Source organism: Cryptomeria japonica, chromosome 9 (genome assembly GCF_030272615.1).
Source record: "Cryptomeria japonica chromosome 9, Sugi_1.0, whole genome shotgun sequence".
Classification (NCBI taxonomy): Eukaryota; Viridiplantae; Streptophyta; class Pinopsida; order Cupressales; family Cupressaceae; genus Cryptomeria; species Cryptomeria japonica.
The window spans coordinates 667,748,964-667,821,052 of record NC_081413.1 but is presented as its reverse complement, the minus strand read 5'-3'; the positions used below and the strand labels follow the sequence as shown (position 1 = coordinate 667,821,052).

Below are 72,089 nucleotides of genomic sequence, written 5' to 3'. Positions count from 1 at the left end.
AGTGAGATATGTTTGCCATGATATTGTTCATTTGACATAATATTTTAAGGACAATTTCATGATTGGGAAATCTTGTTCATTTCAATTCATCATTGCCAGAAGATAGTGAGTCCTTTGGGTAGCTTGTGCAATCTCTATATTTTTCCTTGGAGTAGTGCACTTCAATAATGCAAGTCCTTTATATCTTGCCTTAAGAGTGTGCGTCTCAGTAATGCGATTCCCTTGTCTCTTTTCCTAAGGTTGTGCGACTTAGTCTTGAAAGTCCAATCAAGTGCAATGAGATACCTTGGCCTCGAACCTAAAACATTGTAATCAATCATTCATATTGTGAGTGTGATTCTCACTATATTTTTTCCCTTCTTGGGTTTTTCATGTAAATTTGGCGTTCTTGTGTGTTTTATGCTTTATGGTTTCATGTTTTATAATTGAAAAGATAAGTTAATTGTGATTTGAAGTTCAAAGGATTATAAATAAGTTGTTTGGAGGTCATGATTGATTTGTTTCCCTTCTCAGTCATATGGTGCATTTAACAATTGATAAAAACAATAAAAGGAGATAGGAGGTAATGAGTAAAATCATTATATATCACATTCAAAGGGTGAGTGGTAATAACTTTAGCCAAAATATTACATATTCCATAGAATTATTGCAAGTGAGTGTTTGGGTTAGATTTTACCACAGTATAATTCAAAGCAAGGTACCATAAAATTCATATATTAAGTTATAATTCAATGCTTTATATGCAAGATGTGTTAAATGTGATAAAGTAAATGTGATATCATCTCGATTAATAGGCATGGAATCAACTTTTTCCTCAACTCTATATAGCTTTAACAATAGTGCAATTTACTTAGGAAAAAGTGGTAATAATGGTAGTAAAAAGTTGGCATGAGAAACAAATTGATGTTCCAAAGTATAAAAAAGATGAATCATATTAGGTAAATAAATAATGGTATTTAGAGAGGTCACACCATAAGCCAAAGGAGTAGTATGATCATTTTGGGTGAATGAATAACTAGTATTAGGGAATATAGGGTAAACATTAAGGAAGGGATGAAGCTTGTAGGATGCTAATTAATTGGTATGTTAGTGGAAGAAATTATGTCAATGATACTAGGGATTGGAACATAAGAGTTAGGGTTCATACAATAAGTGACAATAGGGAAGGTATAGACCATGAGGATGTCTACCACAACATATGAAGGTTAAGATTAATGGAAGAGGAATGGTGCAATAGTAAGGGAGAATATACACCATGCACGAAAGTAGAGGGAGTGTTTATAATACTAATACCATAAAATTTTTTTCTATCAGAGGGTGAATCATTTAATTTATTGTGAAGATATAACACTAACTATGAAGAAATGACATTAGCATGCCCTTTAAAAATTAGTCATTTAGCTATAGAGAGATCTTGCGTATCAATATGCGCATCACAACAAAAATAATATTGTTCATTATGAATAACCTTAGAGGAGTTTTCCTCAATAGTGGATTGAGAAGCCATATGAGGATCTAGGTGGGTAGTTCTTCACAAAGGTGAATTATAATTAAACTATCTTTTGGCATAAACATGACTTAAAAAAGATAATCAATGATAGATTAAGAGAAGCTATGTATGTGAATCTTCTAAATTAATTAGTTTTAGATAAAAATAAGTAAAAAAAGTAGAAGGTAAACCCTACAAGAAAATCCTAAGGGGAAACCCTAAGAGCATGTAGAAGTAATCAAGCTCACCAAAATCTAAAGGAGAATATAATCCCTTTTATACAAATATAGAATAAATAAATAAATAATGCACACATTAAAAATTTAGCTTAGACAAAAGAGTGAAGTGTGATAAATGTATTAGAATAAATACTTAAAAAATTAAACATATAAATAGTAATGTTTATCTAGATATCAAATGTATATCTGTTATGGTTGATGGCTAAAATGACTCATTAGTTCATAGAAAATTCAATGATTTTTAGATGAATGCTTTGCAATTTGTAGACTTATTATCTTTCACTACAGTTTGCTTCCAAAACTATAGGATCGGTTACACAAGTGTATATATTTGATTTACATGCACATATATAATTGAATTATAAATCTCTAGGCATTTTCTTTTAGTCTATCTTAAATATCTAAGTCTATTCCCATATAAAAAATTGTTTCCGCATGTTTGGGATTTTGCACATGACTTTGATAGTTCCTCCCTTGAGTCAAATCTCATAAGAATACCAAGCCAACAAGTTTGTAAATGATCAAAATTTGTGGGAGAACATGTAGTGGATGCTCTAGATTTTAACAAAAATGCAAGTACTCTAATATGTGCTCCATAATAATCATGAAAGTAACAATGTGAAGTAAGATCTAGATCTAGAATGATTGATCCATAAAATGGACTAGGGTTAGTTCTTTAAATATAACTCCAAGTGTCCTTTTAGAAACATTTTGTGTTTTGAGTTAACAAATAGTAGCTTGTTGGTAGGGTTACGTTGGCCTTGAATTGAATTTGAAAACTAAAAGTTCAAGGGACATTTTTATAACTATACATCTAATCATATCACATATGCAAATATATATCTATCCTAGGTTGGGAGATGTAAGAATCCCTAGAATGAGACCATTGTCATTATACAAAGTATATCCAACTCAAAGTGAGTCGAGAACAATGAAAAAAACTTAAAAGTACCCAATTTCACTATTACATGAACACATAAAAACACACAAGTAATTCAAAACCAAATATACAAATTATTAACCATACTATTTGAAATTCCAAACATCAAAAACAAAAATAACCAATGTTGTATTACCCTCCAAATTCGTTTTCAAAACATAGAAACCTGTGGGACCTTGGTATCACTGACAAAATTGGAGTGGACCTTCCTGTCCACAATACAAGCATAACTGTCAAGATGAAGAAGGAAAACTCTGCTTTCAACCCATGTTACTATGTTGGTTCAGATTTCTTGTGCAAATGCAGACACTACACTGTGGTTGCACAGAAGAACACTGTGGTTGTACTAAACCTGGGGCCATTCTAGTGTCATTCTAGGAGAAACGACAACATTATAAGCTAAATCATGGCCACATACTGAGCACACGTTGACTTGTTTCTGTGTCTGGAATTCGGGTTTCTTTCTACAGACAGTTTGCAGGAAATCAGATCAGATAAATCAGTAAGAAAGAAGACCATCCATTTATTCCATGTCTATTCACATCATTAAAGTTATTTTATGTGAACGTATGCAGGAGAGGGAGTACTAAGTTGTAATCCAGACACAATTATTTAGATTGGATCAACAGTTATTGATGTGAAATCATGGGAGCAAGATTTGAAAGATATTCAAAATAGACAATTGAATCATTGTTTCAAATTTTTATTAAATTATATTGTAGTAGTATAGAATGATTGTAGTTTAATGGGTTGTGTTTAGTTGATGAAGATGATGGTATGTTCTTTGATTTTACTATTCATCAAAGTTTAAACCATCTCAACATAAAATCAGGGAAGTTTAAATAATAGAATACAATACACATATAATAATTTAGTGATGGGTTGTGCTTAATCGAGGAAGATGATGGTATGCTCTTTGATTTTACTATTTATCAAGGTTTAAAGCTTCTCAGTGTAAACTTAAGGAGGTTTAAATGATATAATACAATACATATAACTAATTTAGTAATGAATTGTGCTTAGTTGATGAAGGTGATGGTATGCTCTTTGATTTTATAATTCATCAAGGTTCAAATCCTTTGAATGTAAATTTAGCAAGTTTTAAACGAGAGGGAGTACTAAGTTGTAATCCAAACACAATTATTTAGATTGGATCAATAGTTATTTATGTGAAATCATGGGAGCTGAATTTGAAGATATTTAAAATAGACAATTGATATTTCTTGGATGGAATCATTGCTTTCATTTCTATGTGTTTGATTTTATTTAAAGCTTTATTAAATTATTTTGCAATAATGGAATATTTCTAGTTTAATAGGTTGTGCTTAGTTGATGAAGACGATGACATGTTATTTGATTTTACTATTCATTGAAGTTCAAATCCTCTCAATGTAAACTTAGCAAGGTTTTATAAATGATAAAAATCAATATATATATGACTAATTTATTAATGGAAATATATAAATAATTTGAACAAAATAAAGATTTGTTTTTGATTAATAAAGCATCGTTAACTAGGGCGCTGACCCTTAACAAAGCCAAAGACTATCAACATTACAAAAACAATATACAAGGGTGCTGACCCTAAAAAAACACAGTCCAAAGGTAGTAAGAAACAACAAAATAGGGGTACGAACCTTGAAGGAACCAAGGTCAGATAGGTGAAAAGAGCCCATCAAACCTGCAACAACCCAAAACCCAACTCAAGGATGGGGAGAATCATTCGAGCCAAGACATATTTGGGTGAGGGGGAATACATATTTGTTGATATTATGGTGTTATAAGTTTTTCTCAATTCCTTGATAGGAAAATAATAAGATTTTTGATAATTATAATGGAAAAACACCTTAACATAAAACAAACGTTTGTTAATTAAATAAATAAGCTAAACAACAATTAACTTAGATAATAGAGTTGTGACAAATAGAATAAAAATAAATTTCATAATTAAATAAGAGCATACAAATGATAAGATATAGAATAAATGAAGGATAAACGACGTTGATGCTGTTTTGGAAAGATTTGACACCATGAAAAAATTAATTGCTTTGATCTATTGAGTATATTAAAATTTGAAGTGAGATAAAAACTCTCTAGATCAATGTTGTGTCATGTATGATTCATTATGAGTGCCACAAAATTGATTTAGCACATTAAATTAATTTGGGATGTGTGAGAATGGTATGAAATATAATGCACCTAGGAGTCTATTTATGTTTGAACACCTTCTAGATATTTGAATATATTAAGGTGTTGTTTAGAGGCACGTACAGGTGATTGGATTCTCCTAGCTTAAAACCCTTGATAAATTTTCAAATTAGTAGTGATGAGAAATATATCCAAAACAATATTTGTAGACCTATAGAAGGATATGATTATACAGATTCAATTCCTTTGCTCCTCTTTACAATTAAAGTGTACTCAAATAAATCCATTTTATTAATTCTATTTGTATTCGCTGAGAGACTCAATTCTTAAGCAATATCTTATCATGTGCATGCATATTAGGATTTTTAAATAGAATAAACATGGCTAAAAGCATTGCTTTGGTATTAAAGAGAAACAATATAATTAAATAATGTAATACAACGAGGTATTGTTGGTTGGGAAGCATATGTAGAAGGGTTGGGGTATTATAATTGGTGTTGTAAATCATCTACAAGTCACTATATAATTCAATTAGACGAAATATCATTAAATATGCTGTTCTTACCACAATTATGAAGTTATCTTTTTTACATCACATATTCTTGTATTCTATTAAAGACTCATAATCCCAAGGATGATAGTATAGTCCCAACTATAATTTAGTTAACAAAGGAAACAATGGTCACATTTATTGTTAGAAATGTATGTTTGGTTGTCATTGATGCCAAACTCGGTGATATGGATATAGTAAGACTATGTACAAAGTGAAGGTGATGCAAAACAGTGGAAGATAGGTATTTATGTATGTAGGTGATGCAGAACAGTGGAAGATAGGTATGCATGTATGAAGATGAAGAACCTTGTTGTTATGTCAAGAAGCTAGTGTTGCAGAGTTAGTTGTTGTAGATGTCTTTTCTAGAAGGATGTTGCACTGAAAATGCATGTTGACAATATGAGGATATGTTTTTCATATTGATCAAGTTTTGGACTTAGTTGTGGCAATTTAATTTGTGCTCTGGATGCATGTGTAGTTGTGGAGATGATAATTAACAATATACAACTGACAAATCTCAGTGTTGCAGAGCTCCACATTTTTTTGTCTCGTTGCAGATATGGTAATATAATCTTGATATGATGGTGAACATAGCTTATGATTGTTGTATTTAGGTTTTGGTGCTCTAGAAGTTGTGTTTCAGAAGTGTATTCAATGATGATGGTATTTTGACAGTTTTTTCTTTCTTTCTGATGATCTTGTTGGCTTGATGATGTTTGTAATGTATTCATTATTTGTTATCATTGATGAAATACTCACACACACGCACACATGATTATATTGACTACCGGTGTAACTTCAATTATTTACACTGTCAACCGTATACTTAGTGGTTAATCTCTAATCGGTACTTTGTGTCAACCAATATGTGCATAAGAGACAATCCGTGGTTATACTAAGTTTGCATCAAGATGAAGATCAAGGTGGAGATCAAGCAGAGATTCAAGGACAATGGTTCATATGTTTTACTCAAACCGATATTTGATTGTCCCAACCGATATTTGGTAATTTTGTGATGAGTAACTAGCACCAACTGCTTGGTGGTAATTTTTGTGATGAGTTATGATCACTTGTCTAGATACACTACACTTAGGAAATTGTGTTATGGTTTCTTAAGGCCGACATGAAATCATAAGGTCTATATATTGACATCGCAATGAACTATTTTGATATAAGTGAAAGTGTTATGTTATGTGCAAAAGGAAAAAGAGTTAAGTTGCAGAGTATGCAATAGAGCAGTATTGAATATGTTTAGAAGGATCTGATCAAGCAATTATTGTGCTACTCAAAATAGATCAAACCATTCTTGTTGTTTTCTAACAATTACAACAAAATCAAATCTCCTAATCTCTAACATGCTTCAATGTATAAATCTTATAATAGGGTGATCCATAGTTTGGATTCAGAAATCCTCCACCGATGTTACTCCTAACAGGGTACTACCTTTAACAGGGTATAAGCTTCTAATCAATCTTTGGAATCTCTAACAAGATTCACTCCTAGCATAGCACTTTGTAGACCTTAACGGTTAGTTATCTATTACTGTAGATAGTTAACTTGTGAGTTCCATCTCATCGTGGTTTTTACCTATTTGGGTTTTCCATGTACAAACACTTGTGTTATAGTGGATGCTCTACTTTTTGTGGATGTTGTTATATCATTTTGGATTGCATACATTTTGTTTAAAAGCTTTGTTAAGTTCATCTACTGGTTAGTGTTTGAAGTAGTTTTATTTTTGATGTCACTGATTCACCCCCCCTCTCAGTTATTTTCAAGTCCATCAATTGGTATCAGAGCCTAACTTCTTTGAAGCCTGATCGCTTAGAAGGGAGCCTTGAAACCACCATGGGGGACATGAGCTACTTTGAGATGGCTAGAGAGCTAGAAGCTAGCAGAAATGAGCTTGAAACCCTTAGGGTCAAACTGAAAGCTTCACAAGTCAAAAGGAGAGAGATAACTGAACAACTATTGGAGATATCTGATAATAGTTCTTCAGATGATGCCAATATTGATGCTTTAGTAGAGGAAGTTGAAAAGTTAAATGGTGAGAAACTGAATTTGAGGAGAGAGCTAGAAGGTCTCACTATCCGCACGAGTTAGGAAATAGAAGCCAAAAGAGCTACTAAAGATCTCATCAAGGAAAGAGATCAAGAGATTGCCAAGATCAAGCAGGAAAATGTCACTATGCATGAGCATTTGGTTGCTGAAAGAGAAGAAAAGGTAAACCTACAACTAGATCCTGAACTTGCATCATCTCTGAGAGAGAAACTATCAAAGCATAATGAAGATCTCACCAAATACCTTACTGAAGCTAATGAGAAATTGGAGAAGTTCAACAGAAGTTATACCATCCTGGAAGAACAAATTCAATCACAAAGAATGAAGGGTGATATCTCTGGACTTGGTTTTCACACATCTGAAGAAGGTGAATTGATGCAGAGGCCTCCTTACACATAAGGAAAAGTCCAAAAGGTAAGGGTCTGACCCTTCAAATGATAAAAATGACCCTACAAGGAAGGACTCCACATCTTAGGGTTTAGAACTACTCTCCACTTCTCAAGCTTAACACCTACTCAAGATGAGTAAATGGCTTCAACTTCTCTAACATGCATCATTGGTGACTCTTACTCTTAGGGGCTTTGGAGTTGGCCCATTAATTACTACTAAGGACTATTCCAAGCATTGTTTTAGGGTTTTGTCTTCAAATCCTTATACCTCCTTTGGAAACATACCCCCTTGGCCAGTAGCCCTATTTAGTGAGGGAATTGACCTTAAATCTAAAATATTCCACACACTCTAACAAACTACTCACCATTCCATATACCCTTTTGGGAGTTACACTCATCCCCAAAATGGATTGACAATATTTGCAACCTAAGGGTCTGAATCCCTTAGAAGCCTAGAGAGCTAATTAGGGCAATTAGGCCTAATTTATACAACAAACCTCATTACCGGTACCCCAACTACAAAAATAACTTTATGAGCATGTGGGGAATGGTGAATAACCTCTAATACTAGGGTTGTACACCTGAAATCTACCGTTATCAGATTTTGTGATGACTGTCCTAAATTTTCTTAAGGTAGTCACATAGAGATGCCTACCTAGTTTTGCTTCTTTCTCCTCACAACCAAGTCTCCCCTACAAAAATACATGAAAATACTATAATAAATATTCCAATACTACACTCCACCAAAGGAAGAAACTTCTAGTTGACTAGAATGCAAGATATGGCAATTTTTGGCTAAAACCCTAGCCAAACCCTTACTTTCCGAGTTACAGTTAGAAAAATGGAGGGTTCTCACTACACAGAAACAATCAAAATCTTAGACCACCACCAAATAAAATCTAATTAATTCCTCCATCTAATCCATGAATGATGTGACTCAATTCAATCCGTACAAGTACGTATAATCACTGCAAACTCAGAATTTCTGGAGAAAACTCAACTTTGTTTGTCTTATTGCTTCAAAATTCAAATCACACCATTTTCAACCTTGGGAATCATGTCCACAAGATTTATCCAAATCTCCAATATTTTCCAACTGAATTTGTAGAAGGTTGGAGCCATTGAAAGGCTTACACCAACCACATTTTGAAAAGTTGTATTTTTGCACTCAAAAGTTGCATTTTCAAAAGTTGGAATTTTGCATAAAAAGTTGTCAAACTCTCTAAGGTTGGGATCCACATACTTGGATCAAAAAAACACAACTAAGACATCCTAAAAACATATCAAACACAAAACCAAACATTCTATGGCCCTATTGACCACATTGTCCCAATTGGCTTATCAAATTGCCTAATTAGTGACATGGGTTTACATGGTGGGGTCTTTATTGAATACAAGAAACTTGCATAAACACAAGACACTAGGACAACCAATATGTTCCTAGTCTTCATCCTTAGAGCCATGATGTTCTTTTTGATGAGGTGCCCCTGCACCATACTCCCCGAGAGAAGAGATCTCAAGCCCACTTGAGGTTAGAGTTTGTAGGTCTACACCATGGTTGGAAATTTATTTATCTGCCATCCAAACTGCCTCAGAGTCTGGTTTGTCCTACCAAGCCACTAAATACTTAATGTAATCCTTGTTCCTTATCCTCTTTGTGATTCTAGTGTCTAGAATCTTGCTCAACTTTGGTGAATCATGCTTTGGAATATCATCATCTGCTTCAACCTGCATTGGTTCTTCCACTTCATTGCTATCACCTTTGAAAAGTGTAAGATCACACACAATGAAAATGGGTGACAATCCAAGATCAAGAGGAAGTTGGATTTCATAGTAATTCTATCCATATTTCTTCAAAATTTGACTTGGTCCAATCTTCCTCTGCATGAGCTTGGCGTGCTTACCTTTTGGGAGTCTCTCCTTCTTCAAATGTACCCATACAAAGTCCCCAACACTAAACTACACATCCCTCTTTTTCTTATCAACATAAGCTTTGTACTTCTCTGCAGATTGTTGGAGATGAGACTTCACTTGGTCATGTACCTCCTTGATGGCTGATGCAAAAACTTCACCATCTGTAGTAATGGGATCTTCCTTGGGAAAATCCCTCAACTCCAATACACCCCTTGGGTGGATGCCATATACATTTTGGAAAGGAGACTTCCCTGTGCTTCTATTTATGGTGTCATTGTATGAGAACTCCACCTGTGATAGTATATTGTCCCATTTCTCTCTATGTTGTCTTGTCAAACATCTTAATAGGTTCCCCTAGGACTTATTGACAACTTTAGTTTTCCCATCTTTTTGAGGATGGTAGGCTAATGGGAAAGCTAGGTTAGTTCCCAACTTCTTCCAAAGGGTCCTCCAAAAATGACCTATGAACTTCACATCCTGGTTTGAAACTATGTTTAGTGGCAACCCATGTATCTGGACTATTTCTTTGAAGAACAAGTCTACAACATATGAGTCATCACAAGAGGTTTTACATGGCAAGAAATGAGCCATTTTGCTAAATTTGTCCACCACTACAAAGACACTGTCAAATCCTCTCCTTGTCCTAGGCAAACCCAATACAAAATCCATGCTTATAATTTCCCATGGCCTAGAAGGAATGGGTAAGGGTTGGTACAAGCCTACATTAGTGGACTTCCCTTTAGCTTTTTGATAGATTACACATGTCTCCAAAAACTTCCTTACATATGCCTGCAACTTAGGCCAGCAGTATTTTCTTTTCACAAGGTCAAGGGTCTTGTCAAGACCAAAATGACCTGCCATTGCTCCACAATGTTTCTCCCTAATGATATTCAGTCTCATTGAACACTTAGGAATGCATAACTGTCTACATTTAAACAACAATCCATCTTGTATAAGAAATTTAGTAAATTCAACATGATATTGGTCACCAAAAGTTTCACATACCTTGTAGATCTCTCTAAAGTCTTCATCAACATCATACATGTTCTTCAAGGAGTCAATGGCAACACTTTCCATCTTGATTTGGTTGATGGTTAAGACCCTCCTACTCAAAGCATCTACCACTTTGTTCTTGACCCCCTTTTTGTGCTTGAGGTTGAAGGTGAAAGCTTGTAGGGTTTCTACCCACTTCATATGCTAGTGGTTTAACTTCTCTTGACTGTTTATGAAACTAAGTGCCTGATTATCAGTGAACACTATAAACTCTTTAGGCAATAAATAGTGCCTCCACTTCTTTAATGACTAAACCAAAGTATACATCTCCAAGTCATATGATGAGTATCTCCTCTTGGCATCATTTATATTTTCACTAAAAAAGGAAATTGGCCTTCCTTCCTGACTGAGTACTGCCCCGATAGCCATGTGGCTTGCATCACATTCCACCTAAAATATTTTGTTTAAGTCTGGTAGGGAAAGGACTGGTTGTTCTGCAACTTTCTTCTTCAAGGTTTCAAATGAGTCACCTACCTCCTTGGTCCAACTAAACCTGCACTTTTGTCCTCCCTTTATGGTGTCAAGCATTGGTGCACAAACATGACTAAATCCCCTTATAAACTTCCTATAAAAAGTTTCTAAACCATGGAAAATCCAGACATCATTCATAGTTTTAGGTGTAGGCCAAGACAATATGGCACTCACCTTCTCCTGGTCCATTTTCAGCTCACCTTGTGAGATTACAAAGCCCAAGTAGATGATCTCCTCCTACATGAACAAACACTTATCCAAATTTATCATTAGCTTCTCTTCATGTAACCTTTTGAGAACCATATCTATATGTTTGAGGTTCTCTTCTCTTGATTGGCTAAAGATCAAGATATCATCAAGGTATACTATCACAAACTTGCCTATGAACTCCATCAAGACCTCATTTATCAACCTCATAAAGGTACTAGGGGCGATGGACAAACCAAATGGCATGACCTTCCACTCATACAAACCCTCATTGGTTTTAAAAGCTGTTTTCCATTCATCCCCTGGCCTTATTCTAATCTGATGGTGTCCACTCTTTAGATCCTTTTTGGTGAAATATTTTGCACTCCCCAAGCAATCAAGTAAATCCTCTATCCTAGGGATTGGGAACCTATACCTTATAGTTCTCTTGTTGATGGCCCTCGAATCTGTGCATAGCCTCCAAGTGCCTTCTTTCTTGGGTGCAAGGATAACAGGTACTGCACATGGGCTTTGCCAATTATCCCTGATTAAAGAAACTCCTCAATTTGTCTTGCTATCTCTTCATTCTGATCTGGAATAAGTTTGTATGCTACTTTATTTGGTAAGGTAGATCCAGGGATCAGATCTATGTAATGACTTGTGTCTCTTAGCGGTGGCAGGGATCTCAGTATTCCATTTGAGATGATGCCTTTGTACTTGTCAAGTAAGTGTTTGACTATAGGGTCTATGTGCCTTTGTCCTTTTTATTTCCTCTCTACAAACTACTCCTTCTTTGTCACCTTGGACTTGGGAATGAGGGCCTAGCAAAATGCATCCTTCTCTACCATCTCCTTCATGAACTACTTCCCTTCTATCAACAACACTTTGGTATCCTTTCCCTTCTATTCTATCTCACTCTCTATCAAAGGTAAAAGTTCTATCACCTTACCATCTTTGGTGATTGAATAGGTTTTTCTAACCCCATCATGGTAAGCCTTCAAATCAAACTTCCATGGTCTCCCAAATAAGAGGTGACATGCATCCATCTTAGCTATATCAAATAACAATCTATCCTTGTATGATCCAATCTAAAACTCCACCCATGCCTGCTCTTCTACCACTGCTTGCTGACCTTGGGTGAGCCATGAGACCTTATAGGGGTAAGGATGTGGCAACCTTCTCAACTTAAGCTTCTCTACCATTTCAAGTGACACAAAATTTTTAGTAGGTCTGGAGTCTATCAAGACCTTGCATACCTTTCCTCCTACCTTGCAGGTAGTTTTGAAAAGAGACTTTCTTTGTGGGGGCTCCTTGTCAGGTACCTTCATTGTGGTTACTTCTCTCCTCATCATTAGAGCCTCTTCTCTTCTAGGGGAGCCATAGATATCGGGAGCATTAACACTTTGTTAGGTGTTTGCACTTGCAACACTTTGGCAATCAGATTCCTGCACCAAATTGCTCCTCCTTTCTCCCATGGAGCTTATAGCCTTCTCTGGACACCTATTGGCCATGTGCCCTTCTTGGTTACAGTTGTAGCATCTAGGAGGTCCTCTACCTTAAGATATTCCTCTAGAGAATGGTCTTCTACCCCTAAAGTTCCCTCTTTGATTATGGCTTCCTCCTTGGTTATAACTTCTCTCCTCTGGTACCTTCTTGATTAGACTCACCTTGGTATCCAAAACCAATTCCTTTGCCTCTAAAAGGACTTCTTCCCCCTCTTTTCTGTCTCCCTTTACCTCTGCTATTTTGTTCCTACCTCCTCTTTAGCTTCTCCTCCACCTTTAGTGCCAACTGAAAGCACTTTTGGACTGTCTCCAGGGTGTGGAGGTTCAAATCTTCTTGGATGGAAAATCTCAGTCCATTGAGATATCTCGCCACCTTCTCATCTTCACTCTCCTTTACCTTAGTCTTCACACACAACTTCATGAACTCCTCTGTATAGGAACTCACATCCATTGTAGTGTCCATCCTTGACTTGACTTGTTTTGACTAGAGTTGACTTTTAATTCATGCATGTGATAAATATTATTGGGCATAGGCTATTTCAGATGATTTATATGATGTTGATACTATCATTATTGATCGTGTGATTTATTAGACACTATATACTTATTATCTGATTTGATGAGCATAAGTGTTGATGGATTTTACATGCCTTACTATAATCATGAATTATACTAATCATGCACTTGATGATGTTTTTATGTATTGACCATATTTAATGATTATCTATGATGAGTTGATCTTATGGTGTGTTTGATTGTTGTATGCCTATCTTCGGGATATAGACAATGCCACATCACTCATTGCGAGTGGGATGTGTCGTTGCGATTCTCTAACCCTTGTCGGTTGTAATATATATATGCATATGTCGTATCATTGCTTTGTGGATACAGGATTTGCAGGTATCCGACACCGACTCCACCTGGCTCCATAGGTTTGAGCGTGTCTTTAAATCCGAATGGTATATGGTTTGGAGTTGACACAAGTTCCCCTCACATAGTCTAGGTCTAAGTTGTTCACCATGAGTTATCAGTGTCTTGGCGCAAGTCGCCATGTCAATTAGTAAGCTTGGTTTCTTCTGTGTTGTGAGTATGTTAGTATTGGTTGGTTAATCCTATTATATCGAGATTGATTATTTGATTATTGATGCGAGATTAAATAGTTAATAATGTTTATTTTAATTATTTTGATTACTAGCGATTTGATTATTTGATTATCTAATGTTTAATTTAATTTATTGGATTTTTGCCTTTTTGTGTATTTAATTACTTGATATTTAATGTTTATTTATTTTAATGATGATTTGATATTTATTTTTTAGCTTATGTTGTGGTTTTATATTTATTTGTGATTTGACCTTTTATTGGTATTTAATTGTTTATTTATTTAATCGCCTATGGTTTAATATTTACTTGGTATTTAATGTTTATTTGGTTCTTTAATTCATTTATGAGCCTTTGGTTTATTTAATTTAATTTCCCCATTTGATTTATTTAATTGTGGCTCATGTTTTATTTATTAGTTTGACTTTAATATTAAGTGGGTTGTATAAATTCACTTTATAATAAAATAATAAAACATTCCCATCCAATTGTAAAAGCATGATTAATATTTATTTTACCTACCCTCTTCTTTTATTGGTTGAATTTGAAAAGGGAGGTAAAATTATATTATATGGTGGGGTTGGTAAAATATATTATAGAATCGAATATTTTGATTGGCTGTTGTGGAGGCTAGGGTTTTTGGTGATTGTTTGGCTTTTTATTTTCATTCCCATGATGTGTTTTGGGTTGGCTTCTTCTTTGCAAAATTATTCTCTCCAAGATTTTTCCCTTGGATTTGGGCTTGGATTGTTGCTGGAGCTTGTTGGTTTTGGCTTTTGGATTTGGGGAGCTCTTCTTCAGCTTCTTCCATCACACGGGTTGCAGGTTGGAGATGTATTCTTTTTGTATTTTGTTTTATAGTTTTCTTGTATGCTCCGTGTTTGTAGATTTAGTGTGTGAGCCTTGGAAAATAAATCTATAGTTTGTATAGTGTGGAAGGAAATATGTGAATGCATAAACCTGTTGCAATGTTTTATTCTATAGTTTGTGGGAAATATTTATATTTTTGGGATTGTTGAGAGTCTTCTGGAGTCTTCTGAGGTTGTGTCGTGAATAGAGTTTTGATTGAATGTTGGCTTTTAAGTGTTTATTATTTATTTCATTTATGCCCTTTAAATCTATTGTTTTGGGCAACTCTGTGTATATATTTTTTGAAGCTTAATGTTTTAAGTTTGATTTTTAATCTTTGTCGAAAGTTCTGTGTTTTTTGGCCCTTTCATGCAAAAGCACTGACTCTGCATATATGTTGTCTTTTGTTGCATTTGCGCTATCCTTTCATTCATTTGCAATATCCTTTCATTCATTTGTGTTGTCCTTTCATGCATTTACATTGTTTGTTATTGTATTTGCGTTGTCCTTTGGTGTATATGCACTGTCTTTTGGGCAAAAGCCCTGTCTTTAACTGCACAGGCGCTAAACTATTAAGCACAGGTGCTAACCTGTAATGCAAAAGCGCTAAACTTCAATGTGAAAGTATTGTTCTGCCTGTTCTGGTTTTTTTCATTGTTTTCCCAATCAGATTTGGATTTTTGAGTTTCATTTCATTCCAGAGGCTTTTTGGGATTTTTGTAGGCATTTTCCAGCTGCTGTTATTTATTAGTTTGATGCGATTTTATGTTTTATATGCTAAAAACATTCTTGGCTTATTGTTGAAGATTTGAATCTTTTCTTATATTGAGATGTTGCAATGGAAAGATGTTATTGCTGTGGAGACAACAAGATGATATTGTTGTGGAGACAACATAATTGATATGTTTTATTGATGGGATATTTCTTAATTGATATAGATTTCTACATTGAGGCTCATTTTGCATTATAATGGATTTAAGCCCTTTGCGCTCTTTAGCTATGGTTTTTCTTGTATGTTTTATGTGTTGTTGGGCTGTATGATGAAGTTATGGATCTCTTTTTGGAATTTCAATTGGATCCTCTTTTCTATTATTGTTTTGGAGTATGGTAGGGGGAGTGGGCTTTCTTGTGATGACCGAAGTCATGAGAGATAGGCTTGCATGTGGATTCCTAGTAAGGATGCATGAAGTCTAGACTGCTAGGGCACATGGGGGTTTTCCTTTGTTTTAAATAAGTGATAACATTAATAATGAATTAATTGGAATGGGTAATTAGATCTCATTTAAACAAGATAATTAATAGTTTGAGCCTCATGGCTGAATCCTAGGGAGGATGTTTTAGGATAAGTATGAGAAGGTCATGAAGATGGTAAGTCAAATCTCCCTTGATTATCTCATGGGTAGAAATGGCTCCACATGTCTATCGGGGTTATGCCGTGAAGAGTTGTGTATTGGAAATATTATGGGGGAGGATAGCATGTGATGACACTCCATTCCTACATGTGTCCTTTGCTTGAGATGTATTTATGCCTTGATGATTTGTGCGCCTCTGGGAGTTTTCTATTTGTGCTATCTTGTGATTGGTTCTTGCTTGAGTATCCTTGTGTTGGTTAGTCTCTTTGGTTTTGAGTGTTAGCTTAGATGAAGAGTGTGTGTTTGGACCTTGTGTCATCTCCTAGCATGAGAGGTGGTTCCTTTGGTTCCACATGGTCAGGTGGTTGGTACTTTTAAACCATTGGGATGTTCTTGTCTTTGGATTCTTATTGTGTGGATGAGGATGCTTCTTTAGATTGTTCATGGATAATAATTGCAACAAGAATGTAAATGATGATGTAATTTATGTAATGTAATTCTTATGTAATGGTTGTAAAAGAAATCATACTTATGAGAAATGACTATGTTGTTCTAGTTGTAATGATAACTTTGGTTATGGTAGATGATTGTAATGATGAATCTTGAAGTTGTATTGCAACACATTTATATTAAATGAAATGGATACATGAGATGTGGATAAGTATTATGGTTTGGAATTAACAGATGCAATTTGTATTCTTGATGAAGCCATGTTAAAAGGAAATGGTGTAAATTTTATGATAATGGTATTAGTCTTGAAATGATGTCTTTAACTAATGCTTGACTAGAAGAAATTCTAAGTCTTGGTAGGATGTATGAGTATGAGTAATATTGGAAGATATCTTAGGACATGTTTATGATTTGTGATTAAAGAATTCGAAATTATAGTATCATACTTCATAGACATTGATCTAGTGGTTGGATTGAAATCTTATAATGCTTGGGATGTAGTTGAATGTTCCTTATGAAAATATTGCATGGATGTTCTTAATGAATGAATTACTAATCTTATGAATGGAAATTACTAGAAGCGTATGGGTAGACGGTAAAATGAATGCTTGTCTTTTAGGAAAGAATTTGATTATACTATATGTTATGGTTTAAGACTATATCTCCATTTGGTGGATGCTATTAGTTGTTATGGAATTAGGATATTGTATCTTAGTTTGTGTTGAGATGAATTTGTGTAGTTACTTAATTTGTAATAAGATTATTGTTGCTTAATTGATATAGTGTAAGAGATTTTAGAAGTATTAAATGAGCTATGGGTTAAATGTTTAGGAAGAATTTGTGATTATTGCCTTATGTACTTTGGGAATCATGATGAAGTAATAAGCATGCTAGGAGCATAGAATCATAAATGATTATGTGGAAGTTAAATGTGAATGGAAAATGTGTCAATCCAATGTAAGGGTTAATCTTGGTATGTGAATGGTGATGTTAATAAGTCAAAGGTTGGTTGATGGTAATAGGAAAATTTGGACTTGGTGTATAAAATGAACCTAAGAGAAAAAGGGAAATAACTATGCATTGAAAGATAGAATCACATATTAAGTGAAAGATTAAGAAGGTTGCATATCTTGAGTGTTAGGTATTGCTATGTTTCACCTATGTGTGTATAATAATTAAGATTATGAGGTATTGACCTAGAAGAAAGTAAATGTTTATTGCTTATGTAGGTAGATAAAGTAATGGCATTGAGATACCCTAGGGAGTTAGTAGAAATTATTTATTGTATTTTGCTCGCGTAATTGTTTGATTAGCTTGAGTGAATTATTCTATGTTCATAACACTTAAATGTTGTTGTGTCCTCACTACATTGCTTAAGTGATGTTATGTGTTGTATTGTTAAAAAAATAAAATAAATTAGTATGCATTTAGCTATATTTCTCTGGGGTATTTTGGAGGGCATTACATCCATCTCCTTCTACTTCAAGTTCTGTCTTCTCTTATGTAATTGGATATTATAGTCCACTGGAACATAGGCTTCCTTCACCAAAGCCATCATCTTCTTCCAAGTAGCCACTTTTCTCCTTCCCTCTTTCACCCTCTCATCTTGGATGAAAGTCCACCAAGTCAGTGCAGCCCCTTTCATTTTGGATTGGGCCATCTTCACCCTTTGGTGCTCTAGTATGTCTTCACTCTCAAAGAAATTGTCTAAGGAGTCTATCCACTCCATCACTATATCCGGTTCCATCTTACCGACAAACACTAGTAGATCCAACTTCACATCCATTGTTCTTCTTTCCATGGACTTGAGGACACTCATCAGGGGTCTCTGGTCTGTAGGAACCTCTAGTTCTTCCTACCTAGGGATCTCCTCTTCATCCCCTTCTTCATCTTCTCTAGAGTCTCTCTCTCCCCTCTCCACTTTGCCCTTCAACTGGTCCATGTAATTTCTCAAGGTCTGATTGTCAGCCCTGACTGCTTTGCTCTATACCACCTGCTTCTTTACCAAGACAACCAACTCAACATTGGTCATCCTTGATGGGATATCTTGGGATCCCTCTTCTTATAACATCTTGTCTTCTTCTCCGGTCCAAATTACACTCCTATGCTCTAATACCACTTGATGGGGAACCTCATCAATAGGAAAATAATGGCTCTGAGGATGAAGACTAGGATCATAGTGGTTGTCTTAGTGTCTTGTGTTTATACAAGTTTCATGTATTCAATAAAGACCCCACCATGTAAACCCATGTCACTAATTAGGCAATTTGATAAGCCAATTGGGACAATGTGGTCAATAGGGGTAGTAGAATGTTTGGTTTTGTGTTTGATACGTTTTTAGGATTTCTTAGTGGTGTTTGGTTGATCCAAGTGTGTGGATCCCAACCTTAGAGAGTTTGACAACTTTTTATGCAAAATTGCAACTTTTGAAAATGCAACTTTTGAGTGCAAAAGTGCAACTTTTTAAAATGCTGTTGGTGTAATCCTTTCAATGTCTTCAACCTCCTCCAAATTTGGTTGGAAATTTTTGGAGAGTTGTATAAACCTTTTGGACATGATTCCCAAGGTTGCAGATGGTGTGATTTGATGTTTGAAGCAATAAGACACAAACAAAGCTAAGTTTTCCCCATAAATTCTGAGTTTGCAGTGATTGTATGTACTTGTATGGATTGAATTGAGTCACATAATTATTGGAGTATATGGAGGAATGAATTATATTTGATTTTGTGGTGGTATGAGGTTTTGATTATTTCTGTGTAGTGAGAACCCTCCATTTTTCTGATTGTAATCCAAAAAGTAAGGGTTTGGCTAGGGTTTTAGCCAAAAATGGCCATATCTTGCATTCTAGTCAACTAGAAGTTTCTTCCTTTGGTGGAGTGTAGGATTGGCCTATCTATTATAGGATTTTCATGTTTTTTTGCAGGGGAGACTTGGTTGTGAGGAGAAAGAAGCAAAACTAGGCAGACATCTCTATGTGACCACCTTAAGCAAATTTAGGATAGTCATCACAAAATATAATGGATTCCAGAAATGCAACCTTGGGATTAGAGGTCATTAAAAATTCCCCACATGCTCATAAAGTTATTTTTTTAGTTGGGGTACCAGTAATGGGGGTTGCTATGTAAATTAGGCCTAGTTTCCCTAATTAGTTCTCTAGGCTTCTAAGGGGTTCAGACCCTTAGGTTGCAGATCTTGCCAATCCATTTTGGGGATGAGTGTAACTCCCAAAAGGGTATCTATAATGGTGAGTATTTTTTTAGAGTGTGTGGAATATTTTGGAGTTAAGGTCAATTCTCTCACTAAATAAGGCTACTAGCCAAGGGGGTAGGTTTCCAAAAGAGGTATAAGGATTTGAAGACAAAACCTGAAACCAATGCTTGGAACAGTCATTAGTAGTCATGAATGGACCAATTCCAAAGCCCCTAAGAGTAGGAGTCATTGGTAAGGAATGTTAGAGAAGTTGAAGCCATTTACTCATCTTGAGTAGGTTTTAAGCTTGAGAAGTGGAGAGTAGTTCTAAACCCTAAGATGTGGAGTCCTTCCTTGTAGGGTTATTTTTGTCATTTGAAGGTTTAGACCCTAACCTTTTGGACTTGTCCTTAGGTGTAAGGAGGCCTCTTCATCCTGAATCCTCCAGTACAAAGATCAACATTCCTAAGAACAAATATGCTCCTAAGATCAATAAGCCTACCGGTAAGAAGGTATTTAAACCTATTTGTTTTGTTTAACATAAATCCAATGATACTGCAAATATCTACAGAGACAAATCTAATAGAAATGCAAGTCACAATAATGCTAGGTATGTGACCAAGAAATTTGAAGGTCATTGCTTCACATGTGGAATGTATGGACATAGATTTGTTGAGTGCAGATATGGATCAAACAATCCTGTACCGCACATGTGTCCAAGACAAAATGGTGGCCGAATGAGGAACTTTGACAACCAGGTAAACCTGAATTGGAAAAGATCCTATGACAACCGGTTTAGTCCATTTGAGATGGAAAAGGTAACAAATGTTATTTGCACCATCTGTAATAACTTTGGTTATGTGGCTATGAACTGCAGAAGAAGAACATGAAGAGGTAATGCAAGACCTTGGAGATCATTTGGTATGGCCTTTTATCACTGTAACAAACTAGGGCACTTAGAAAAATTCTGTAGATCCAGAAATAGAAAACCGGTCAATTCTTCTAAGGATCAGAAAGGAAAGTAGAAAGTTAATGCTGAAGAAACTAGAGAGGAAATGAATCGGATTTGGAAGAAGAAAAGTGATGACTCACCTATAGAAGAAACTGTTGCTTAACCCAGTGAAGAGAACCTTGCATCAGTGACTTAAGCCTTTTTGATATGGCTAAGGGGAGCTTAACGGTCAAATTACCTCTGGACCCCTTGAGAAAAATGAGCGGTAAAAGAATTTTGAAACATGAAATTTTGGTAACTTTTTGTCAATATGTTATCAACCGGTTTTCTCCTTGAGTGGTGAAATTAGGGTTTGTAACCCTAAACAGGTGAGCATTTAATGCAATAGGTAAAAAGGATAAAAGCGAGTTTTACTTTGTCATTTTTACCCTAATGCATTTGAGAAAAGAAATTTGGAGCGCCTACTGAGTTGAGAAATATTGTTTTGCTCTCAATTGCCAAATTGCTTTATGATTTGTGTAATTAAGCTAAATTGAAGGTTGCAAAAGGTTGAACTGGTGTGCACTTGGGCATTTCAACTAGTAAATGGGGCAATGCACACAAAACAAGGTATTTCTTTGAACATCCCACTTGGAATCTTGTTCATCTGGAATGGCATCAGCTTCAAAGACTATAGAGAGGTTAATGATTACTTTCGAGCCTATGGAAGTTGTAGAGGCAGAACAAATTGTGTCATATAATGCATTGTCACAAGTTCTGAGTGGAGTTTTGATCAAAGGTGATTTATCTAGTTACATTGACTACAAGATAGAAGATTTAGGATCTCTATACATTTATACACAGTTGAAATCACTTTGTGATAAGAACGGAAAGATTGAAACAAAGTATGCTAGGGTTTTCGAAAAGGGTTTTTATAATGCCGCCTACTTTCTTGAAGATTTCAAGGATGAGCATATCAGAATGATTTTGAGTTGAGTTCATGGAGAGAATATGTATTTAAAGAGAACTCACACAATAACTAAGGAAGCCATTCAGGCTGTAACTAGTTATTTCTCAACTAGTGAAGTACCCGTTCTCAGACGAATTTCAAAGGACACGGTATTCTCTTTAACCAGTTCTACTTTTGATAAGCGTGCCTTTTCTATCAACAATATTAGAGACCCTGCCATGAAACTAGTAGCAATGGTGATAGGCTACTGAGTATTTTACTCTAGTAGACTTAATAGTATTCCATCTGCAACAATTCATATAGCTCATAGAATGATTGTTGATAATGCAAATTATGATCTCTATGAAGCCATCAAAAGGCAATTATTTCAAAATTTGCAATATATTAAAAAGGATAATAGTTAAAAATTCAAGTATGGTCAGCTATTGGTCAGGTTATTCTTCTATTTCTATAACTTTCTACCAGGAATTGGAGACATTGAGTGGTCAAAAGACCTACCAGTGTCTGCACAAATCAAGAACATCATTAAGATTGAAAAGAATACTTTCCTTGCAGCCATGAATAAGTATTTTAATAAATTTCAGAAAAAGATCAGCATGAGAATGAGACTACCAGAAGATGTGGTAAGGCACTTTGAAAAAGACATAGTCTTTACTGTTACCACTAACTTTTGCTTGATGCAAGCAATTGAGCCAAGAGAAGAAGAGATGGAAGGCATGAGTTATGAGGTGAACTATGATCTACTGGTTGGTTATGCTAATATCCTATTAGCATCTCCCAAAGACAAAAAGAAGGCAAAATTGGACATTGTGACAGTCCAAAATGCACCAACAGAAACTAGTACTACTCCTGTGAAAGGAAAGAAAAATAAAACTGACTCACCTCTAGTGATAAAGACTACAAGGGTGACTTGGAGTGTCCTAACCAAAAAGGAACTGACACCTAAAGTATATACAAAGAAAGAGAATGCACCAAAGAAGAGGAATCAAAAACTTATTCTCCAACCGAAATCTGAAGGTTCAGATACTGAAGAAGAACCTAAGAAGGTGAAGGCTACCGATAGAGTAGCAAAAATAGTCAAGGAAGTACCAAAGGCAACTGTCCCTATTGATATAGCATCTTTCAAGCCTCAAACCCATTTTGAAAGAACAGTAAAGACACTAGGGAGGAATAGGTTTGATAATATCAAAGAGCATTTTGATTCCTTCACTATAAATGAGAAAGAGCAAGTCATTCAATAGGTAATCACTCATTTGTGTCATTATAGTAGATATCCACATGAACTGGAAAAGGATATCTCAAATTCTTTGTACACTATTCTTTTTAACAAATGGGAGGAAGCTATAAAATTAGAAAAAAGAAATCATTGATGAAATATTTGTACAATATTTTTTTGAACTTTCTAAAGATGATATTAGTGCTTTAGTTGCTCGATACAAATCTTAGTTCACATTCAAAGCAATAATATTGAAGTTGCTCGGTGGAAAGAAGGCAATTGTTGAAACTGAGACCCATCGAGTAGCTTATGAAATCAAAAGGATAGAAGAACTCATCCAATCCTCTATGATTGAGGATAATGTTGTTGATGATGTTAATCAACCGAAAATGGATGAAGAAAAGATTGTTCAAGCTGATGAGGTCTATCCTCTCAAGAAAAAGGATGAATCCATTATTCATGTGGTTGATGATGTTAAGGACACAATTGACCTATCTGGAGACAACACTGCACCAAATATGGAGCCTCCTGCAATTACTAATGTACAAGCTACCTTAGTTGAGAAACCGACAACTCAACTAAAAGTGGATAATCCACTAGAAACAACACAACTAGAGAAACCCCAATCTGCACCAGTCATTCAAGTTACTCAGAAGGAGTCTACTAAAACAATTATCACACAGTCCTCTGAAAGGGAAACATAAAATAATATAGAAAAAGCAATCATTAAGGTTATATCATCTGAACCAACAAATCAGAAGCAACTTGATAAATATGATGATGATTCTTTAATTATTTTAGGACCTATTGATATGAATAACCCGAGTGCATCAAAAATGATGAAGATTGTAAGTGTCATGCAATCTAGAGCACATAAAAAGAGACTGAAAGAGCAAAGGGTTGAAGCTGAAACAATTCAGACTATGGTAGATATTTTATCTAGTCTGCTACTGGAAATATCTACAACACATCTACCTATAGCTATTAGCAAACTTGGTCAGTTAGTTGCAGATGCCTCTGATCAAATCAAGTCACTAGAAGACGCTACTCAACTCTATGCTGAAAAGAGTCACAAGAAGAAGTATGGAGAAAAAATGGCAAAGGATATTGATAGTGGAAAAATGGCTTTGTCGTACAACAAAGATTTGTTGAGAAACTCTATTAAAATAGGAGGAAAGTATCTTTATTTTATTCTGACATCTCAAAAAGACAAACAGACAAAGAGCAAGAGCTAGAAAGGATATGCAAGGCGTATGTCCCACTTCAGGACTCTATATTTGCCTTTAGAAAATTTGTAGATGATTTGCATACCAGGATGGACATCTATGATAATGAGAAGGAAAAGAGACTCTGGTCTCTCAAGGAACTCAAGAGTCTACTCACATCACAAGTAGACATATTACAGAGAGCCTACTCAAATGCAGAAGCTATCCTAGCAACTTCTGAAACTTGCACACTGGACTCAATGGAAGAATTCCATTCACAACTGATGTCTACATTTGAGTATATTGAGAACATGTTGGAATCATGGACCAATTCTTTGTCACAGTTGAATAAGAGCTACAATGTTATTTTCATGAGAATTGCTTATGCCTAAACTTTGATTCAAGTTTATCAGTTTGTATATGCTAAACACTTTGATACAAATTTTCTATATATATATATATATTTTGCTTTTTCAATTTGGCATTGTTGTCAAAGGGGGAGTAGAAATATGTATGTGTGTTTTTGAAATTTTTGTAAATGTATGCATTAAGGGGGAGCATGAGTATATGTGTAAATTTGTTGTGTATGCACACTTAGCAATATTACTGTAAAATTTTCTAAGTGTTGCCATCAATGCCAAAGGGGGAGATTGTTGGCTTGATGATTATTGTAATGTATTCATCATTTGTTGTCATTGATGAAACACTCACACACACACATGATTATATTGACTACCGGTGTAACTTCAATTATTTACACTGTCAACCGGTATACTTAGTGGTTAATCTCTAATAGGTACTTTGTGTCAACCGGTATGTGCATAAGAGACAATTTGTGGTTATACTAAGTCGGCATCAAGATGAAGATCAAGTGGAGATTCAAGGACAATGGTTCATTTGTTTTACTCAAACCGGTATTTGGTAATTTTGTGATGAGTTACTAGCACTGACTTCTTGGTGGTAATTTTTTTGATGAGTTATGATCACTTGTCCAGATACACTGCATCTAGGAAATTGTGTTATGGTTTCTTAAGGCCAACATGAAATCATAAGATCTATATATTGACATCGCAATGAAATATTTTGATATAAGTGAAAGTATTATGTTATGTGCAAGGAAAAAGAGTTAAGTTGCAAAGTATGTAGTAGAGCAGTGTTGAATATGTTTAGAAGGATCTGGTCAAGAAAGTATTATGCTACTCAGAATAGATCAAACCATTCTTGTTGTTTTCTAATAATTACATTAGAATCAAATCTCCTAATCGGGTAAGATCTAACAAGCTTCAATGCATAAATACTTTAACAGGGTGATCCATTAGTTTGGATTCAGAAATCCTCCACTGAGGTTAATCCTAACAGGGTAGTACCTTTAATAGGGCATAAGCTTCTAATCAAGCTTTGGAATCTCTAGCAAGATTCGCTCCTAGTAGAGCACTTTGTAGACCTTAACCGGTCAGTTATCTATTACTGTAGATAGTTAACTTGTGAGTTCCATCTCACCGTGGTTTTTACCTATTTGGGTTTTCCACGTACAAACACTTGTGTTATGGTGGATGCTTTACTTTTTGTGGATGTTGTTATATCATTTTGGATTGCATGCATTGTGTTTAAAAGATTTGTTAAGTTCATCTACCTATTAGTGTTTGAAGTAGTTTTATTTTTGGTGTGACTGATTCACCCCCCCCTCTCAATGCTTTTCAAGTCCATCAGATCTTTTGGTAATATGTTGTTCAAGACCTTAACTTATTTGTGTCAAGTTGGATCATGTTTTTGTGCTTCAAAAATATGCTTGTAGAAGTTTGAGGATATGATCATTCTGGGTCTAGCCAACCTTGATTGTTTTTGTTTCTTGTTTTTTCTTTGATGATTGTAACGTGTGATCTGACCATTGGAAGATTCTTGAAACAAATCATGTAGACGATCGATGAAGAATTATTCTTGGGGAAAGTGTTCTTGAAGCTGACTTGGTGTATATACCTACTGGTATATATATGTGTGTGTGTGTTATGGTTTGATCAGTATGTGGATATAGTTTTCATATGTTGTGGTTATTGAGCATGTGAAGAAGAAAGGCATAATTGGTGCGATAGTGGATTGGAGCAGGTGGATTGCAATAGAGTTTGAGAGATTCTTGATAGGATCTACTACAAGCAGTTGTTTAGATCTCTGAGCTTATCAGGAACTAAACCTATGCATATGTAGATGCAATTTTCTCAGTTCATATTTGTTTCTATCTCTTGGTAGTGAGCCTTTTGGTAGTAAGCCATTGTAATCTAGGTAGTGAGCCCTCTGGTAGTGATCCTTGTAATCTCATATAACTAGTTATATTATCTTGAGAGTTAACCTTGTCCATGGTTTTTCCCATTTGGGTACAAAAATCTGGTGTCTCTCTTATGGTTGTCTATCCCTTGCATTTCAATTATGTTGCATGCATTACTTTTGTGCTAAGATTAATTGAGAATAAAATAAGTTGCTGAAGTTTAGTTTTTAAAAGGGAATACTAATTCACCCCCCTCTCAGTATTCTAGACTTTTTAACATTTATGTCATGCAAGTTTAGTGCAATCCTACCTAAGTTTCCTAAAAGTAATTATTAGATACCTTTTGTTAATGTCATGAACCTAGCCAAAAGAATCACTAGGCATCTATTAAAACCCTTTCTTTGTATAATTTAGATTAATATGTATATTATAGTTGAGCTATTTCTTATTAGGGGGATTCACTTTCAAAGTTAGTATGGAAAGGGTTTCAGGGTTGAGATGTATAAGTGCTTTTAAAAATCAATTCTTTTTTGCAAGATGATTTATTTTTCATTGCTTATTTAGATTTTTAGTGTTGAAGCTTTGATGTATGTGTAACGTTGTAAATTGTACTCCATGCAATTCCACATCACATAAGCATCTTCACTACAAGCTGATTGGGAACATTCATTGCTTGTTTGTCCTTTTATCCACATGGATCACCCTATCAACATAAGACTTGTATTTTATCGAGCATGTTGACCAGTTGACCAGTGGACTCTTGCACACCATAGAGATGTCCATGTGTTGCGCTAGCATCCTGCGAATCTATTAGTCCATAGGTGGTTGTTTGAGTGCTACACCTGTGCCTAGAAGAGTTTTCAACACCTCTGTCCATGGCCACTGACATCGAGATTCTCTTGGGAGGCTATATCTCATGTATTTTTATAATAGGAAAGGATTCTTGATCATTTTGAGAAGTAACTTTAGCCTTGGGAATCCATTATTCTTATCATACATAGGTTTTTATAGCATTTGAAGACCACCATTGTTGTAGTTTCTTGGAGAACCCATGGTGCCATCTCCACACCCATGTTGGAGGAGACTTCACTCTCTTTCTTAGCTCATTTTCAACTTGTCTATTTTCTTAATTGTCCATTTCTTATCTCTATCATTTTATTTCCTGTCGTGGATATAATCTAGGTTGTCCATGGAGGTGGAAACACCAAAATGGGGTTCTGATCACTGAGGCGGGCCTTTAAACACAACCCCCAACATTTTCCTTTCTCATTTGTGTGTAGGTTTATAATTGTGGGAAGACAATTATCTTGTGGGAGGCTTCAATCATGGACTGACAGTAAGCTCCTCTTTCCCTTTCCCCCATCTTATTCTATTATTTCGCATTTTGTATTGTTTGTTTATTTTATCATTGTATCATTTACTTAGTAGTTTAGTCGCATTTTTCACTTTCATATGACTTCTATACTATCCGTATAGGATGAAAATGTGTTGCATTGATGTACTAGTTCTACATGCTTGTCCTAAAGATAGATACTTAACATAGTTGTTTGAGAGTCTCATTTATAGCTTGTTAGCATAGTTTTGCATTTTCATCCCCTAGCTCACCTTTAGCGCTAGTATAAGTGTGGTAGAGAGAAGGTAGGTTTGTCCCTTGAGGTTTATCACCTTGAGGGTGACAAATCCCATCCTCTACATTTTGGTGAACCTGGCGTGAACCAGTTGCATTATCATTTCTATAGTTTTTGTTGCATAATTTTACTTAAAATTTAAAGCAAAGCAAAGAGTGAAAAACAAAGAGACAAATGCAAATATGTTTTTATCATTAAGTATAATTTGATTCAACCTTCTTCACATTTGAAGATTGTATACTTGCAACACCCTTGTAGTGTGGTTGAAGTGTTGTGGATCTTGTCCATGAGCTTTATGACCCAGACTGCCACAAGAGTTGTTGTAAGAAGGACTACTAGGAAGAGTATTCCTATGAATCACTATAGTCCTCCTAGGATAGGTCTAATGTTTAACAATTCACTTCTTGATCCTAATGAATTTATGACCTCTCACCCTATTAGAACCATCTTGATAGGGGTACCCTCTCCACCTAATTCACAATTAAATTCTAAGAATAACTCTGAGGAATTCTTCTCCATCTTCCCCTCCTACTGTTGATCATGATTCTTATGTTTCCATTGATTTTGAATAGATTAACATGTTAGAAAAGAATCTAAGAGACTTTGAGGGTTTCCTAAATCGGGACAATATCCTTCCCCATGTTGGAAATGTTGTAAGCACTCTGAGAGACATGTTGATCTTAGATAGAAGAGGCCTAAAGATGTTGAGGGAATTATCTATGATTGTCAAGAATCACTTGCCCTTGTCTTGTACCTCTCCTCAAGATAGCTAGTCTGACACTTGTGGTTCTCAGCTTGTTTTTTACATACTTGGTTTGATGATACACATGGTTGATCCTAGACCCACCATCCCCAATTAATGCCTCTACAAACCCTTGGGTTATACTAGTATGGATGGTAGTTCCACTACTACTTCCCCTGTAGGGCACACCACTTCTGGCAGTGTTGGTCCAAGTGCTGGTGCTATCCCTAGTGGTAGTACTGGTCCTCATGTTAGTGCTGGTGGAGGTGGTGGTGCACATTGTTCTCCTCCTCCTCCTTCACCACCTGCTAATCATGTCCTAAACACCATATTATAGAAAATGGGGCAGTTGCAATTATAGCTCACAAACCTTGCATCCACCTCTGGCCAGTCTTTGATGCCTACCTATTATTGTAAGAGCCTTCTTGACATTACCATCCTTAATACTATCCTTCCCCAGGGGGATGAGTCATTGAAGTTTGATTGGTTTAATGGTGATGGAGATCCCAATATGCATATTGATTCATTTATGACAATGTGTAGTGACTACCAGAGTCTAGATTTTTTCTTTCTTAAACTATTCTTGCACTGTCTTAAGGGGATTGCATTAGAATGGTATAGTTTGTTACATGATCACTCTATCCAGATGTTTTATAATCTTATGGATCTCTTCCTCAAATGATTCGAACCTAATATTGTTAGTAGGGTCACCATAGATGACCTTAATCACTATAAGAAAAGGCCAAATGAGAAGGTTATAGACTTTATCTTGCAATACCAATCTATCTCTACCGGGATAACCTTTTCCTTGATAGATAGTCATTTGCAAAAGATGTTCATAAAAAATCTGTAGCTGACATTAAGGGAGAAGTTATCTCTCAATCAGTATCAAAACTTTGCCAATCCATGTTCTGCGCTCACTAACTACAAGCATACATTGACTCAATTCAGAGAGTTATCTTCTAACCCTCGTACTAGTAATTTCATAGGCATGTCCTCAAAAGGATCTCGAAAGAACAAAGCTATGGCTAGTATCATAGCTACTCCTTCGACAACTGCTACACAGGAACAACAATGCAATAGGGTCTTCACTAAATTGAATGACTCCTATTTGAGCATAATGGAAAGGTTATTTAAATACAATCTCATAACCCTTCTAGATATTAGACCTCTGCCTAATAACATACCATATCCTTGTTGGTATGATTGTTCAAAGTTTTGGCAATATCACTATGTGCTTGGTCATGACACAGAGAGATGCTATCATCTTAGACACATAGTTCAAGACCACATTCACAGTGGGGCTATAAAGGTTGGTGATAAAAATTATAAATCTAACAAGTTTATTGACAAAAAGAATAGTGAGTTGCAGATATACATAGATCCGTTCCCTTCACATTTGTCCAATTTTATCTCTGCATCAAATTCAGTGCTGGATGATGGCCCTTATATTAATATGGTTACCATCACTCTAATCTTGCATCTTACTTAGAAGGTGCAAGTATCTAATATGTATTCACCCTTCTAGATGCCCCATATTGTGGAGAGCCTACACCTCTGTACATCCCTCTGAAGCTCAATGGTCAAACTATTACAAGTGTGATGGTTGACCCTTTGTGTAGAGTTGATGTAATCACAAATGCGACCTTGTTTGTCAATGTATGGCATAGGCCAAGATATGATGAGTGTCATGCAACTTCAAGAACATATAATGAGTTGTATCTATTTTCAGCAATATCACCTTGACGGTCCTAGTGGGACCCAAGGCTGTTTCATCTACATTTGTGATCATTCATGAATCAAACCTTTTTTGCATTACACTAGGTATTCTCTGGTTGATTTCTATGGATGCGGTCCCTATAGTGATTCATGAATGCCCGAAGTTTCCTCATGAGGGTTAAATACATGTCGTCAAGGATACTGGATATCGACTCTTGGTAGCCCGTGGAGATTTTTCGCTAGATCATTTTTGGCCTGCTCTGATGGGGCCCATGCTTCCCCATGGTGACTTAATGTATCAAGCATATTATCAGTACAAGATAGGGGAATCATTCCCTAAATTGGTTGAGCCTAATTATTTGTTGCCTCTTCTTGCATCGACCTCTGCTCTATCTATTCTTATGTTGGAGTGGGTAGTGCCTTATTCCCCTTCATTGTCAGTGTCTGAGGTTAATCTTGTTCCTTCGAATAGACCTCCTCATCTACCAAGGACTACGTAGCCTCCAGTGGTGTCTTATATTCTTGTGACTTCACCTAGTGCAGACAAGAGAAAGACACCTGCACTCTCAAAGCCTACGACTTTCCCTACTTTCAAGTTCCCAATCATGGTTGATATCCACCAACCTTATCGATATGAGAAGGGGAAGCATTCCTCTCATGGTCATTCATCGCCACTTTCGCTTGCTTCACAACCCATGTTGGCACCCTCTATTCCTCTAGCTTCTCTTGGAGCAAAGCAAGGTAGGGTACCCGTTGTTGTGAATGTCGTTCCTATCTCAGATGCACCTCCTATTTCATTAGTTGGGCATTCTCCTATCCCTGAAAAGGTTTCAGAGGCCTCTCCTATGGATCATGATGCTCCTGATTATTCCTGAGCTTCAGCTCTTGGTCCTCATCTTCATCACAATCAATGTGCATGTGAGTGTAAGCACTATCAACTGACCATGACTCAAGAACATGATGTGAAGCCTACCAATTTACCCTAGAGAAGTATAAACTAACATGCAAATAGAGATAATTTTTTTTAAAACATCATCTAATGAAACACATATCACTAAAATACACATATATATTAATTCAGCAATGACTAAATATGCACATTTTAACTTAAACATAATCATAAGAGCACAATCATATGAACTCAATACACAAGCGGAAATAAACACAAATCATCAATTAACATTCCCTAGGGTATCTCAACGTCATTACTTAACTAACATAAGAACATAACCTCATCAAGCCTACTATCACAATATAAAATAATCTAATATTTCCTATCATCATTCACTCCTTACATTCATATAGATAATATCTACTACTTCAACCACCATATGCATGATCTATCCTTAACTAATTCCCCAATTATTCCTTAGGTTATTTTTAAGAGCAGCGATACCAAATGTTCCTAATTCCCATTCTATCTTTACTAATACCATCACTAAATCATCATGAAACATCTCCTACAAATAACTAATCCATTACGATCAGGGGTATGATCATAATATCTAATACATATACATGTCCAAGCGACAAACATGATAATGAAATTAACTTCTTCCAACCAAGAACATATACTTTATCTCATTCAAGAATAATCCAATAACATCATAACCATGAATCTAATCCTTATTTTCATTAATGAGCAATATCAAGGTACAACATCATAATCTACTACAAGAGTCATGATCTCAAACCTATTACAATGTTTCCAATACATATGAATTCAAGATCCTTACATAAAGATACATATTTCTCAATCCACAAGTACAACTATCTCAAGGTACATAATCTCTTTCATTCTAATATAACTGTCAAGAATCATGATACATCAATTTGCTACAAGAATCCATCCATAAGCTAAAAAGGTATGAATCCACATCCACGCACAAGAGCATCAAATGAAGAACATCCCAATGGAAGAAGGCATCAAACCACCCAACCATGTGGAACCATTAGGAGCCACCCCCTATGCTAGGAGATGACACAAGGTCACACTCTAGACTTAGGTTGACACCTAACAACCAAAGGAACTCAACAACTCAAATACCATAACAAAGAAGTAACACATAGTCAACAAGACAAATCATATCACAAGTCTTAATCATAAAACATAGAAGCTCCCAAAGGCATATCAATAACAAAGGCATAAGGAACAAGGACACATGTAGGGAAAGAGTGTCATTGCATGCTATCCTCACAAAGAAGGGATAATGATACACCCTGATAGTCATGTAATTGCATGCTATCCTCACAAAGAAGAGATAATACCACACCCTTATAGACATGTGGGACTGTCTCAACCTATGAGATATTCAAGGGAGTTCAATTTTCCATCACCATGGCCTTCCCAAGCTTATCCTAAAACATCCTCCCTAGGACTAAGCATTGGGGCCCAAACCAAACTATTATCTTGATTAGATGAATCCTAATCACCCAACCTATCTAATTAATTATTAAGATTATCATTTATTTCAAACAAGGAAAACTTTCATTGTGCCCTGGTGGTCTAAACTCTAAGAATCCTTTCAAGGAACCTCTTAGAAACCTGTCTCTCATGACCCCAGCTATCACATGAAATCCCACTCCCCCTAACCATGTTCCAAGACCTTAGGGTATCCACATAACAACAATACAAGAGGCTCATACAAATTTCTTCCATAAATAACATCCACATCATAAATATATGAAATCCAACAATAGATATAAGCCATAATGCCAATAACATAAAGTAACCAAGAGCCTCATAAAATAATCAATATCAAGAGCAAGCATAATATACCCTTGCTCAGCCATATATAGAGATCAACCCTCCATAGCAAGACACATTCAACTTGTTGGAGCCATAATACATAACAAATAGGATCTCTAATTAATAAATCAACTCTGGAAACTTAGGGAATAAAAAACATAGCCTCTGGTACCAAAATTTATTTTAGAAAAACTAACCCAGAATCCAAAATCACCAAAATAGTAAGCCAAGTAGAATAGCGCATTTACAGATTTAAGTAGCGCATATACAAATTAGTTTAGTGCCTTTGTTAAGCATTCTAGCACTTTTATCTAATATACTAGCGCCTTTACCCAATCCCATAGCGTATATGACAAATATAACAACTTTTTCAGTACACAGAACAATGCATACACATACAACAACCATGCATTCAATCAATACAATAGCGCGTTAAACAAAATCTATAGCGCATATGATAAGTGAAACAACACATATACAAAAACAACGCATTTGCATAGGGAACTAGCACATTTGATCAAAATCTCAGAAAACAGAGATAAAGATTTGTGATAAGTCCATAAAACTATAAAAATTTAAAGGAACTCCAAAAAATCAAACAAATAAGAATGCATTGCCAAGCTCAGATCAATTGCTAATCTAACAAGTAAAATAATAGGTAGACAAGGTATAACTCAACATAGCTCATGACTCAATAATTACAAAAAACCATCTCTCCACAAGTAACAGGTAAAACAATTTCACTTACATAAAGAAGTATAGGTTCAAAAGTGAGTTTTCATATAAATCAAGATACACAGACAACTTGACAAGACATAATCCAAACTTCCTAGGGCAGCCTTTATTGGGTGCACAAAGGACTCATGACACTTACAAAAAAATAATTCAAAGCCATTCACAACAAAAATTAGCAAATAAATTTCATAGAATATATATTATAATACCAAACATTTTATTATGATTATTTTTAGATTCATGATTATTTCCATCTTACTCCCGTAGACAAACTTAACAAGCACAGGGAAGACAATCTTTCTGAAAATGAAAATTGTAGAAAGGGAGAAAATTTAACCATCTTGAAAATAGAAGTTATGACAATTCAAATTCAAAGAAGAACAAATCCAAACCAATTCTAGCCAATCCAACCATGTTCCAAGTAAGCAAACCCAAATCCTCAATATTCAGGAAATTGCTCCCGAAAGCCAACCTGGGAAAAATATCAAAAACTTGAATAAATAAATTTCATTCAAAAACTATATCCAAAATCCATCAAATTAAAATAATTGAAAATATTATATTTCATACCAACCCTTACTCGAATCAAGGTAAGGAATATAAAATAGTATTATTTACTTACCCAATTCTCTCAACAAACAAATAGGGTAGGTAGAATATATAATATTTAATTAACCCAAATAGTAAAAAGAGAAAAGAATAATAATATAAACAACCAATAATTAAACAAGCCATGGGCACATTAAAAAATAAAAGACCAATAATAAAATAAACCAAGAGCAATATAAATAAATACCCCAATTAAATATTAAAACCACAAACTATATAAATGAATAATAAATCCAAAAGGCTCAAATAATATATCATTAAACAATAAATAATAAATACTATACAAACCAATTAATTATTAAATATCAAACTATACATTACATTAATTTAATTATTAATAAACTATATTAATCAGTTATTAATTAATTAATTAAATAATCATATCTCCATAAGGCAACCTGACATAGGGCCAAACATCTCATCACAAGATACTAACATGATGACTCACGACAAGACACTAGACTGACAAGGATATAAACTTAAGCATAGGGTGTGTAGAGGGAACAAATGCCATCTCTGATCAACTTGCCATTGGAATAAAGACATGTTTAGACCTGTGAGACTAGGCGGAGTCGATGTATAGTACCTGCAATCCTGCAACCACCACAACCACAAGACAACATATCCAATAACACATATCATAAATGATCAGGCAAGTGAGAGAGAATCACAACGTTATATGATGCTCATAATGAGTGGTATGCCATTGTCTATATCACAAATATAATATTAAGATAGTGTAGCATCCTAAAATTGTGACACTTGCAATTTCGACTGCATTTGGGTCTTCACGATGGCGACACAACACTGAACCTGAATGGAGACCCCGAAACTTGTTTACAACACCAAAAACTGCATATTTCTGCACCTTGGCCTGATCCTTCCTTGCACCCTACTATCTCGAGAGGTGGGACCATGGTGCCCAACACCCTGGTCCTTCAGGACCATGGCGCCCAATTCCCTAGTCCCTCAGGACCATGGCGCCCAGCGCCCTGGTCCCTGGCCCTATTTTGGGCCCGGTCACTTTTGGGGCATTGGGTCTTCAAGTTTGCAAATTGGAAAATATTGTTTCTAGGTCGGCCCAAGGTCGGAAAAATTAGTCTTTTAACCCTAATTGACAAGTATATAAACTACATTTCCTCTCCCATTTGGAGGAGGGAGAACATATGTGTACAAGAGGCGGAAGCACTAGGCAAACATTCAAACATTCAAGCATTCAAGAATTCCTTCAAGCAATTGAGCATTCTAAGTCTCCATTCAAGGCTAAGTGTTGCATTCAAGACAAGGATTCAACCATTGAAGAGGAGATCACTTACAACATACAACATATAACATCATTACACCTTCGCATGTAAGAATAAAAACATTCTTACAACAAGGTATCAGTACTTGTTTACATTACAAACATTTACATTTACAACATTCTCATTTCTTGGTTAATTCCAAAACTGGGGTTTGACCTAAAGGCAAACCCCTCATCCCTAACCCCCCAATCGTCCTCTCTTTTCTGTGTGTAGGTTGTAGGTACACGGCTGTAATTGAAGATCTGGAATCCTTGTGCAGAGACGAACAGATCACCCTTCGTTTCGTGGATTTTTCGGAGGACCGTGTGCACGCCGAGCGCCATCATCCCATCAACTTTCACTCAAATTTGTAGGACAACATCATCTCGACATTTCACTACTAATTCCAGGTCCATAGCTTCATCCCATGTTTCTATTTCTGTCTGCAAGTGAATCTTTCTTACTTTCACCTACACTCCTAATTCAACCCTTCTATCTACATTCTTTACAAAAGAGGGTAGCCTTGCTGTCACAACCCTTGAAACTCATTTAGAATTCAATCTTGCATTATGTGGGATTGGATCTTGTGAGCTTCAACCCCTCTTTTGAATGTAAAGTCTCTCCTAAGTGAAAACCGTCAATCCTAGTGACCTCCTTTCTCTCTCCTTGGAGTGGGGGGAACACCTAGGGTTCGATTTTCCACTTTACATTTTGGTGAACCTGACGTGAGCATCCTAATTCTGATTATTCATGGTTAGATCTGAAAATTGGATTCCTTAATTACATTTCCATGTTTGATCTTTTGCAAATTTTAGAGGTTAATTGCATAAAAACCCTAAATTTTCTTTTTAGTAATTGAGCTTGTGAAATGTTTAATTGTTAATGCTTGTTTTAGATCTACCCTTCTATTGCAAATTATCAATTCATATTTGTGCCTTAATTCTGAAAATTAAGTGGTTAAGTGTCAAAACCCTAATTTTTAAAACCTTCTTGATTCAACCTTTGACCGACAATTTCACTGATCAAAACATCTCCAAATTGGCTGTAACTTTGGATTCCGCAACAAAATCATAATATCTTTCATCCCTGAAAATTTTGAAAAAAGTTACGAGGACTGTGTGCACCCCGAGCGCCATTGTCCCCGACATTTTTTTCTGAAATTTCGGGAGCTAGATCTTACTGTATTTTTCTGCTAAAATCCAGAATCTTGACTGATTTCATCAATTCTAACACTTTCAAAATTAAAGTCAAAGTTGGTCTAGTGATTGCTTGGATTAAGGCTTCTAATCATTCAAAAATTGGTGAAATTGAAATTTTGTGTCAAAATTGTGTTCTTACTATCCTAAATCTGAAAAGTGTGTTGGCATTCATTCAAAGTTTCAGTGCTTTACTCAAATTTTTGCAATTTGTGACTTTTGAAATTAAGTGTTTAATTGCAACAACTTTGATTTCCGCTTTCAAAATTGAATTTTGCACGAAATTGAGTCAACTTTTAAATTTCAAAGCTTGCATTGCTTTTAGTATTCCCTCTAAAATCATAAAATTCAAAATTTCAGTTTCCCTCTCTTTTTCAAAATTCAAATTTTGCATTTTTTCAACAATCTTGGTAGGGTTCAATTTTGAGATTGCAACTTTAATTTGGCCTATCTACAGATCATAAAATCACTCAATTTTTTTAGATTAGCTTTAAAATCATCATAACTTTCATCCCTGAAAATTTTGAAAAAAGTTGCGAGGATCGTGTGCACTCCGTTCGCCATGGTCCCTGACATTTTTTCTGAAATTTCGGGAGATTGTCGTGATTGCATTTAACAGCCTAAATCTAGGAGATTGGCTGATTTTATTGAAATTTTCTACCTCTAAATTCAAAATCTTCTCTCTCTCTCTAGTGCATGAGTTTTACAACAATAAGCCCTACTTACACATTTCCCATTAGACGAAGCCTTAGAATTAAGTCTTTCCAAGGTTTAATTACCGTGGAAATGGAACCAAATTTGAATGGCCTTTTTAACAAGGACACGGGTAATTCCTCTAATCCTCTTGATGATGAAGAAGCTCTCCATGAGGTTTCTGTAGAACAACTTTCAAAATTGGATAACCAATTTGATGATTTTCAGAAATGGATGTCTCAAGAATACCTTGATAGCCAAGCTCTTTCATTAATTAAGGGTCTAAAACATATTGTTCAAAGTGATAAGAATGGAATTGATATTTTGCATAGTATTGCACACATTATGGATTCAAATGTGATGCCTATGAAGAGTTGTGCCGAAATTTTAGGTTATACACAACCTCCTACTCAAGTCAATCATTCTATTCCTTTGACAACTTCTATTGCTAGTATACCTACTTTTACATCAAACATAATGACCACTTCAATACAAGACATTCCGCCTATGATCACCAGTCATGGGGGAAATCCTTTTCCTTCAATTAACCCTCTTCCTTCATTCAATCTGACTTCTTCATTCATTCCTTCAATGAGTGTCCCTATTACATCTTCACAGATGAACATGGCGCAAGGGGGTAATTTGTTTAATCATTCCATTCCTCCTTGTAGTGCTCCTCTTTTCCAATCATCTCCTATGACTAACCATCATAGTGTCCCGCCACCTTACTCTCAATCAATACCATCTTTCAATAACATAATACCCCCATCACATTCAAAATGAAGAATGTAAGGATCGTCAACCTGGGCATGATACTGAAAAATGTTTTGCTTTAAAGGGTAAAATTCAAGATTTGATTGATAATAATACTATCTTTGTTTCAGGAGTGAATGATAAAGGTAACACATCTGTAGCTCCTCCTAACCAAAATCTAAGGATCATCACATTCAAAATGTAAGGATCGTTTCCGCATCGTATATCTGTTTCATTGAATGTGATGATCGTTTCGTGGATTTTTCGGAGGACCGTGTGCACGCCGAGTGCCATCGTCCCGTCAACTTTCACTCAAATTTGCAGGACAACGCCATCTTGACATTTTACTACTAATTCCAGGTCCTCAGCTTCATCCTATATTCCTATCTCTATTTATAAGTGAATCTTTCTCACTTTACATGCATTCCTAGCTCAATCCTTCTATCTACATTCTTTACAAAAGAGGGTAGCCTTGCTGTCACAACCCTTGAAACTCATTTAGAATCCAATCTTGCATTGTGTGGGATTGGATCTTGTGGGTTTCAACCCCTCTTTTGAATGTAAAGTCTCCCCTAAGTGAAAACCGTCAACCCTAGTGACCTCCTTTCTCTCTCCTTGGAGTGGTGGGGGGAACACTTAGGGTTCGATCGCGATTTTCCACTTTAGATTTTGGTGAACCCGACGTGAACATCCTTTCTGATTATTCATGGTTAGATCTGAAAATTGGATTCCTTAATTACATTTCCATGTTTGATCTTTTGCAAATTTTAGAGGTTAATTGCATAAAAACCCTAAAATTTTCTTTTTAGTAATTGAGCTTGTGAAATGTTTAATTGTTAATGCTTGTTTTAGATCTACCCTTCTATTGCAAATTTTCAATTCATATTTGTGCTTTAATTCTGAAAATTAAGTGGTTAAGTGTCAAAACCCTAATTTTTAAAACCTTCTTGATTCAACCTTTGACTGATAATTTCACTGATCAAAACATCTCCAAATCAGCTATAACTTTGGATTCCACAACAAAATCATAATATCTTTCATCCCTGAAAATTTGGAAAAAAGTTGCGAGGACCATGTGCACCCCGAGCGCCATCGTCCCCGACATTTTTTCTGAAATTTCGGGAGTTAGATCTTACTGTATTTTTCTGCTAAAATTCAGAATTTTGGCTGATTTTATCAATTCTAACACTTTCAAAATTAAAGTCAAAGTTGGTCTAGTGATTGCTTGGATTAAGGCTTCTAATCATTCAAAAATTGTTGAAATCAAAATTTTTTGTCAAAATTGTGTTTCTCATTGTCCTAAATCTGAAAAGTGTGTTGGCGTTCATTCAAAATTTCAGTGCTTTATTCAAATTCTTGCAATTTGTGACTTTTGAAATTAAATGTTTAATTGCACCAACTTTGATTTCCGCTTTCAAAATTGAATTTTGCGTGAAATTGAGTCAACTTTTAAATTTCAAAGCCTGCATTGCTTTTGGTATTCCCTCTAAAATCATAAAATTCAAAATTTCAGTTTCCCTCTCTTTTTCAAAATTCAAATTTTGCATTTTTCAACAATCTTGGTAGGGTTCAATTTTGAGATTGCAACTTTAATTTGGCCTTTCTACAGATCATAAAATCACTCAATTTTTTCAGATTAGCTCTAAAAACATCATAACTTTCATCTCTGAAAATTTCAAAAAAAGTTGCAAGGACAGTGTGCACTCAGTTCGCCATGGTCCCTGACATTTTTTTCGAAATTCAGGAGATTGTTGTGATTGCATTTAATATCCTAAATCTAGGAGATTGGCTGATTTTATTGAAATTTGCTACCTCTAAATTCAAAATCTTCTCTCTCTCTCTAGTGCATGAGTTTTACAACAATAAGCCCTACTTACACTATTCCCGTTAGACGAAGCCTTAGAATTAAGTATTTCCAAGGTTTAATTACTGAGGAGATGGAACCTAATTTGAATAGCCTTTTTAACGAGGACACGGGTAATTCCTCTAATCCTCCTAATGATGAAGAAGCTCTCCATGAGGTTTCTGTAGAACAACTTTCAAAATTGGATAACCAATTTGATGATTTTCAGCAATGGATGTCTCAAGAGTATCCCGATAGTCAAGCTCTTTCATTAATTGAGGGTCTAAAATGTATGGTTCAAAGGGATAATAATGGAATTGATATTTTGCGTGGTATTGCACACATTGTGGATTCGAATGTGATGCCTATGAAGAGTTGTGCTGAAACTTTAGGTTATACACAACCTCCCACTCAAGTCAATCATTCTATTCCGTTGACAACTTCTATTGCTAGCATACCTACCTTTACATCAAACATAATGACTACTTCTATACAAGACATTCCGCCTATGATCACCAGTCATGGGGGCAATCCTTCCTTTTCAATTAATCCTCTTCCTTCATTCAATCTGACTTCTTCATTCATTCCTTCAATGAGTGTCCCTATTACATCTCCACAAATGAACATGACGCAAGGGGGCAATTCATTCAACCATTCCATTCCTCCTTGTAGTGCTCCTCTTTTCCAATCCTCTCCTATGACTAACTATCATAGTGTCCCGCCACCTTACTCTCAATCAATACCTTCTTTCAATAACATAATACCTCCATCACAATCTAACATGTCTAATATGAACTCTTCGACTGAAGTGACCATTAACAATCTTGTACAAACTGTCTGTTCTTTACAGCAACAAATTGCCTCTATGAATCAATCTAAGTTTAGCGTGCCCACATTTGATGTTGTGAGCCCACTTTCTCTTGACATTGTTTGAGCTATCCCTCCTAAACATGTTGAAATCCCGCATTTGGAGCTTTATAATGGTAAAGGTGATCCTCTAACACATGTTAAGACTTTTCAAACAATATGTATCGATTTTTCTTATGACCAAAGGTTGCTTGCAAAACTATTTACTAGGACATTAAGAGATAAAGCCCTACAGTGGTATTGCTCATTTCCTTCTTATTCTATTACTTCTTTCGAACAACTTGCAAATGCTTTTATTCAACAATTTCAAAACAATATAAGTCCTAAAGTTACTTTGATTGATTTAATGCATTGTAAACAAGGTGTTAAAGAAAAAGTGACCGATTTCATTGGTAGATATAAGCATTTGTATGCTCAAATCTCTTTTCCAGTGCCTGACAATGATATTCAAAGAATCTTTATTTCTAATTTACAAAAAGATATTAGAGAAAAACTTCTATTTTCTGAGTTTACTTCTTTCCAACAGTTGTGTGCAACTCTTCACAATTATCAACTGACTGTGAGTCAAATGGAACAAGCAAATCCTATGGCTCTGAGTGATAAGGGTGATAGTAGTCAACAACCATTTGGGAAGTTTAAACCGAATAGAGAGTCCGTTAAATTCAATGAAAACATCATCAACAACAATGTGAATGCAGCATCAGGTGTGCCTCCTATTTCTAAGTTTTTCAAGAAAGAAAGAAAGTTTACTCCTTTGAATGAATCATTGCATAGTATTATGAATAAGTTATTGGAACAAAATGTGCTTACTCTCCCTCCTGTAAAGCAAATAGATCCTGCAAAGATTAATTCACCCTATTTTGATAACAAATCTTTTTGTCAATTTCATCATCAACCTGGGCATGATACTGAAAAATGTTTTGCTTTAAAGGGTAAAATTCAAGATTTGATTGATAATAATACTATCTCTATTTCAGGAGTGAATGATAAAGGCAACACATCTGTAGCTCCTCCTAACCAAAATCTTAAGATTTTTACTGATCCATTACCTTCTCATACCTCTAATGTGATTGAGACTAATGATTCCTCTTTCTCATTTGATGGTCTTGTGTCTATGACTCCGAATGTGATTAACTTTGTAGAGCAACAAGAAAACCCTAAAGAACCTTCCATCACATTTGATTCTAGTGAAACTATCAGGGCACCTGATGGTCCTTTATATATAGTTGCAAAAGTCAAGAATACACCTTGCCGTGGAGTGCTTATTGATCCTTCGTGCATGGTTAATGTTATTACTAAAGAATTTCTTTTTACTTTGCAATTGAATCAAGTGATCTATGACGAAACAAATGTGGTTGTGAAATTATTTGATGCATTTTCTTCTCTTGTAGTTGGTTCTATTACATTACCTATTGAATTTCATAACAAATCCCTTGATGTGAGCTTTGCTATTATTCCATCATCCAAACAATTTCGTGTGAAGCTAGGCTATCCTTGGCTATCTTCCATGAAAGCTGTTGCTTCTCCTATTCACAAGTGTTTGAAATTTCCCCATAATGGTGAAGTTGTTACTGTCAATCATAGTCTCTTTAAACCAGCTGAAAGAACTTCTAGTGTTCCTATTGATTATTTTTGGCCTAAACAATTCCAATCTCTTCCTCCGCGAAGTGATCATCTTTTCAAATCTTATCAAAAGTGGAAAATAGATATGATGCTATCTCTAAGTGAACCTAGAACACCCAAACTTGATATTCCTATCGTTCTTGAGAAGGAAGTTCTTCCTTTGAAAGATAAAACTAATGTCTTTCCTCAAGAAGATTCCCAACCCATTCCTATGGATGTGACTATGTCTATGTCTAATAAACTTTCTAAAAGTAGGCCTATACCTCCTCGTCATGATGGAATTGGTCTCCTTCCTAAACCAAATATTCTTCCTTTATATGGAGCAGTTCCTCTTCCTTCCTCTTATGGAGAGAAGAGACCTTCCTCTTCTCCTATTATCTAGCCTAAGAGACCACAACCTAAACACCCAAGTGATAAGGATGAGAAAATTCCTCCTCCTCAATCTTCTCCACTTCCTACTAAGACTAGATGAAATCGTTCTGCGTGTGAACGCCGATGAAAGCGTTGTCTTAGAGCTCAGGCGGCTGCTTCTCAAACTTTGCAATCCCCAAAAACACCTTCAACAAGCATTATTCCATTTTCTCCAAAATCTCCTAAACATAAGATGCATGATGGTTTTGATCCTGTGCGAGTTAAAAATCCTATTTTTATAAATCTTGATGATGATATAGATGAAAACGTTATTCATGATGAAAATGTTACTTCTCTTGCTTCTGATAATGAATATGAATATGTTGATGTTGATAACCATTTATCTAACAAATTTTCTAAAGCACTTATCCTAGCTCCTAGACAAGAACAACGTGGCTTGGAACATGAACATAGCCCTTGTTTGGACCTTGTGATAGCTCCATCTACTGTGTTGGATGTTCCTCCTCTAGCATGTTTCCTGCCTTCCCGAAATATTGATCAGCAAGATCGGGGGGTAGATGACGTGCTAGACTAGTTTCATTAGCATAGCAGACTCTCTCCTCCTCTCTTTTGTTACTTCTTCTATGTGTTATTCTCATTCTTCTATTTGTTTTCCTTAGTGTTGTCTACTTGAGGATGATGCAAAGCATTGAGATCTCTTTTGGTCTCTCTCATGTTGACTCAAAAGACACATGTGTTCCCTTCTTCCAGGTGACCTTCCTTGATTGGGGAATGAAGAACAATTATGCATACATACATATGATATACATGAATTATCATACAACATACTGACCCCGAGGAAAGTGAAGTCACCTCGTGCTTTGTGTTTTGTGTCTATTATCCTTGATTTTATCTCACACTTGGGGGCTAAATCCTTGTGGTAACGTGCTCCTTTCCCTTCTCATTTCTTATGTGTATCACTACCTTAAAGAAATCACCCCCGTTGAGGCATGTGCGATCGCTTTAACGTAGGGGGGCATACACCCCGTCTATCCCTTCAGGATACTTGAAAATTTCTTGGCGAACTTGGCTTTGCCTTGAAATTTTTTGGTATTTTTCTCGCATGACTCATAGTGAGGGAACCTTACTACTGACAGTCATGGTTCTCCCTCGTGATCTTCCCTTTTACTTTGTCAATCAAAGTCATAAGATCCTTAGTCCACTGGGGGCTTGGTGTGTCTTGCCTCCTTGACGTGGTGAAAGTCTTTCAATGTTGTTTCCTTGTACTTTACCGGAAGTATGGGCATACCCTTATACTCCCGCTAAAGTGGGGGATAAATGTAACGTCCTAAAATTGTGACACTTGCAATTTCGATTGCATTTGGGTCTTCATGATGGCGATGCAACACTGAACCTGCATGGAGACCCCGAAACTTGTCCATGACATCAAAAACTGCATTTTTCAGCACCCTGGCTTGATCCTCCTTGCACCCTACTGTCCCGGGAGGTGGGACCATGGTGCCCAGCGCCCTGGTCCTTTAGGACCATGGCGCCCAACACCCTGGTCCCCCAGGACCATGGCGCCCAGTGCCCTGGTCCCCCAAGACCATGGCGCCCAACACCCTGGTCCCTGGCCCTATTTTGGGCCTAGTCTCTTTTGGGCCTCGGGTCTTTATGTTTGCAAATTGGAAAATAAGGTTTCTAAGGCAGCCTAATGTTTGAAAAATCAGTCTATCAACCCTAATTGGCAAGTATATAAACTACATTTCCTATCCCCTTTTGGTAGATGAAAGGGGGAAGATATACGACGTGGAAACGATATTCAAACATTCAAACATTCAAGCATTCAAGAATTCAAGCATTCCTTCAAGCAATTGATCATTCTAAGTCTCCATTCAAGGCTAAGTGTTGCATTCAAGACAAGGATTCAACCATTGAAGAGGAGATCACATACAACATACAACATACAACATCATTTACACCTTAGCATGTAAGAATACAAACATTCTTACAACAAGGTATCAGTACTTGTTTACATTACAATCATTTACATTTATAGCATTCTCATTTCTTGGTTAATTCCAAAACCGGGGTTTTACCTAAGGGCAAACCCCTAATCCCTAACCCCCCAATCATCCTCTCTTTTCTATGTGTAGGTTGCAGGTACGTGGCTGTAATTGAAGATCTGGAATCCTTGTGCAGAGACGAACAGATCCCCCTTCATTTCACGGATTTTTCGGAGGACCGTGTGCACGCCGGGCACCATCGTCTCGTCAACTCTCATTCAAATTGGCAGGACAACATCATCTTGACATTTCACTACTAATTCCAGGTCCGTAGCTTCATCACATGTTTCTATTTCTGTCTGCAAGCAAATCTTTCTTACTTTCACCTACACTCCTAATTCAACCCTTCTATCTACATTCTTTACAAAAGAGGGTAGCCTTGCTGTCACAACCCTTGAAACTCATTTAGAATTCAATCTTTCATTATGTGGGATTGGATCTTGTGAGTTTCAACCCCTCTTTTGAATGTAAAGTCTCTCCTAAGTGAAAACCGTCAATCCTAGTGACCTCCTTTCTCTCTCCTTGGAGTGGGGGGAACACCAAGGGTTCAATTTTCCGCTTTACAGATAGTCACAATCAACATAGCATCATCTCATACAATATAATCATGAAGTGGGGTTGGCATAATCAAGATGGCATCATAACCTCATAAGCAATATAATCCACCTATGAACAATGAGTTCATAACAATAATCAAACGTAAATCCATCCATTATAATAACCAAAGATATATCATCATCCAATATAAATCACCATATATCAATGCCCATATTAAATGTCTAGCATCATTGATGAGCATCTAGGATATATAGAGAAAGTCATAAGTATCAACCAAAACATCACATAAGAGTCTAGATAAGTCTACTAGTGCATAAATAAAAAGATGAATAAGGGAGGGACACTACATGTGATGCTTCTTTGTAGTCTGGTGGTGCACCTTTGACACATGTTCTTGTCACATCATCTCTTGTCTCCTCAGATGTTCCAATTTCTGCATCATCTTTGGTATTGCTTCTGATTGTTTTGGGGCCTATCGATGAACCTTCCTCTAAATGGGCATAGGTATTCATTGCTCCTTCCCTGGAGCCACCTCTTATCACTTCATTCTCAGATGTCCCTCCATTATCCCAACCTTTGGATATGTTGCACACGCAGGTTGTGTCTAGTGCAGCTTTGTTTGACCCTCCTTTTTCACAACCACTTCTTCATCAAAGCTTTGTCGGGGTCCTTCAATCTACCATAGTTGATAGACGACATATGCCTCTTGTGCAACCTAAACACAAGTTCAAGCAAGACCCCATTTTGGAGTTTCGTTGATGCAAATTGATTTAGGTATGCTCCTCATCCCTCTCTTTGTCTGCTTTAGTGCTATCTTTTGTGCCTATTTCTGTTTGTGTTGTTGAGAGGGCCCCACCTTCTCCTGAGTTTTTCACTGCCCCTCTTGGGAAGGTCGGTAGTCCAACTCCTATCTCACCTCATCAGTCTGATTCACCTTCTTCCTCTATAGAGGCATGTTTGTTCGACTCTCTAGGGGATATCCCAACATTGTCTATGATCTTCATGTGGTGCTTGACCCTTGCCTCTTCCAAACTTATGGACGTGGATGTTGCCACAACCTCATCCCTTACCCTTGCTACTAGCGAGGTGTCTGGTTCTACTCAAACAATTGTTCTACTTTGGTCTTGCCCTCCTTCCCTGTATGATCAAGATTGGGAAGATGATGACTTGATCATTGAGGGGTTGTAAGAAAATACCCTCTTTATTTTTTAGCATAGTGTGTGTGCGTGATTGTGCTCCCATGTGCTTGTTTTATATATTTGTTCCCTCTCAGAGGACCCAAGTTACTTTGTAGGTGCTTCAAAATGAGAGGTTGACTACCTTTATCTATCATTCTCTCCTGGAGGACTTGAGTTACTTTGTAGTTTCTTGGATACATGATATTTTATATCATAAAACTTCTTCTATCTTTCATATGTTGCTTTAATGCAAAGCGTTGGGGGCATTTAGGCCTTCTTCAATGTTGACCTAAATTTTTATTTTATCTCTGTCTTCATGTTCTCTTCTTCCGATCCAAGAAATTTGGCCTTATGATAAAACACCCATCTATAGTTCTATTACATATTTTATCTCTCTACTATGGGTTTTGATACCAAATAATCAGATCCCCCTATGCTATTGCATCTTTGTTGATGGTGTGGGTCTTATGTGTCATCCGCTGGAGATGACATTCCATGAAAACATCTTGCTATGTTGATGTTCCACATTTCTTCTCCTTAGAATGACATGCCTTTCAAACATACCATTCTAAGGAGGGGCTATCATATTTGTATATTTTGCATTTTGCATTTGTATTTGTTTATCTTAGCATCCTTGTTCACCTTGGTGGGAGCCAAACTACTTGATCTAATCTATTTATCTTATCACCTTTGGAGGGGGTCAATCCATTTCTTATCAAATCACTCTACAATCACCCAATCACATGATTATCTAGCATTTTTATATTCATGCTAGTAAAACCTCACCCAATCACATGACTTTCTAGGAATTTGCTATTAATGCCGTTAAAATATCACCCAATCACATGACTATCTAGCATTTTTCTATTCATGCCGACGAAGTCTCACCCTATCATATAGCTATCTAGCATAGCATAGCTTGCTATCCATATCAGTGAAATCTTGCAAATCATTTCCCTATCATATGACTATCTAGCATAACACACTTTTCTACCCATACCAACATCATCTCTTTTATCATGACAACTACTATTCCTTATCTTTTGTAATAGGGGTTTTCTCCATCAAGTGACATTTGTTTCTATTATGCTATCTCATCCATCTTATCTATTCAATGTTTGATCGCTTTTTGGTCTAACACATGGGACTGTAGCCAATGTGTTTTGTCATAAAATAAGCTTAGCAAAATCTAACTCTATCACAAGCTCATCTAGCTAGAGGCAAGTTTGTCTGATCAATGAATGTTGATTCCTCTTAGAAAATATCAATATCATCTATCTAATTTAGCTTCACATTTATCGATAAAGATATGCTTGCTAAAGTGGGGAAAAAATGTAACATCATAAATTGCATCCCGTGCAATTCCACGTTACATAAGCATCTTCACCACAAGCCAATTGGGAAAATTTGTTGCTTGTTTTTCCTTTTGTCCACATGGATCACCCTATCATCATAAGAATTTAATTTTATTGAGCATGTTGACCAATTGACTCTAGCACCCCACGAAGATGTTTGCACACCATGCTAGCATCCTGTGAATCTGTCAGTCCATAAGTGGTCATTTGAGCATTACGCCTGCACCCAAGAGAGTTTGTAATGCTTTTTTCCATGGCCACTAACATCAAGATTCTCTTGGGAGGCTATATATCATGCATTTTTGTAATGGGAAAGGATTCTTGATCATTTTGAGAATTAACTTGAGCTCTGGGCCTCTATTGTTCTTATCATACAAAGGTTTTTCCAGCATTTGAAGAGCACCATTGTTGCAGTTTCTTGAAAAACTTGTGGTGCCATCTTCATAGGTGTTGGAGGGAAGTTCACTCTTTCTCAACTTATTTGCATATCTACAATTTCTCATTTTCAACTTATCTATTGTCTTAATTGTCCATTTTTTATCTCTATCATTTTATTTCCTATCGTGGCTATAATTTGGGTTGTCCGTGGAGGTGGAAATACCAAAATAGGGATTTGATTGAGGTAGGCCTCTAAACACAACTCCCAACATTTTATTTTCTTTTTTTAATGCAGTTTTATAGTCATGGGAAGGCAATTATCTTGTGGGAGGCTTCAATCATGCACTGACAGTAAGCTCCTCTTGCTCTTTCCCCCATCTTATTCTGTTATTTCACATTATATATTGTTTGTTTATTTTATCATTGTATCATTTTCTTAGTAGTTTAATCACATTTATCACTTTCTTACAAATTCTGTACTCTATTCATACAAGACAAAAATGCGGCGCACTAGTGTCCCAGTTCTGCATGCTTGTCTTGAAGACAAAGACTTAACAGAGTTGTTCAGGAGTCTCATTTATAGCTTGTTAACATAGTTTTGCATTTTCATCCTCTATCTCACCTTTAGCACTAATATAAGTGAGGTAGAGAAAAGGTATGTTTGTTCCTTGAGGCTTATCACCTTGAGGGTGACAAATCCCATCCTCTAAAGTATGACACAAAAATAATTAGTTTTGAGCTGTATGTAGTTACTTGGTGAAAATAGAGGTAATTTTATTTTTAAAAGTGTATGTTAAGAGGTATAAAAACTGAAATTAGGGGTCTTCACTAGTATCCAACAAATGCACATTATATGCTATTGGTTTATTAAGTTAATCCCCTAAGATATTATTTGCATATGTTTAAGTGCACAATGAATGTGTTCAAGTACCTTGACATAACAACATGTCACATAAAATATGTAAAGTTGACTCAAACAATATTATAAGAGGGGGAGAATTTTCAAATTTGAACCTATTTTCTTTGATTCTAGATTTCATATTTTTTACTCATCAATATTTACCTGCATAAACCCTACATCCAATATAAATGGCCTATAAGGATAACTACTGTTTAGAGGTAGGGATAAAATATACATGAATAATAAGAAGGTGAAACATGGATGAATAAAAATATGTTCATGAGCTAAACCTACATAATAATATGCCTCTTGTTGATATTTTATTGCATTAATGCATTCCCATTAACATGTGAATAAAACTAAATCAAAATTAGCATGTACATATTCTAATTTTACCATTACATTTTTTCCCCTTTGATGCGGATGTGAATCCAACATGAGCATGCATTATAAAGTATATGGGCTACTTTATCAACCAACATGAAAAGTAAATATTAGTACACTCAAAAAATTCTATAAGAGTCAAAATAAATGATTATTCTTTGTCTACTCTTCTTAGGATGAGTATTTCATCAAAAGCTAAAAGGAAAAAAAACATGTAATTTATAGTGAGTAAGCACGTAGTACAAGTTGCTTTAACTATCTATAATTTATTATAAGTGAAGAAAATGGATACAAAATTATACCTAATAAAAAATTAGTATATAAATATCCATGTGAATTAGGAATTTGAAGAGTCTACATGATGTGGCCATATGATGAAGCTTTACTTGATGTGGCAATATGCTAAAATCCACACAATGTGGTAATATGATGCAATAAAACATTATCTAAATATGGTAATTAGACTCTATCTAGAAGAAATTAATTATCAAAAATCTCAACCATGAAAATAGTTAGTAAAAATATACACTCAATTTAATTATTTGTGTCCAATAGATGCAAGGAATTGGAAGGAAATGAAAAATATATATGAAAATGATTAAAAATAAAAAGTGATCAAATAATCAAATAACTTGTAATTGTATAAACATATATATCTATAGCATCCTAAATTGTACTCCCCTAAAATTTTGTCCTCACTTAGGTCTCACTTTGGCATTCATCCTCTAAGGTCTGATTAAAGCATTGATTTTGCTCACACCAACCACCAAGCTCAATTTTTCACTAACTATACTTTTCCCCCCCTTAATCATGCAGCCTTGATGTCCAGGACCATGGCTGCTAGTGCCATGGTCCTCTAAAAAAAGGCCCATCTTGGGGTCTCATAATGGTCACCCAATTTGGGCGGGGACCTAGATCCCGTGTTGGCCTACATTAGAAATTCAATTTATTTTTTGACCAAAAAGTATAAAAAGAGGTCTACCCCTCTCATTTCAAACCTAATACACATAATCTAATGAATTTAAGATCTCAATTACGCTCTAGAAAATTCAAGTGAGCAAGCAATCAGTCTTCTATCAAGCACTGGAGAAGAGGTGAAGTTTGTTACAAATATATGCTTTGTTGTCATTGATGCCAAATAGTGTGGTCTGGATGGGTTCTGGTCTGAACATCTGTAGGGTTATCTATAATGATGAAGTGTTTACAATTATTCTTTAGGACCAGAGGTCACTATGGATTGTACTATGGTTTGGACATAGAAAATTTGCATTGGCAGTTGATCCGATTGATATTAGTACATGTGTTTGGGTTATGCTATCAGAGTTAGATGTAATATATATTTTTGGTCCAGTGATGGCATGTGAAGTATTCTTTTTGGTTTAGTGTTGCACATTTGGTTTTGATTTTGGTTCAGATTATGTTCTATGCATTTCATATTTTTTTCCGGTTGTATATTTTGGGCCAGGGATGTGATGTAGCCATAACTGGTAAAACTCTCAAAAGAGAATCAATCGGATTATGTAGCAAGAGTAACACAATGAAAGCATCGAGAAAACATATCAAGATTACATAAAAAAATAATATTATTGTCTTATAACCTTTGACAACCAACCGGTTATCATCATACTATCATCATAGAACATCCGGTAGTTAACCAGTTACATGTAGGCTACAAGCCAGATACAATCCAACTGGGACTCTCAGAATCAACCGGATCACTAGTAATGAATCTCAATCCATATTCTGATTTCTACTTGCTCTGCCTTAGAAATGATTACATAATACCCTATATATACCCTCTGGAACATATCTGGGTCAACCATAAAAGATTACATTTACTAATGTAGGAAAATGAAACATGTAACTAGGTCGGCCCTAAGAATGAAAGAAATTCTTCCAAAAAATAACAACCAAGAAGTGCAGATCAACAAGAAGGTTGGCCACATGCCAAAGAACATTGGACAAGACCCCAAATAGATAGAAATGCTCTAGTAATGAAGGAAGACTAACCGATAAGCACAAGAACTATCTCAAAACCCAGAAACAATCAACTGGGAGCGATAACTAGCCGAAAAATAATCCAAATGGACTGAAAAATCTGGAATTAAGCGCATGAACTAGCCTAGAAACTGAAAATAGGATCTATAATGAAAATCAGGCAACTACAAGCACCTACTAGCGGGAACACAAAAAAATGCACAGTGAACTGAACAATAAACTGAAAGGAAATATTTTTGGTTGATGCTAGATTGCTCATTGACCAGGGATGCTCTTACATCAGGATGTGCATACATGTTACAGCTTTTCTTTTGGCTGACTTGGTGAAGATTTTTTTGTTTTGGGTTGGTATATATACATACATAGGATAGACATAACATAGATATGTGTGTGTGGACTATAGTGGTGAATGCGTGTGTGAATTAATGTGAGGATGGTAATATGAATGATTCAAAAGGGATTGTAGTATAGAGGTGACAATTGATATAAGAGAAGTGATCTGGAGGCTTGGAGGTCTATATATTTTAATAAGGTCAAAATTTGTAATATAATAGAGACTGTAATCAACATGCTAAGATTCGTTTACTCATACAATTATTCTTCTATAATTTATAATCTATATCTTACCATGTTGTAGTTACCTTCAATGCACAAGTCCTTTTGTTGTATCATATACCAAGAATAGTTAGCCTTGGTCTGCAAGTTTGGAGCAGTGAGCTCCCTTTTGTAAAAAAAATTCTATATGGTGGATCATTTTTGTGAGTTGGCGCTCACCATGGTTTTTCCTAGTTTGGGTTTTCCACATATAAATCATTAGTGTTCATGTGTGATTGGTATAAATGATTTTATGATGTATCTATTTAATACTCTTTGAAGTGAATTCGTAGAATAAACCTGTTAGATGCAATATTGAAGTCTAAAATTTTAGTTATTGTTGATCTCCCCCCCTCTCAACATCTGGTGTGTGTTCCACAATTAGTATTAGAGAAAGTTCCTCTTGAGTAAGCTTAACCACTTGAGGTAGATCCAAAGTCTTGAACAATATGTTTGAGGAAGAGTTGAATGATATGGATGCTTCTGAAGAAAGTGATTGGGATAATGTTGAAGGAGTTGTTGATATGGAAGGATAATTGAGATCTACATTGGCTGATCTGGATGAGTGTACAGACAAATACAAGAAGGCACTTGAGAAGATTTCTTACCTAAGGGGTTTATTGGACAAAGGAAAGAAGCTTATTAATGAATGCGAAAAAAAGATTGATGAGAAGACTAGAGAATGTTTAAAATTAGAAGAAGTAATGAATTTGAAAAGGAAACTGAAAGATGCTAAAGATGATAATAGTAATGGCTTAAAATTGAAAGGTGGAAAGGAGATACATGAATCTGTTTTGCAGTTTTAGAATAATAAAGAGTTTGGTGAACACTCATAGATCAATAAAGAAAAGGGGAAAGAAATGAAGATAAGAAGAATTTCATGCCTAACTATAATTTCAAGAAGTTTGTGATGAACTAGAGACCTCCTCTTGTCTTTTCTAGGTATTTATCTTTCAAAGGAAATGATTATTCATGTAATGTAGTAGGTCACAAAGCAAATGAGTTTAGAAATCAGATAAAGGGGTTATTATTTCAATGGAAATTATCATTATTGGAACAAGTTTGGACATATGGCTAGTGAATGTAGAAGCAGAATGAATGTAAATAGAAATGTTAGATTTTTCAATGGATATTTCTATGTTTGCAATAGATATGGGCACAAAGTTGTTGAATGTAGGATGAATAAGAACTTTAGAAGAGATGAGAACAAAAGTATGATGTAGAATGGTTCGTTATGCTATAACTGTAACATTGTTGAGCATATTGCAAAATTTTGCAAAAATAGTAAAGAAAAGACTATTGGTCAAGAGAGTATAGTGAATTCTAGAGGAAAAGGAAAGTTGTTATGGGTAAGGAAATTAGAAGAAAAGACTAAAGGAAATGTTGAAACTGGTTCGACATCCACTATAGATGTGGTTCCCTCTTCCGGTAATTAACTTAGACAATAGGGTCTGAGGGGGAGCTTTAATGAAAACATCCTTTGACCCCTCTTGGTTTGATGTTGAGTTTCATCTTAGCCTTTCAAATGTGTGTGAAGGTTTTTGGAGGTTCTAAGCATATCTTGAGGTCTAGAAGTGATTCTCGATGGTTCGACAAATAGTGTATCAACTTTTTGGAAACCTAACTTGTGAGTTTTTTTTATGTGATTACAATCATTTGTGCACTTGAAATTTGAGAAATGAAGGAAATAAAATGAGCGAGATCAAGCGAAAGAGTGAGGAAATATTTTAGAGTGGTAACTTGGTAGTGCAGGAAAATTGTAAGTATCAATGATGAACCCATACCTAAATATGAGTTGAAACCCTGCATTTCGACGAATGTAGATTTGTTTGGAGTATTTTTTGGTATCGATGATCGTGTTATTCACAACGAAAATAATTTTTAGTACATTCATGTTAATCTAGAAGAATATAATCATGAGAAAATTAGGACTTCCATGAAGAATTTTCTGATTGATTATTTGCAGAAGTTCAAGAGTAAATTTGGCAATCTAGGGCACATGGGTTTAGACACTTGGAATTGTTTTTCGATTATTGATGATGAAAAATTTATAAGACTTATTTTTTAAAAAATTGATGGTGAATTGATTTGGCTAGATAAACAGTATTTGATTTTGAAGGAGGTGCTACAAATTAAAATAGGGTTGTGCACGACAAGAGAAATACTTGTACTGAACTTTGTGAAGAATGTTGAGGTGAATCATTTGACCGAGGTAATTTTAAATGGAAGAAAATTAAAAAATGATACTATCAAGGATGTGGACATTAGGTATGCAACAATAGGAATATCTTACAAAATTTATTACTAAAATAGAGAAGGTTCTTATGCATCCACCGATGTACATGTGACTTATCGAATGGTTAAGAAAAATATAGAATATGATCTGTGTGAGATGCTATTGGGACAGTTGTTAGATAACATCAAAATATCTAAGAGTGAGATGTATCCATTTTGGTATGGTTCTTTAATTATCTATTTAGTTTTCTATTTTCTAAATGTTCTGCTTGGTGCTAAACATGTTGCATGGAAAAATGACATGACTATTGGGTCACATATTAAGGGTTATTTAGATGGGTTGGATGATAGTTCAAATATGTGTAGAATTTTTTTTGTAAAGATGAGACATGATTTGATTTTTAGGAATCGGATTCCTCCTAAGGTTGTATATTGGTATGAGAATGATATTGTATTTTTAGTGGATAAAGATAATTGCTTTTTGGAAGTTGTGGTTCCAAGAGTTTCTTGGATAACTCTATTTTTCTATGAGGTGTCTGAAGATGAATGTATGAATTTAGTAGAAAAATTATTGAAGATACTGAAGGATCTGAATGCAGATAGGTTTGGAACAAAAGAAGAGATCCTAGGAAGGTCTAGAATAATGAAACCTGAGTAAAGAGAAAAGAAAACAAGGAAGCTATCTATAAAGATCTCTTCCTCTATTTCTAAAACTCAAAAGAGTGAAGAGATCATTCCAAAGAAGAAGAATATTGAGCTGGTAACAATTGATAGTGATGATGATGAAGAAGAGAAGAATATAGAACATAAAGTTGTTTAGGGTAAGGAAGAATAAAATGAGAAAAAATATTTTGATGAGGTTTCAAATGATGATGGACTTGTTGGCAACAACAATGAAGGAAAACTGAAAGAGGGGGGGTGGTGAATCAACTTTCACCAGATATATAACAATTTAAGTACAACTTCATATCTGATCAATTGCAACAAGAACAAAGATAAGCACAATAACAACAACACACATAACACCAAGATTTTGATGCAGGAAAACCTGATTAAGGGAAAAACCATGGTGGGAACCTAAATTTCCACTTTTAACTCCTCATAATTATGCTTCATGGAAGATTAAGGCTTGGAGTAAACTAATGGAAAAAGAACTCATTCATTATGTAAATGGAACAATAACAACACCACATGATCCTAAGGTTGATCCTAATGCTCAAGCTGAATGGCTCACTAAAAACTCTATGGCACTTGGAACTCTTAGAAAGTATGTATCAGATGACCTCATTTTTCACATTGAGAAGTTTACAACAATTAAAAAGGCTTAGGATATTTATAACAAATTGTATGGACAAGTTGATGAGATTAAAGTCTACAAGCTTGATAGTGAACTCACAACATTGGATCCCAAGGATTTTGATACAATCCAAGATTAGGTCACAAATGAAAGGGAGCTAAGAGCAAAGCTTAAGGATTATGGAATTGACAAGAAGGATGATCAATTGGTTTATAACTTGTTGGAAAAGCTTCCATTAGAGTATGTAGCCTTTGTATCTAGCTTTCACACCCATAGGTTAGCTCAAGGTTCCTCATACACTTCTCCCTCATTCAATGCATTCACGGAGATGTTGATACTTGAGCAATCTAAGTTGACCAAGATGGGGATTCTCAAATCTTAAAAGTCACAATCATTGGTGGATAATAAAGTGAATCAAAGAAATCAAGGAAAAGGAAAGAAACAAAAGCAACCTAAGTCTAAACCACAACAAGATGGAGCACAATCCTCCTCTCCACAACAAGGTGATTCTACATGCTTACCTAAGAAGAAATCTAAGGACAATTTTTTTTGTGCATATTGAAAGAAGTTGGGACATGATGAGCATCATTGTTACAAGAAGGATATTGATGAATTGAAGTATCTTCTTGAGAAGAACAAAATTAGTTTACCTTCTAGAATGGCTACTTTGGTTTCTTCTTCAAAAGAAAAGGATAAAGGGAAGGATCACTCTTTTGGGATAGGTAATGGAAAGGGGAAAGTTTTTGTGCTACGACAAGTCATGATTTAGGGAGATGACTTCTAGATTTAGGGGCTTCTCATCATATGACATATTCATAGTCTATGTTCTTTTCATTGAGCTCTTGATCTTGGAAAAATCATACATGGTATTAGAGCCTTGCACCATGCCATAGATTTTGATGGGAAATCATACATACAAGGATATGATTGGGAAAGGATCTATTGCCATTGGGATTAACTCCTTCAATGATGTGTTGTGTATATCCCATTTGACAAACAATCTTCTTTCCATCTATCAAATCACACATGGGGGTACTAAGAAAACTGTGGAGTTCACACTTGATTCTGTTATCATTAGAGACTTGGAGATTAGAGTTATCATTGTGACTGGGATAGTTGATCATGCATCTCGGTTCTACTCCTTTTCACATTTTGGTCATATTGATGAGGTTGATTCTTCCTATGTTGATGATTCAGATTTTGAGGAGAACTTTGGGTACTTGAACTTGGGGATTCTCACATGTGACCTCATTCTTGAGCCTTTCATTTCATCTCCTCCTCTTGATATCACATCACTTATTGCATCTGATGATGCAACTAGTGTGATAGTTTTGCCTTCTTTTGATTTAGTGCAATAGGATATTCATTTTCTTCCAGCTTCAGTTAATTGGGATGACTACTTGATAGACATTGTAGGTTTGTTTGTAGAGTCCTACATTACAGATTTGGGAGACATCACTAATGACATTCATCTTCTCTTTGATGAAGATGATCCTTCTTCGATTATTGCAAGGGAACACTTTGAACCTCGTGTGAATTATTTGAATGATCATTATTTTGAGGTTGACATGATTGTGGATACTTTTGTACAACATTTGGAGGAGGTCGCTTTATCCTTAGAGGATACTTGTGAGTCTTTGGATCTTGTTCTATATTCATCTCCACTAGATCTTGGAGTGCCTTTTTCAGAAATGTGGAGCAGTTCAATGCCTTTGGAGGGGGTAAATTTTAGCATCGACATGGGGATACTTGAGAAGTTTTCAGAGATTCCATTCATCATGAGTTTTTTTCCTACATATTCCTTTTATGATTGGGGAGAATTTATGGATACACCTTTGGTTTTGTTTCTACCCAAAGGGAGAAATGTTGTTCAACATTCATGGAGAAGTTTCCTCATTCATCTTTGAGATTCTACCATTGGTATATATTTTAAATTGAGGGGGGGCTACTTTGTCTCTCTTCTTCTCTCATATGGGGCAGACTTTTTCCTCACATGGGGTTTTGTCCTCCTCATACTTATTTGAGAGTTCTTTGTATATAGTTTTCATCTCTCTTTTTGGGGGAGGGTTTTTTCCCATTGGGTTTTTCTCTCTTTCCCAACTTTATGAGAAATTGTATTGGTTTGAATGCATTTGCATTTGTACATGGGTACCTAACATGGCCTAGTAGCCGAGACCCATCTTGCATTGCTTAGTTGCATTGTAGAATTAAGCGCATTCCCCTAAGTTGCACTTAAAGGGGGGTGTTGGTGTAATTATTTATTCATCTTGGATATAATTATGCTTTACTTAAGTTTACCTAGGTACATGCATATCATAGTAGTTTTCATATGAGACACCTAGGGAGATGTGCTACATTGGGAGTGTGTATGTAGGAGAAACTCCACTGTTTATGGTGTGATCTTGTTATTACTTTATCATATCCACTTATTGTGGAGTGATAATTCTACCTTTGGTGGGTGATCCACCTCATGTGGAATTTATTACTATTTCTCATACCTACCCCTACCTATCCTTGCATCTCATTGAACCACATGTCTTCATTGTGTGCTCTCTTGTCTCTTAGCCTTGCCTTTATAAGTAGGCTTATCATACATTGCATGCAATTTTTCTTGATGATCCAATTGATCCGTATTTCATCTTGATAGAATATAATTTATTCCTATGAATATTTTGTCTCTCTATTTTATACTTTTCATTGAGTTCTTGATCTTGGAAAATCACACACCCACAATAAGATGATACTCTGTAGTAGTATGTGAAAATATTACAATGGGGAATGCACATGCATTCAGGCACACTTCCTAGAGCTCACTACTTAAGATATAATAACCCAGAAGGCTACAACCCTCGAGGAAGGTTCACTACCTTACAAGAAAATTCAGACAAGAATCCAAATTACATAAACTAAAAGAATAGAATCTCCAAATGCCTGATGATGGTTTTGGTTAAGAACGTTTGTCTACTCTGCAATACTCTCTGCTTTACACTTATCACCAAAAGATGAATTCACTTGTTCACATATAAAACAATCTCTGATAATGCAAAAACAACACTGATATCCAAATTACATGAATATGAAACCTGTTTATACAAATCATCAACCTATTTATACAAATCATCAACCTTGACTACAAGGTCAACTCAACACTTAAAACCTAATTATAAAATTGCATCACATGATACATAGATCAATCATCAGACCAATACAATGCCATTATGACTAGCATGGACCCAAATAAAATCCATGAACATGAAACACTACCAAAAATATCACCAAGATCATCCGCAATATGCTACACCATAAAAAATGTTGCATAACATGAAGAACATCACCAAAGCCATAAGATCCTCAATAACACGCACAATGATCAGTGCAGACTAGAAAAGTAAATAGGACATGATTAGGAAACACCAACAAGCATGTTAGAACCATCCGCAATAGCTGCACCAATACCACTTAATCAAATCTTCATCAATCAACACACTGATGCTCAAGAACACTCAATAGCAGCAACTGGGACTAGAAAGATAACTTACAAAGCACCAAATCATGAACCATCTGAAATGAAGATACACATGAACATCCCAAACACTCTCCCAAATCTGCAACTCAAGATATAATCATTATGGAGCACAAAAGATTAAATACCAGATCACTACAATACTAAACACTGAAAAACCAATCCTTATACCAAAATCCATAAATCGATCAAATCACCACATATCATCATGAAACCAACACTGAATCAACTAGAGATACTTCATTACTAAAATCACAAATCCCCTTGTAGACTTGCTAATGCAGATTAACTCACCAAACCAACTCTCTACAATACTAGAACACATGAATATGTTGACATCAATGATAACAACATATCCTAGCAGCAACAATATCCAACATGACTTATTGAAGAGAAGGTGCTAGAAATGATTAGGAAGCTTGGTGGAGTGCAAAATGTTGGCAATTCATATCACAATCATGTTTCTTATGAGAAATATGTTATTGAAAAGGCATTTGTGAAGTACTTGGTTTGAAATAATTTAGTTACTATTGATATTGCTGATCTTCTTCTGGAAGAGCTTGTGGAGATACTTATAGAAAGAATGGCTGAAGGAGATGACAGTGGTTTTGAAGAAATATTTATAGAAACAAACTTGCAAGAAAAGATGATAGAAAAATGTAAAAGAGAACATTAGGTGCTGATCTTTAATTTAATGAATTTAAGAAAATCAATGGAGGCTACTAAAATGTTGTAGAAATTATGTTTGAGGTAGCCCGTTACCACACAAAAAATTAAGGATGAAATTGATCACATTGAATCTCAATTAGTGGAAATGGCTTATAATTATAAAGTCTATGGAGATGCTTATGACAAAGAGAGAAATAAGGCTTGAGAATTGCATGATCAACAATCTCTGAGGAGTCAAAGAGATGATTACATGAGGAAGTTTGGAGAGTTGCAAGCTAATATGGAATTAATAATTTATTCCTACACAAGACTATTGGCTGATGTAGAGATTGTTGAGAAAGATGCTAAAATTATACTCTTTTGATGATGTAATGAACAAGTGTATTGATTGTGAATGTTAGAGAAAGATTCTTGCTGATGCAACTCATGCTTGGAATGCCTCAGTGATCAAGTTGAAGAAACAATTTAAAGATATTTGGCCAAGTAATTGATAATGATTTCTATGTTATGCTTTATGATTTTACCTTTGTCCTTGATAGAAAAGGGGGAGAAGAATAATGCAAAATGTTTTATCATGTTTGGGAGAAGGATACTCAAATGTGTTTAAAGTAAATAGAAGGATTTTTATATTGTGTGGTGATTCTCTAGCTAGGGGGACTTGTTATTCAAGAATGAATTATTGTAAAAATATTTTTGGCTGTTTTCCATCAATGACAAAGGGGGAGATTGTTTCAAATATATGATTTGTTGTCATTGATGTCAAATGGTATGGTCCAGATGGGTTCTGATCCAGACATTTACAAAGTTATCTATAGTGATGAAGTGTTTACAATTATGCTTTTGGATCGGAAGTCATTCTAGATTCGTACTATGGTTTGTGTTTTCAAGGGTAAAATAAGCGTAAATTGCATACTCAGATATCAAAGAGCAAATCATAACTCTAATATAATCAATATTACTCCTAAATTATAATGGAATAATGCAAAATCAATTGATTTATGAAATGAAATTAATTAAAAGATCCCTCAATTGACATAGAAAGGCTTCCATTGCTCTTCTCCATTGTTGTTGATGTAGGTGGCTCTGAGTGTTGGCATTATAACAGACAATAAGAGATTGTTGGCATTTCAATTAGGATATTGAGAAGGTTGTTAATAATTATGGATATAACTGATCAAGGATGTTTACTATCTTCACAATATTATTTTGTCATTGATGTCAAGAAATTGATTTTCTGATTTAGTATGATGTTGCCATATCTTAAGAAGTATGTTTTGAAGAGAATTAAGATGTCGGTAAAAGACACAAAAAGAATGTGATGAATAAGGGGAGGAATATGTTATTCAATGGGCAACAATTACCGAGTAAGACAATGATGAGATCATGTTGTTTAGATTGTTCTGATATCGTACATATGCTATTGTTTGTAAGGTTAATACTATACTATGTTACTGAGCAAGGAACCTAGTCGGTAAACCCTAAGGAACCTAGTTAGTAAACCCTAAGGTTATTGCTATCAGTTAATGAAGGCAGAATGTCTACCGAGTGAAGTTTAGTATTTACCGAGTTGCAACCGAGTAATAACAAAATGCATTGGATGAATACATGCGTTATTAAATTATGGAAGCTAATGAGATGGTTATGATTAAATGATTGATACAACGTGTATGGAGTTTATTAAGGATCTATGGCAATAGAAGATTGACAGGAAGATCTACAGCTCAGATTGAACCACAATACCCTAGCACAAGTTCCAAGAAATGTATGCAAGTTCCAAGGCAAGGTAAAACATTTTCAGATCGAAGGATACATTGAACCTGGTCAAGATTGAAGATCTGATGGCTATGATTGATCATGAGAAATGTGATCAAAGAGATTAAGAGGTTAGCAAATTGTTTATAAATAAGGAACTGTTGATAAACAATGTATGTGGGCAAGTGTAAGCACATGGATGCTATAGAGTGATTACCAAGCACAGAAGCTTGAAGACCTATTTGAATAATAGAGTAAGGAGCCCAACAGAGGGACAAGATAAGTCCTATGACTAGATTGTATTAAGCAAATAAGAATCTGCTTTAGCATTTTAGATGCAAAGTTGTAGACATACTGATTACTATTATTTATTTGTAAGTGACAAAAAATCTCTTAACCGAGTGGACTTAACAGTCTTATTTGTAAATCCTCTAGCAAGGTGACATTTTGATTGAGTGTTTGAAACCCTTTAACAAGGTCACCTCTAACAAGGTGAAGATCCTAATAGATCTGAGGGAAATCCCTTAACTAGGTCACATCTAGCAATGTGTTTGTAATCTTTAACATGATTTGCTTTTAACCAAGCATACTCTAGAAGAGTATATTTCTTAGTGGGTCCAAAATCCCACAATGGTTTTTCCCTATTTGGGTTTCCACGTTAAATTTGGTGTTATGAGTGTTGTTATGATTATGTGTTCTTAACTTTTCATGTTTTATAGTTGTGGTTACATATATCTGTTAAAGCTACCGAGGTTGAATCTGTTGAATATATTGAAGATTAAGTTTGTATGATTCACCCCCCCATCATCTTATTAACAATTCGCATCAGAGCTAACAATTGGTATTAGAGCTTTGGACTTTGGAAGAAAAATTTAAAGGTACTTGAGGAAAAGATCCAAAGATGTATAAGAGGGATACACCGAAGCTGAACAAGTCAAGTTTCTCTACATGGCAGAAAAGGATGAAGCTACACCTATCTGTGTATGGTGGTGATGAACATGTTCAAAGAGCAAAAGTGGATAGTCTAAGAGGACAACTTCAATCTATGAGAATGAATGAAGGTGAGAACATAAACTAGTACAGTACAAAGGTTAAAGGAGATTGTCAATCAAATCAAAGGAGCAGGAGGAACCATTGAAGAGAAGGATGTCACAAGTAAGTTATTAAGAACCCTTCTACCTACTTATGCAATCCGAGTCTCTGAAATCAATGAATTGAGGTCTGTACCCAATATGCCAGTTTCTTTGGATGCTACTATTGGTAAGCTACATGCATTTGAGTCAAGTAACTTTGATAACAGTGTGTCTTTGGTAAATAAAGTTGAGTCTGCATTTAGTTCTTTTCATCTTGATGAATCTAATGATTACAATGATAGAAAGTATAAGTACTCTGAAGGAAATCACAGTGGATCAAGTGAAATATTTCACAAAAATATGGAGGAGGTACACAAGCTTTATAAAGAAATCAGAAAGCAAGAAGATTTTGAAGCACTATTAGCCAGAAGGCTACCGAGAGGAAAAGGTAAGTACAAAGGAAAGTTGCCTTTGAAATGTTTTAACTGTGATAGAATAGGACATATGGCTTCTAATTGTCCTGACAAAGAATCCAATGAAAAGAGAGATTACCGAGATGATAGATAGAAAGATAATCATTACAGAGGACACCGAGACTTCAGAAGAAGAGAAAAAAAGAAATGTCTAATAGCTGATGAGGAATCTAATGATGATAAATTAGATGAAACTGATACAGAGGAAGTTGTTTATGTAGCTATCAAAGATGGATCAAATGAAGAAAGGTACAAAGAAAAAGCTTTAATATCTCACATAAATACTAATGATTCTTGGATCATAGATAGTGGATGCTCACATCACATGATAGGTGACAAACACAAGTTTGTTATGTTAGAAGATTATGATGGAGGTTATGTAAGATTTCGTAATGATGCACCATGTCTAGTGAGAGGTAAAGGATCTATAACACTTCTTGACAATGGTAAATTTAATGATGTTTATTGGGTTGAAGGTTTGAAATACAATTTGTTGAGTTTAGCACAGCTAAACAATACAGGATACGGAAAAGAGTTTTAGAAAGGAATTGTCAAAGTTCATGACAAGCATGGAAAGTTAGCAGCTACTGGGACACAAACAAAAGGTAACACATTTCACCTTGACTCAACTCAGAATAAGTGTCTATATGCAAAGATAGATGATACTTGGTTATGGCATAAAAGGTTTTGTCATGTAAATTTCAATAATCTGATCAAAATAAGCAAGAAGCACCGAGTAAGAGGTCTACCAAGTCTTGAGAAACCTGAGAATGCTAGATGGGTAAGATGACAAGATCAAGCTTTACAAGTAAGTGCTACACTTCTAAGGGAATTTTAGAACTTGTGCATACTGATCTTTGTGGTCCTATGAAAGTTCAGAGTTATTATGGTGATAAGTATTTCATATTATTTGTGGATGATTACTCAAGGATGATGTCAGTAATGTTTTTAAAAGAAAAATCAGAAGCTTTTCAAATATTTAAATGGTACAAGGCAAGAGTTGAAAATGAAACAGGAAGACAACTGAAATGTCTTAGATCTAATAGAGGAGGAGATTTCACTTCTGATGAATTTAACTTATACTGCAATGATCATGGTATAAAGAGGCAAGTATCTACACTGAGAACACCCCATCAAAATAGGATAGCTGAGAGAAGAAATAGATCAATTGTGGATTGTGAAAGAACCTTGATGATAGAAAAGAAGGTACCCCAAACATTTTGGAGAGAAGCAATCAGCACTATAGTTTACACCCTGAACCGAGTACAACTGAAGAAAGGAACTTTGAAGACACCATATAAAATCTAGGATGACAAGAAACCTAATGTAAGTTATTTTAAAATCTTTGGAAGTAGATGCTATGTTCACAAAGATGACAGAAATGGTAAGTTTGATCATAAAAGTGAAGAAGGAACATTTCTTGGTTATTCTTCTAGAAGCAAAGCATTTAAATGTCTGATCAAATCATCTAACAAAATAGTAGAAAGTGAAAATGTGAAAATTGATGAATTTGCAGAAAGAAATGATGAAGGAAACTCCAAAGAACCAGAAGATTATGGAGGATTTGTATATGTTCAACCGAGAAGTCCTATCAAGAAAACTGTTGAAGGAAATGAAGAGAATATCCAGTAACCGAGTGATGAAGAAGATCATACAAAATCTACCGAGCCTATATTAGCCAAGTATGTCAGAAGGAATCATGCAGCAAGTTAGATTATAGGAGATAAGAATGATCCAGTGATGAAAAGGAATAAACTGAGATAGAACACATGTTTGATATCTAAATTTGAACCAAGGATAGTGAAAGAGGCATTTAACAGTGAAGATTGGATAAATGCTATGATAGAAGAGATTGATCAAATCAAGAAGAATGACACATGGACACTGGTCCCAAGACTGAAGGACAAAAATGTAATTGGTACAAAGTGGATTTTTAGAAACAAGCTGAATGAAAAAGGTGAGGTCATTCAAAATAAAGCAAGACTAGTTTGCAAAGGTTATGCTCAAGAAGAAGGAATTGATTATGGTGAGACTTTTGCACCTATGGCAAGACTTGAAGGAGTAAGAACATTGTTGGCATACGCTGCTTACAAGAATTTCAAAGTATATCAAATGGATGTCAAATCTGCATTTCTAAATGGTATATTAGAAGAAGAAGTTTTTATTGAACAACCTAAAGGATTTGTTGAAGGAGAGAATAAAGATCAGGTATGTAAACTGAACAAAGCTTTATATGGTCTGAAACAAGCACCTAGAGCATGGTATGAAAGATTGCACTCTTATTTAATCAAGATTGGTTTTATAAGGACAAGTGAAAACAACAATATGTACATGAAGAATGATGAAGACAATGGAATACTGATCTCAGCCATATTTGTTGATGATATTATCTTTTGTAGAAATGACTCTTTATGCAAGAACTTTGGAAATGAAATGAGCAAAGAATTTGAGATGTCATTAATTAGTGAGATAAAGTATTTTATAGGTCTACAGATATTGCAAATGAAAGATGAGATTTTCATTACTCAATGCAAGTACATAAAGGAAATCTTGAAGAAATTTGGAATGGAGGATTCAAAACCAGTAAGTACTCCTATGACTACCAACTGTAAACTATCAAAGAATGATGAATCTGCATCTATTGATGAGACACTTTACTGATCTATGATTGGAAAGTTGCAATATGTTGTTCACAACATGCCAGATATAGCACATGTAGTAGGTATAATTGCAAGATTTTCTGCAGATCCCAAGGAAACACATATGACAACAATCAAGAGAATTTTCAAATACTTGAAAGGCACTGAGGATTGTGGCTTAGTATATCAAAAAGGAAATGAATTTGATTTAAAAGTTTATATTGATGCTGATTGGGCAGGCAACATAGATGATAGGAAAAGCACAAGCGGTGGAGCTTTCTTTTTAGGAGAAATACTAGTGAGTTGGCTTAGCAAGAAACAAGGATGTATTTCACAGTCAACAATAGAAGCTGAATATGTTGCTACAACATTGAATTGTACCAATATAGCATGGATCAAACAACTATTGGAAGGCATAAATGAGAAAGTTACCAAGCCAGTAACTATATTCTATGATAATACTAGTGCCATTAACATTTCAAAGAATTCTGTTATGCACTCTAAGACAAAGCACATCTCTATCAAATATCATTATCTTAGAGAAGAAGCTCAAGAGAAGAAAATGGTGTTGGAGTATGTTAGCTCAAAGGAACAAATAGCAGATATTTTCACCAAGCCACTGCCAAGGGACACTTTTGAGTATCTCAGAAGTAAGTTAGGGGTCCTACCCCTATCTTCTACTCACTAACCGAGTTCGGTGAAAGCATCAATTTGATGACTCTAAAGAATACCTTTTAGGAGTTGATGCTGATTTACACACTTCAAGATGTTTTCTAAAGGTGTGTAGGAAACAAAAAAATAGGGAACATGAATTGAGGACAAAATACTCTAACCAAGACTGAGTTGATATTGAACAGTAAAGGAATTACTTCACACAGCAAGCAATTATGTATTAGTTTTCTTTTGGCATTGTTGTCAAAGGGGGAGAAGACTAATGTATGGGGGAGAAGACTAATGATAGGGGGAGAGCATTTTAGCAATCACAACAATCTGAATTCGAATATTTTAGGTCAAATCAATTGGTTTGGCCATCAATGCCAAAGGGGGAGATTGTTGGCATTATAACAGACAATAAGAGATTGTTGGCATTTCAATTAGGATATTGAGAAGGTTGTTGATAATTATGGATATAACTGATCATGGATGTTTACTGTCTTCACAATATTATTTTGTCATTGATTTTAGCATGTGCTATAGGATTTTGAAATTGAATTTGATTTTCATTTTCAATTTGGATTTGAATTGGTCATTCGAATGCTAAAATGCACATGAAATTAATTGAAATTCAGATTTAGTGAAATGTGAAATTATATGAAATTAGGTGAAATTCAAATTTGGGAGAAATGAAATGAAATTAGTTGGAATTAATTGGAATTACAATTTGGGGAATTGGAGGAATTTAATTAATTAATTTAAATAATTAAAATGAAATTATTTAAACTTAGGAAATTGAATTAATTAAATAATAAATATTATTTAACTAAGGAAAAAGTCACAATTAATTAAATAATTGATATTTAATTAATAATTGAGATAGAGTTAATTGATTAAATGATGAAATGATAGAAATTCGATAATTAGAAATGCTGGATGTGATAATCAGAAGAAATATTTAATTTAATCAAATAATTAAAGAATTACTTAATTAAATAAACAAATAATTAGTGTAAGATCAATGAGACATTTTTAGGTGTCTACATTTGCCCCTCTTTGACACAATGTCAAAATGACGTTGTTTCAAAGAAAATGAAAAGAAAACTGCCCTAGTATGCCTTAGTGACACTTAGGGTATAAATATGTCCCCTTGGAAAAAGTGGTCGGAAAATTGTGTAATGAAGAACTTTTTTTTGGAAATGTGCTAGATAGTGATAATATTGAGTTTGACAAGGTTTCAGTCTCATTTGATATGTCTACATCTGTGTTGAATTTGGAGGGGTCCATGGTTGTTAGGGTGACGAAAAACCCTTCTTTGAGCTATAAATTGAAAATTGGTATTGATTTGAGCTCATTTGCACTATTTTGCTTTGTAAGAAGTCCTTTAGTGCTTTTGAATCCTCAGAGTGAGATGGAGGGTCACAGAGCAAGGCTGCATTTGTCTGAGTGAGAGCGGTCATATTAGAGACCTCTCGACAGTGGTGGCATGGTGAGTTGTCATGAGTTTTTGCTCATTTGTATATGTTTTTTCCAATTTTTCCATCGATGTTTGATAGGTTAAATTTTATGCATTTCACAATTGGATGTCAATTTTTTCGCATTTGATATTAATGATTCACATTTTCTTTTCATGCTTCACATTTTCTTTTTTATCTCGCAATTGAAGTTAATGATTCACATTTGTTGAAATTAGTTCACATTTAAAAATTTCTAATTCATAGTTGTTGAACTCAGTTCGCATTTGCTTGATTTAATTCTCACTTGTGAATATTATCTTGCATTTGGTTTAAGTATTTTGCACTTGAAAAATTAAATTGATAATTGATAATGATAGGCATTTATGCTTACGTCCTGATGATGCAAATGATGTAACTAATTCATTTTTATTTTCAAATGCAGGAGCGTTGTTCAGTATTGCTTGCTAGACAGACAAAGCCAGATGGTCTTGATCAACATCATGAGTTGGACACAGAGGATACCACTTTGTTATGATAGTTTGGGTTGTATCACATAGCGCATTTTCCTGAGGTTACGATCAATAGGGCCATGATTACTACTTTGATTGAGCGGTGGCATGCAGAGACATGTTATTTTCATCTACTGACAGGTGAGGCATCCATCACACTTGAGGATGTGTGGCATATCTTACACATTCTATATTTGGTGCATGAGTTACTTTTGATCATCGTGATGGGGTATCTGCTTTGTGTACACTATCTGAGTGTTCGAAGGAGGATCTCCATATTCCTGGTCATTATGAGATTCGTTGGGATGATTTTGATTATGATGATCTCACCGTTGTTCTTTCTTGCACTGTTGCTGGATTATTGATCCCTAATAGATGTACCCATGGTTTCTCTATTGGATGGGGACGAGTCATGCATGATATGATTATTGATAGATGGGTGTTTTCTTGAGGTCCTTGTCTTCTTGCCACTTTATATCATCAGATGCATGGGATTGTTTACTTGTGGTAGAAATCAGTTGGATGTGGTATTACTTTGCTCCAGACATGGGCTTGGGAGCACATAGCTATCTTTCATCTTGCATTACATGTTGATTTAGAGCCAGATCAACCATATGCTTATAGGTACACTATTGGTGTGAGACATAGGGCATCGGGTAATATCTTGTATTGGCATCATCAGATTGATATCTTATAGTATTTATCATGGAGACCTTATCTTACTTGCCTCGGTTGGGCTGATGATGCCTAACATCTTCCTTTTATTCAACAACATAGACATATTATTGGTCGAGATGTGGGTGGTCATAGGGTTATTGATATGCATCTTCTTGGCTATGTACTCTGACAGTTTGGGGAGATACAAGGTATTCCAGATGTGATAACTTATTTTTCTCACACTACTTGAGAGGTTGGTGATTAGGGTGCTTGCATGTAGCCTCAGGTTGCTATTGTTGAGTTTGATGCTCTTGCTCCTATTCAGTGGGGATGGTGGGTTGGTGTAGCAGATTTAGTGTCCACAACATAGTATAGTGTATGGTGGATACAACATAGTCCTATACCTTTGACAGATTCGACAGTTCTGATTGCTGCCCAACAGATTAGAAATGGAAGGGGTCCTAGGGGGAGAGGGAGAGGTGGGGGAGAGATTGGGGAGGGAGAGATGGAGGAGGGAGAGATGGAGGAGGGAGAGGTGGAGGTGTTATAGATCTAATAGTAGCAGTTGCAGAGTAGGTAGATAGTGGAGAGGAGGATGTGGATATTAGTGGAGAGACTGCATCTATGAGTAGTTCTGATAGGAGTGATAGTGAGGGCGATGAGTCAGCATTAGGATCACAAAGAAGTGATGGGGATGAGGGTGGGGATAGTGGACATGATGTTGAGATGCCCCAGGATATGGAGTCAAGAGGTGCAGAGAGAGCCGATGAGGAGGGATTGATAGATCGGGTTAGGAGTTTAGAGGACTTGGTTGCTACTTTGCGGCAGTAGTGGATGGAGGAGTTGACTACAAAGAGGGATCGGATATCCACTAAGAGAGATCAACTATAGAGGGAGAGGAATGAGGTAGTTAGGAGAGTTCAGATAACCATGGATGCGTACGATCAATTCTTTGGGCTAGTGATAGAGGAACAGAGCTAGGCAGATAGATATTTTGCTGCTACACAAGATGCTATTTACTATAAACATACTTATGAGAGAGCCATTTTTGAGGGTCAGAGGGAGCCTAGTTTTAGTACTTTCATGGAGAGGAGATCGAGTTAGTCGACCTCTCGATAGACTAGTAGTGGAGGAGTGATGGGTCCACCTAGGGTGCTGTTGGGACAAATTGGAGTTAGGCGAGATGCAGCTACTGATAGAGGCAACATAGGTTGAGATATTTGATATTGATGTATTTTGAGACATTTATATATGATATATGATATGCATTCTTGATGAGCTATTTGTTGATGGACTTCATGGTCTAATGTTTCTTTGTTGTTTTTATGCTTATGTGATGATGATTGCAATGTGAATGTGATATCATGCAATGATGTGATGTACCTTTATCTTGCAATGTATAATGGTTGATGAAATTCTTATTATAATGCAATGGACTAATATTATGAAGTGATGTATATGAAAATGTAATGTGATGATGTTTATTTTTTTGTTGTGTCAAAACAGGTGTTGCAAATTGTTAATTTGGAAGAATTGTTAGTTGTTAGACATAGAATGATATGCAATGATAAATCAATTGAATCAACCTTTGTTTATTCCAGAAATAGATATGATAGAAATGATTTGATAAAATTTTGATGAGAGAGTCTTCATTGCTTTATTCATAGTGCAATACATTATCATCATTGAGCCTTATTATTTAATAATGGAGCTTATTACACCAGGGTATGAGGAACCAAGATGTATAGATATCTCATCACAAAGAAACGAACACGTAACATACAAGGAATGAACCCTCCATTCTGGGAATTATGTTAGGGCTCGAGGTATGTGTGGCATTCATAAGCTGAATGCTCCTATCACAGACACCCACGAGAGTAACTTCCCCAAAACTTCATTGGTTTAAACCACAAACAACAAACAAAGAAAAGGATCATGCCCATCATGACTCCTCTAGTCACTTTTTGGACATCCTTGAGTAGCTTAAAGCAATGATCTTTGCCAATTTGATAAAAAGAGTCAACCAAAATAGACCAAACTCAACAATTGGACTGACTGTGCCTTTTCTTTTATATGTTTGATGTGATTTTAATGTCTGATTTCAAAAGTTTTGGACCCCGTTTAAGACTGACCTATCTGGTTTTGAGTGTATTGATTCTGTTTAAGACAAGATGTTGATCATGTTGATAGTTTGATAGTGATTCGATAGATTAGACAGTTGATCAGCTTGATTGTAGACATTTTGACAAGATAGTTGTATCCTTTGTTTAACTTCATGTGGAGTGTTTGTTGGATATCTGCTAGGGTGTTGGATTCTTGAGAGACAATTTATTTCAAGTTTTTTTTTTTTTAAAGTTTATTTTCGAAGAGCTTTTTGATGTTTAGGGTTTTTTTGGCATTTTCTCAATGTTTTTGTGCTTTTTTCATAATTGATATTTGAATGTTTTTATTGTGATTTTGATATTTGAATGTTTTGGATT

The 72,089-nt window shown here is 35.4% G+C and overlaps 1 protein-coding gene across 1 annotated transcript; it reads left to right on the top strand.

Moving 5' to 3' along the window:
- The first annotated feature begins 28,986 nt into the window (after positions 1 to 28,986).
- LOC131858596 (uncharacterized) lies at positions 28,987 to 70,440 on the top strand. The gene is made up of 2 exons (XM_059211885.1): positions 28,987 to 29,154; positions 70,186 to 70,440. The coding sequence occupies exons 1-2, from the start codon at positions 28,987 to 28,989 to the stop codon at positions 70,438 to 70,440; spliced, it is 423 nt and encodes a 140-aa protein (XP_059067868.1).
- Positions 70,441 to 72,089: the final 1,649 nt, after the last annotated feature.

What these genes read in the sequence shown, in the direction of transcription:
- LOC131858596 (XM_059211885.1), top strand. Translation starts at nt 28,987, where the DNA reads ATGGATGGTAGTTCCACTACTACTTCCCCTGTAGGGCACACCACTTCT. An exon ending in CTTCACCACCTGCTAATCAT is followed by an intron (nt 29,155 to 70,185) that starts GTCCTAAACACC and finishes GTTGCAGAGTAG; the next exon opens with GTAGATAGTGGAGAGGAGGA.